The 70,357-nt window shown below is 49.0% G+C and overlaps 3 protein-coding genes across 3 annotated transcripts; 2 read left to right on the forward strand and 1 right to left on the reverse strand.

Moving 5' to 3' along the window:
• The first annotated feature begins 9,435 nt into the window (after positions 1-9,435).
• On the forward strand, positions 9,436-10,635 carry LOC130474189 (suppressor of cytokine signaling 5-like). The gene has a single exon (XM_056845722.1). The coding sequence runs from the start codon at positions 9,436-9,438 to the stop codon at positions 10,633-10,635; it is 1,200 nt and encodes a 399-aa protein (XP_056701700.1).
• A 5,026-nt stretch (positions 10,636-15,661) lies between these two features.
• Positions 15,662-31,761, reverse strand: SAMD4B (sterile alpha motif domain containing 4B). The gene is made up of 12 exons (XM_056845720.1): positions 31,444-31,761; positions 27,154-27,636; positions 25,824-26,066; positions 24,730-24,839; positions 24,202-24,288; positions 22,425-22,731; positions 21,144-21,229; positions 20,924-21,042; positions 19,300-19,498; positions 17,185-17,308; positions 16,648-16,731; positions 15,662-15,784 (listed from the first exon to the last, which is right to left on the reverse strand). The coding sequence occupies exons 1-12, from the start codon at positions 31,637-31,639 to the stop codon at positions 15,756-15,758; spliced, it is 2,067 nt and encodes a 688-aa protein (XP_056701698.1). The 5' UTR covers positions 31,640-31,761; the 3' UTR covers positions 15,662-15,755.
• A 14,030-nt stretch (positions 31,762-45,791) lies between these two features.
• On the forward strand, positions 45,792-56,495 carry GMFG (glia maturation factor gamma). The gene is made up of 7 exons (XM_056845724.1): positions 45,792-45,887; positions 47,410-47,506; positions 48,158-48,207; positions 52,740-52,789; positions 53,777-53,859; positions 54,802-54,875; positions 56,407-56,495. The coding sequence occupies exons 1-7, from the start codon at positions 45,885-45,887 to the stop codon at positions 56,476-56,478; spliced, it is 429 nt and encodes a 142-aa protein (XP_056701702.1). The 5' UTR covers positions 45,792-45,884; the 3' UTR covers positions 56,479-56,495.
• Positions 56,496-70,357: the final 13,862 nt, after the last annotated feature.

A 70,357-nucleotide genomic window follows, 5' to 3' on the forward strand; every position in this document is an offset into this window, starting at 1 on the left:
ATCTGTATCACGTATCTTACAACATAGTTTCCAAAGTCAAAATAAAAAGCAAAGGAGAAAGCGGACATCCTTGTCTGGTTCTTTTTTGTATTTCACAATTATCTGATATGGATTCATTCACTAATATTTTAGCTTTTTGCATATTGTAAATAGCATCAATCCCCATCTGAAATCTTACACCAAAATTCATTTTTTCCAAAACTTTTTTCATATATTCCCATGAAACCATGTCAAAAGCCTTCTCAGCATCCAAAAAAATAAAAGCAGCTTTATGTTGATTATTTTGTTCATAATATTCCATTGCATCTAATAAAATCCTCAAGTTATCTTTTATCTGTCTTCCAGGGACAAAGCCCGCTTGGTCTTCATGAATCAAGGTTGTGATAAATTGCTTGAGATGATTCGATAATATAGAAGCATATATTTTGTAATCACGTTTAATAGAGAGATTGGTCTTATAATTAGTTACTCTTTCTGGGTCTTTTCCAGCTTTATGGATTAACGATATAAAAGCATGGGACCACGTCTCAGGAGAAAGTCCAGTATCTAATATCATATTACATACCTTCAAAAACAGATTCTTCAAATCATCTTTAAACAACTTAAAAAACAAAGCTGTAATTCCATCTGGGCCAGGTGTTTTATCTACTGTTTAGATATTGCTTCTTCTATTTCTGTTGTTGTGATTGGAGCATCCATAGCTTTATGTTGTTCGGAGGATAACTTGTTGATGTTTACTGTTCTCAAATATTTATCCTTTTTTTTCAGAGATAAGGTCTTTTTGGTATAATCTGGTATAAAATGATACAAATTCTTTCTGTACATCTGTTGTAGTGTAAACTGGTCCCTTTTCAGTCTGTATTTTACTGATTATCTTCTTCAGCATAGAGTCTCTCAATTGACTGGCCAAAACTTTGCCTGGACGATTTGCATGTTCAAAATATCTCTGCTTCGCATATTTCATATTTTTATTCATTTCTTCCATAACCACCAGGTTGAGTTGATGTTTAACAACCTTAATCTTTAACAGAATATTTTTCCTCTGGTTTTCTTTATTCCAATATAAGTTGTTGTTCTAAATTTTGTAATTCTCAGAGTATATCATTTGTTTGTTGTAATTGTTTTTTCCTCCATGCAGTGTTCTTCTGAATCATAAATCCTCTCAACACAGCCTTAAAAGCACCCCAGATTATATTTAAACTGGTTTCTCCATTCATATTGATCTCAAAAAAGTCCTTAATAAGAGTATATATTTCTTGTTTTGTCCTCTCGTAAAAGTCTATCATTTAACCTCCATCTGAATGCTTGTCTATTGTTCCATTCAAAAGAAACCGGATTATGGTCTGAAAAAGTTCTAGGGATTACTTGTACCTTACGTAATTGCGTAAATATAGATTTACTTGTCCATATCATGTCAATACGGGAGTGTGAGTCGTCTTGCGGAATAGAAGGTATATTCTTTCGATCCGTTGTTTTGACAAAGTCCAATACAATTATATTTTAGGGTGGGAGGCTAGGATTCTATAACTATTTGTTGCTTAAGTTTTGTTTATTTATTTTCAAAGAAAAGCAAAGGGGTTCTTGGCACTCACTCAGATTTCAGAGGGTGAGGCTTTCATTCCTTAAATGTAGTTGCGTAGATGGTATTGGATAGGGGAGAGCGAAGCCTTAATCCAAAGAGACGTCTGCGGCGATGTAAATCCCCTCAAGCTGGCGGGACAGCATCTGAATCTCCGGGAGTCTTAAAAAAGCACTCTCGAAGAATTCAGGAGTCAAACCGCTCTTCTTCGGCAGCAGGAGCATTCCTGTCACCCATTCCACTATTTAGGAATCGGGGGGGGGGGCAGGGGCGCCACGATTTTAGATGTTTCTTGGTTCTCCGCCGAGAGCTCCCGGGAAGACACAGTGCTTCGGTCAGCAACCCTACCGGAAGCCTCTCTGCCATGGAAGTTTGCTGGGTGACTTTGGAACGGTCTCACACTCCCAGCCTGACTCCCCCTAGGGTAAATGAGAAGGTCTCTACAACTGGTAAGATATTACCCCAAAACGTAAAATGTATTCCGTTAGAACCAGTAATTTTAATAAATCCAGGAAACTCCAGTTCTAGTGCCCACGAAGGGTTGTTGTGACCTATGGAGCCAGTGGCCTCATCAAAATGACTGCTCCCACGACCTGGAATAAAATTTTTATTCTGGAACATTACAGGATGGAACAACAGGCTGAGGGATCCTGAAGTCAGATCCTATTTCCCAGACTTTCAGATCATCTTGATTCAGGAAACATGGACCAAGGAACATATCAGTTTACCAGGTTTTATTATTTATGCAGTCGATGCTCATTCCAGTTCTCATAAGGGTCGTCCAAAGTCAGGATTTGCCTGCCTGGTTTTGTCAACTATAAATTGCATTAGTACAGCCTTAATTCCTTCATCATATTTTGTACCAGCAGTGTTGTTCCAGTTTCAATCAATTTCCCTTATAGCTATTAATATTGAAAACCCACAGAGAAATTGCAGAAAATTTGGAATAAACTTGGGACTCTTTTGGATAGGATTATAGAACAGTACCTCAGAGCCTTGTTATTTTTAACAGGTGATCTTAACACTCAAATTGGATAAAGCGGAGGAGAGGAGAACGACGTCAGCTGCTTGGGTCTCTATTGGGGAGAAAGGTGGGATAGAAATAAAGTAAACCAGAAAATAAATCTATCCAGAAAAAGGTGTGTGTGTGGGGGGAGAGCTGCTGCCAGTTTGTGTAGATTCAGTATAAGGCAGCTTCGATTGTGTGCAAGCGTAATAAGGACTGGACGTACTCCCGGTGACAGAAAGGTAGAGGGGTGACTTCAGAAAACGGAAACTCCCGAATCCTGGTGGAGAAGCTGGAATTCCATACTTTGGCGGCTGTTCCCCAGCCTTTGCATGCTGTATTCCCTGGTAGCTCTTGTAAATGTTCTATAGCGTGGAGGGTGCCTGCATTTGAGGGATGGTGGGAGAGCTTCCCCCTCTTGCACTGTCTTGAGGCCGGGTTTCCTCTAGCCGCGGCAGAGGGCGTGGGAATGGAAAAGGGTACCTTGAGAGTGGGGGTTAGTGCTGGTCTAGGGCCTGGGAGAAGAGTTCGAATCCCTGCTTAGGGACCTTGGACTAGTCACTGTCTACCCCAAACAGAAGTTAGGAGAATGAAGTGCTCACAGGGCGAGCGGGATTAACGTGAGGATGTGGGTGTGTTAAGTGCCGGCAAGTCGCTTCCGACTTGGGGCGACCCTATGAATGAATGACCTCCAAAGAGTCCTTTCGTTAACAGCCTTCCTCTGGTCTTGCAAACGGGAGGGCCGTGGCTGCCTGGGTGGAGTCAGTCCATCTTAGGTTCTTCTTTTCCCTGCTGCCTTCGACTTTTCCTAGCATGGTTGTCTTTTCCAGTCGCTCTGGTCTCCTAATGTGACCCAAGTGCGGCAGCCCTGGTCGAGTAGGGAGATAATTCACAGTGGGTAGCCGTGTTAGTCTGTCTGCAGTAGCAGAGTCCAGTAGCACCTTAAAGACTAACAAAAATATTTTCTGGTAGGGCATAAGCTTTCGTGAGCCACAGCTGTGGCTCACGAAAGCTCATACCCTACCAGAAAATATTTTTGTTAGTAAAATATTGTCGAAGGCTTTCACGGTCAGAGTTCATTGGTTCTTGTAGGTTATCTGGGCTGTGTGACCGTGGTCTTGGTATTTTCTTTCCTGACGTTTTGCCAGCAGCTGTGGCAGGCATCTGCAGAGGAGGAACACTGAAGGATAGGGTCTCTCAGTGTCAAGTGTGAAGGAAGAGTCATATATAGTCAGAAAGGGGTTGGGTTTGAGCTGAATGATTGTCCTGCAAAAAGTATCAAAGGTCATGTGCTAATCATTGTCCTGTAAGTATCCAGATAATGTGCTAATGAGGGTGTGGGATGTTAATATGGAACCATCGTATCCTGAAGTGATCTGTTAATGTGTGAAATCCAAAGCTAATCTGCATGGCAGTACTGCAGTCCAAAGCTCTGCTCACGACCTGAGTTCGATCCCGACGGAAGTCGGTTCCAGGCAGCCGGCTCGAGGTTGACTCCGCCTTCCATCCTTCTGAGGTCGGTGAAATGCGGACCTGGCTTGCTGGGGGTAAAGGGGAGACGGCTGGGGAAGGCGCTGGCAAGCCACCCCGTAAAACAAAAGTCAGCCTAGGAAACGTCGGGATGTGACGTCACCCCCTGGGTCAGGAATGGCCTGGTGCTTGCACAACGGGACCTTTCCCTTTTCATAATCCGTATAATCCGTGGCGCAGAGCGGTCTGCCGCAGCACTGCCGTCCAAAGCTCCGCTCACGACCTGAGTTCGGTCCCGACAGAAGTCGGTTCGGCTCGAGGCCGCCTCCGCCTCCCATCCTTCCGAGGTCGGTGAAACGAGCCCCCAGCTCGCTGGGGGGCAAAGGGACAAGACGGCTGGGGAAGGCACTGGCAAAACCACCCCGTAAACAAAGTCTGCCTAATTGGGATGTGACGTCACCCCCTGGGTCAGGAACGGCCCGGTGCTTGCACAAGGGGACTTTTCCCTTTTCATAACCAGTATAATCCGCGGCGCAGAGTGTTAAGCCGCAGTACTGCAGTCCAAGCTCTGCTCTGGCACTGGCAAACCACCCTGTAAAACAAAAGTCTGCCTAGGAAACATCTGGATGCGACGTCACCCCCTGGGCCAGGAACGACCCGGTGCTCGCACAAGGGGACCTTTCCCTTTTCATAATCCGTATAATCCGCGGCGCAGAGTGTTAAGCTGCAGTACTGCAATCCAAGCTCTGCTCTGGCACTGGCAAACCACCCTGCAAAACAAGTCTGCCTAGGAAACATCTGGATGTGACGTCACCCCCTGGGCCAGGAACGACCCGGTGCTCGCACAAGGGGACCTTTCCCTTCCCCACCTCTCCAACGGGGCGGGTTCCGCTGGGCCCTGCGAAGGGACCCCCTCCCCGGATTCCGGGCTCTCCAGCCGCCGGCCTCCCCGGCGATGCCTCCGCCCCCCTGCAGGGGCGGCTGGGCGAGGGGCGCGTCCCCGGGGGAGGGGGGGGGAAGCCCGGCCGCCCTCCCTCCCTCCCTCCCGGGTCCTGGGCTGCAGCCGGCTCCTCCCGCGGCGGCGGCGGGCGGCGCTGCGGCGGCGCAGGCTGCCCGAGGGGGCGGCTCTCTGTCTCTCTCGCTCGCGCGGAGCTCCGGCCCGGCCTCCACCCAGGAAGCGGCTCCCAGCTGGGCAGGGCCGTCGGGGGGCCGCGATCGCGGGGCAGCCCGGTAGGCGCGCGTGCTGGCGCGGGGCGCACGTGGGGCGGGCCGGGGAAGGGGGCTGCGAGGGGGGAGGGAGAAGGGCCCCCCCTGGGGGGGCCCTTCTCCCTCCCCCCTCGCAGCCCCCCCCGGCTCGCCCCGCCCAGGTGGGCTGGAGGGTCGCCTCCCCGGCCGCCCCCTGAGCCCTGCCCTCTTTCTCTCCAGCCAGGGTCGGCCTCCCCGCGCGCGAGAGACGATCCCGGAGCGCCCCTGGGCATGCGCAGAGCGCCTGCCGCGGCCCCCCCCCCCCGCGTCGGCTGGCTGGCTGGCAGGTATGGTCCGCGCCCCGGCGCCGCCTCTCTTTTCCGGCAGGGGGCGCGCTGCAGGGCGGGTCCCGGGGGGCGAATTCCGGGGCGGGGCGGCGCGCGTGCCAGCCTGGTGCGGTGGGTGGTTGGAGCGGCGGGCGGGGAGGTCGGGGACCCCGGTTCGAATCCCGGCTCCGCCCTGGAGGCTCGCTGGGTGATCTTGGCCCAGCCGGGTAGGAGAAAAGGGCAAGAGTCCGGTGGCACCTGAAAGACGAACAAGAATATTTTCTTGTTATAAATATTTTGTTATAAATTTTTCTTGTGATAAATAAATTTTCTTGTTATAAATATTTTCTCGTTATACATTTTCTTGTTCTAAAGAGAATGCCAAGGCCACGGTCACACAGCCCGGATAACCTGCGAGAACCAACGAAACATTTTTTGTATAACAAGAATATTTTCTTGTAATACAAAAAAATATTTTGTTGGTTCTCGTAGGTTATCCGGGCTGTGTGACCGTGGCCTTGGTTTTTTTTTTTTATAACAAGAAAATTTATAACAAGAAAATACCAAGACCACGGTCACACAGCTCAGATAACCTACAAGAACCAATGAGATATTTTTGTATTACAAGAATATTTTCTTGTAATACAAAAAATATTTCGTTGGTTCTCGTAGGTTATCCGGGCTGCGTGACCGTGGTCTTGGTATTTTCTTTATAACAAGAAAATGTATAACTAGAAAATACCAAGACCACGGTCACGCAGCCCGGATAACCTACCACCAATGAAATATGTTTTGTATAACAAGAATATTTTCTTGTTATACAAAAAATATTTCATTGGTTCTTGCAGGTTATCCGGGCTGTGTGACCGTGGTCTTGGTATTTTCTTTCCTGACGTTTTGCCCGCAGCTGTGGCAGGCATCTTCAGAGGAGTCACACTGAAGGACAGGGTCTCTCAGTGTCAAGTGTGTAGGAAGAGTCATATATAGTCAGAAAGGGTTTGAGCTGAATCATTGTCCTGCAAAAAAGTATCAAAGGTGATGTGCTCATCATTGTACCTTTGATACTTTTTTGCAGGACAATGATTCAGCTCAAACCCAACCCCTTTCTGACTATATATGACTCTTCCTACACCCTTGACACTGAGAGACACTGTCCTTCAGTGTGACTCCTCTGAAGATGCCTGCCACAGCTGCTGGCGAAACGTCAGGAAAGAAAATACCAAGACCATGGTCACACAGCCCGGATAACCTACAAGAACCAATGAACTCTGACCGTGAAAGCCTTCGACAAAAAATATTTCTTTTGTTATACAAAAAATATTCTTGTTAGTCTTTAAGGTGCTACTGGACTCTTGCCCTTTTCTACTACTGCAGACAGACTAACACGGCTACCCACTGTGAATTATCTACCTGGTAGGGTTGTCCCTGTAAGGAGGAACTTGGGACTGTGGCTCAGTGGTAGAGCCTCTGCTTGCCATGCAGAAGGTCCCCGGTTCAATCCCCGGCATCTCCAGTTAAAGGGACCTGGCAAGTAGGTGATGGGAAAGACCTCCGCCTGAGACCCTGGAGAGCCGCTGCTGGTCTGAGTAGACAAGACTGGCTTTGATGGAGCACAGGGGTCTGGTTCAGGATAAGGAAGCTTCAGGTGTTCATGTGACAGGGGAGAACACTGTTGTGCTTGTGCAATGTCCTTCCAGCCATGCGGGCCAAAGAGCAGGGTTACAGGAAAAAGGAAAACCTCGGTTCCCAGACTGAGCCAGGCATTGGTAACAGAACCAATACCGCCCCACCGACCTCCCAGGGTGTCTGTTGTGGGGAGGGGATTGTAAGACGGTTTGATTCTCCCTTAAGTAGTAGAGAAAGTTGGCATATAAAAGCCAACTCTTCTACCTTTTTTCCAAGCGCAATTAATTTCCCTTGGCCGTAATGAGAACCGAGTCTCTGCAGGTGCCGCCGCTGGTGGTGGCCTGAAGTGACCCTGTTCCTTTTGCCTCCGAGACATAAAGGCATCGTTTTGAATCATGGCCTGTCTGAAGGCACTGGGAGAGAGGCAGCTGCTGCCTGCAGGTGGCCATCGGCTCGGTCCTGGGCCGGCCTGCTGGCCGCCTCCCTCCCCAGGCTTCTGCACACAGGTGCTTGAAGCGCCAGAGACAGGTGCCTTCACTCTCCCCCCCCCCCAAATCACTGAGCCCAGGAGCCAGAGCCCCAGGAGCCTTCGTTTGCACACAGCTCTGGAATGGAGGCTTCACTGTGCCAACACACTAAAATGTCATCTGGGAACAAGAACGGGACCCTCGACCCCTGCTTTCCTTGGCCTAGAAGAACGAGCTGATCAGGTCTCAGAGGCGACGACGCCCTCTCGACAAGAGGCAGCCATCTCCCCAACTTGGAAGGAGCCCCAGATCTGGATACCCCCCTTCCCCATTTCTAATCGCGGTGGATTTCCGAGGAAATCATCTGGGCCAGTTTCAAGGCTGAGGTTTGGGGCGGAACCTGCCTCTGTTGCCCAGAAGGATGCCTCCCTGCGGGAGAGGCCGTCCCTATGGAATCTTGCACAGGCTTGGTAGCTTTTGAGACCCATCAACCGTGGCCTCTTCCTGGGCTACATACGAGGGCCGTGCCAGGTGCCCGGTCAAGCAGCGCCACAAAGGAGCGCCGGAGATTTGCTTGACTCGGAGGCGTTTGTGACGTGGGTGTCATCATGCTTTTTCACATCTCCTCGAATCCCCAGGGCGAGGTCAACTGGAGACTTGGAGTGAAGCAGGCACGCCTCCCCCAGCCTCCTTTTTGCGGTCAGACTGAGTGAGAATTATAATTGTTAGATAAGTACCAGATTCAAAAGAAAGGACAAAGAAAGAGGGAGAGGAGGGCAGGGGTTCCGAGTCACGCAGGGGAAGGGCGGCAGGAATCCTGGGAGATCAGGGTTGCTTAGCTAGGCCCAAATTGTTCCTGTGTTTTCGCGGTCGATTTTGCACATGCACTTGCAGTGTGGTTACTACTGCAGGCAATGCAGGTAAGCAACACCTGCTGAAGTTTCCAAAGCCAGGAGGCTCAGGAAAGGGCCAGGGCCCGCTTCTGGGTCCTGCAGAACTCCCTGCCTGGTAGCAGAATGTCCACTGAGACCATCCGGACAAACTGGCCTGGATAGTATCAGCAGGCGGTTTCTCAGTGCAAATAATTCCTTCCTTTGTCCCTCCTCCTTTTCTTCCCAAAGTGGATTCCCTGTCCTTCATTTTCTCCTCACGACACCTGTGAGGTAGCTTAGGATGACAGCTACTGCCCCAAGGTCCCCCAGGAAGCTGCCAGGGCAGAGTCTAGCCTGGGTTTCCCAGATCCTAGCCTGACACGCTATGCCGGCCCCCCCAACGTAGACTACCTTGGCACAGAATTTTGGCTTTGCTGTTTTTTTTATAACCATTTTAGGATGTATAACTTTGAACTGGTTTGATTTTCTGTTAAAGCTGCTTTGAGTCTTGGGGTGGTGGTGGAGGACGGAAGTGCAGTCCCCTTAAACAATAGATTTAGAATTATGCTGCTCAAGATTTATGAATCAAGGAGCTTCTAAGGAAAGTACAATCAAAACATTTTAATAAAACAAAAGTCAGCCCCTCCCTTGCTCTGCTTTGAGCCTGGAAGGGAAGCGGAGCTTTCTACTCTGCAAGAGAGCAGAGGAGAATCAGGTCCTAGAAAAACCCCGTGGACCTTGCTGGGTGACAGAGGTGATGCTAACATGTTGCACCCTCTCTCTTGCTCTCGCATCTGCACAGGTCTGAATTTCCACAGCCCCCAGCCTGCTGCCCTTCCCTGGCAAAGCTGAGTTCCTCCGATGCCGCCAGGTGTGCCTTCCTTCTAGCTCCCCCTGCAAGGCCATGTCTCAGGACCAGGAGGGAGGGGCCCGGCCTAAAGTGAGGCCAGAGGCAGGGGCAGGAGGGCAGCCTGGGGGCAGGCGGCGGGCCCGGCTGGCCCCGTCCTCGGAGAGGCGAAGGCAGGCATCACTGGAGGTGGAGTCGATTGGGGGAAGTGGCTGCCAATCCGAGCCCAGCAAAGGGGCAGGACGTTCCTTGCGCCAGAAGCTGCAGGCAGCCGTGGGCCACTGCTTCCCCCTCAAAAGTGCGCCCCGCTCCCCCAATCTCTCCTCCCAGCGCAAGATCCACCTTCGGGAGCTGATGCTGGACACGTGTCCCTTCCCTCCGGGGTCGGATCTGGCCCGCACCTGGAACCTCATCAAGCAGCACACCGCACCCGTCTCCGAACACGAGGCCCTGGGCCCGCCCGCCCTGGAGGACGAAGATGACCGCCTGAGAGAGCGGCGGCGCATCAGCATCGAGCAAGGGGTGGAACCCCCTCCTGACGCGCTGATCCACACCTTTGAGGTCACGGCTCAGATCAACCCCCTCTACAAGCTGGGGCCCAAGCTGGCACATGGCATGAATGAACTGGCGGGGCCCGGCCGGGCCGCGCTCTCCGTGGCAGACGAGGGGGATGAAGAGGAGGCTGAAGCGGCTTCCGCTGTGCCGCCGGACGCGAGGGACGGCTTGCGGGTGCACACGCAGATCGACTACATCCACTGCCTGGTGCCCGACCTGCTGCAGCTGACGCAGCTGCCCTGTTATTGGGGTGTGATGGACCGCTACGAGGCAGAGGCGCTGCTGGAAGGGAAGCCGGAGGGCACCTTCCTCCTGCGGGACTCCGCCCAGGAGGACTACCTCTTCTCGGTCAGCTTCCGGCGCTACGGGCGGTCCCTCCACGCCCGCATCGAGCAGTGGAACCACAACTTCAGCTTCGACGTGCACGACCCTAGCGTCTTCCACGCGCCCACCGTGACGGGGCTGCTGGAGCACTACAAGGACCCCAGCGTGTGCATGTTCTTTGAGCCGCTGCTCTCCATCCCGGTGAACCGCACCTTCCCCTTCGGCTTGCAGCACCTCTGCCGGGCCGTGGTGACCTGCTGCACCACCTACGACGGCATCGGGCAGCTGCCCATCCCCAGCGCCCTGAAGGAGTACCTCAAGGAGTACCACTACAAGCAGCGGGTGCGGGTACGTCGGCTGGACACGTGGTGGACCTGAGCGGGGGGCCCGACCCTCCCTTTTCTCCCACGCTCATGGTCTCTACCCCACCTGTGCTTTTCCAGGGTTGTGGACATTGTGTTGTTCTGTGGTCCCAGCGTTTGCCGTGTCTCTCTAAAACCGGGAAAGCAGCAAAAGTGAAGCAGCCCAGTGGGCTGGGAGCTGGAGGGGCAGGGCAGGCTGGACGCCATCCTTAAGCAGCAGTGGGACGGCTGCCCAGAAAGTCAGGCCAGCGGAGGGTGGCAATGGAACACACGCCCAGCCAGGTGGCAGAATGAGAGGACCCCAAGGGCAGCTGCCCCGCCTTTCCCAGGCCCAGAGGCCTCACTTCCAGGTTACCCCAGGGGCTCATGGGAGCAGGGGTTGAGAACACCATAAAAGCACAATTTGGGTGGGTGGGTGAGCCTCTCTTCCCCAGCCCCCTCCCCAAACTTTAGCTGTTCCTATGTGGGGAGAGTATCCTCCCCATCGCAGCTGGAGGGCCAGCCCCCCCCCCAGGCCACTGTGGAAAGGACAAGGGGAAAAGGCAGGGACTTGAGCCAGGTGTGTTGGTCAGTCAAAAGGCTGGGACACAGGTGAGGCACCCGGGAGCACGTGTAAAGGATTCTGGCAACAAAACACCCACCCTTGTCTATGGCTGCCCGAAGGTGCTTCTCCCCGCCCCCAATCACTAAAGAGAATTTTGTCTTTTAAGTGCGTATTGTGGACTTCTTGCCTCCAGCTTTGCTGGGCTATTCTGTCTGGTCAGAATGAAGTCCTTCCCAGGGTGTGCTCACAGAAACAGGAACAAGCTGGCGCTTCCTGAGGGGCAGAGCTGTTAGCGAGAGGCGGCTTGGGAGGACACGCATTTGTAGCGTCACCCCGAGTTGGAAGCGACTTGACGGCCCTTCGCACATGCAGAACGAAGTCAGGAGGGAGGCTGCCTAGACGGTTATGGCAATGGCAGCCTCTGCCGGCCCCTCCCCCAGTAAAAAGCCCCCACTCTGTCCTGCTGGGAAAGTTGGTCCCGGTTTACAGGAGCGGCAACCGTCAGGTACCAACACAGCAAGACTCCTCTGGCTGAGGGGAGTCCCCAAGTTTCCCCCCCAAGAGACTTCAGACTACTTAGCACTGCTACACATTAGCTTGCTGTCTTCCCTCCGTAGAGAGAATAGCAAGGGAGAGCATCGTGCTACAGCTGCGGGTATCCAGCCCCTTTCCCCCTCAGGCACCAACACTAGCTGCAGCAGCGGCTGGCAGAATGCTTCTTGCCCAGAATGCTTCACCTGCTTTGGGGCCTGAGTGGGAAGATGAATGCACAAGCCCCCGCAGAAGCCAACGAGGCTTTCTCCCCTGTGGCACAGCTGAGCAGGGTGCCAGGGACCCTCTCCTCACATACCTGGCACTCCTTACACAAAAGCCACTGCAGGCCAAAGCTGGCCAACCAGGGAACCCACCCAGCCTGCTTGGAAACAAGTTTGTGACAGCCCGTGGCACCCCCCCGCTGGCAACAGTCTGGAGAAGCAGCTGCCTGCAGAGCAGGATCCCGGGTGAGCAGGGAGGAACAGGAACAATCTGGCAAAGAGACAGGGCTCCCTTTGGGGAATGCAGGCAAGCATCTGACTCTGCCGAAGCGCCCTCTCTGAACAACTCCCTGATCTCATGGGGAGGATGCCAGAAAATATTGAGATGTCTTGGGGTGAGGGAGGGAAGAGATGGCTGAGCAGAGGTCAGGCATCGGAATACCAGCTGAAAGCTACCAGGGAAATCTCCATCTGCCCCTCCCTCACTTCTGCGGGTCATCTGCGTAAGGGCATTGGGCAGGTTCTTTGGCTCAGGTGTGCAGAATACTTTCCACAATTGCTTGTGCCCAAGTGCTGCAGGGACAAACGAAGAAGCAGCCCCTGACAGGAGGCCGCCGGCACTCCAGAAAACTCTAGCTGAGGTGGAAGAACACCTGCAGTTCTCCCAGAGATCCACAAAATGAGCCTCAGCAACTCCGGCTTTTCCTTTGAAGTAGTGTCCTTTCTGCCTGTAAATGCCCCTGCAGCCACCCCGCAACCACTCCATTTGCAGCTGCAAGTGGTGAAAAAGGGGGAGACCCGGCCTCTTTCTCTCTGAAAACGGTCTTCAAATAGAATTCTTCAGTGCGGAGATATAGCCTCACTGAATGGGAGACGGGTTCATCTGCCTCTCTTCTAACATTGGGGGGGGGGGGAAGAATTCACACATGTCCCAGGGAAATAAGCTGCCCCGCAGCCCAGCCTTGGTGGGGCCAGGTCTTCTGAACAGGGCCCCAGATCTGGCACCAGCCACAGCTTTTCCTGCCTTCTGCAGAGCAGAACGACCGCCTGGGCCCATCCCCTGCCCACGGGAACCCGGAGGGTCAGCTTCTCTTGGCACTATGGCCTCCATGGCCCATCCAAGATATTTCATTTAGAAATGTACGTGTGTCCTGTCCCCCACAAGAAGAAATTCAGTTTCGCATTAAGGCACTAACCACCCAACCCCCCCCCCCCAAAGAAAACCAAGCATTAAAAGAAATTAATACAAAATAAGCACAGCTTTATCATAGAGGTTAATAAAAAAGGGCTAATACTTAAATCCTGAATGCCTTTTACAAAGCAAAACTAGAAGGGGGGGAAAGCGGCAAAGGAGTCCAACAAAGCAATCTAAAGTCAGAATGTGGATTTTTTTTGTAAAATGTTTTGTGTGTTTTTTTTTAAATAACGTATTCATGGTTACCAGCCATAGTCATAACAAAAGTTATTCATAATAAAATGTATCTAAAATAACATTTCTATCTGAAACAGGAACTGTGTTTGCTCTACTTATTTTTCTTTTAGAAATAGCTCTCAGGTTTGCTCTTTCTTTTGTACGCTACAGTTCGGTATAGACTTTGGGAAAAAAGGCCTTTATATTTAAAACAGTTCTTGAGGATGGGAGAGAGGGGGGGGGGGAGGAGGAGCTCTCCCTGTGCCAAAAGGGCCCACCGAGGTGAGCCAGGGGATGGTGGGGGCGGCTAATCCCCCCATCATGCAAAAGATGCCAGCCACCACCTCGCCGCTCTGCCCCCACCCCAGGACCCAAAGCAAGTATTGCCACCTCTGTGAACCTCACTAACAAGGGTGGGGGCCTCAGCATCACTGCCCCCAGCCCAGGCTCCAGCAAGGGGCGGCCCTCGGCCCGTGCAAAGCAGGCAAGCCGCCCAAGCAGCCTCAGGATCCCATTTGCTCCTTCCCTTCTTCTCACGACCCTAATTGCCCCGGGGGCTAAGACCAACTGCTCACAAAGGCCTGTTCACACTGCAAGGCGCAGTGCCTCTGTCCCCCCCCCCCCGCATGCTCAAAGTCCAACCCTGCTGGCCCTGCAAAAGCATCACCCAGGCCTGTTCAAAACTCACAGCGAGACAGCCAGTGCCTTGAGCCCCCAAAGTTGAGAGGAGGGGACAATCCCAGGCCAGGCAGTCATTTCATTCTCTCTCTCCCCCCCCCCCATAAAGCTACACATAAAAAAACCAGGAGAGGCTCAGCAAACAAATCCAAATGCCATTTCCAGGGCGGGTGGATGTGGGGTGTGTATAGGGAGGGTACACAAAGGAACATTTCATCCGCCTCCTTTGTAGTGTTCATATAAATTCGAGTGCACAGAAACCCAGTGCCGACCCCCCCCCCATTTTTTCTTGTGCCATTTGGATTCATGCTCAGGCGTCTCTCTTTCAAACCCCCTCTCCCCCCCCCCACTGGAGGTGGTGGTCTCAGTTCTTTGGACCATCAAGTCTCCAATTAGAGTAACCCCACCCCAGTGGAGCAGTTTGATCCTGCAAATTCATTAGCACCATAACCCTGCCCCAGATAGCAATCAAACTGGTGTAAAGAACAGGGGGGGGGGAGTTCCTCACATTCCTCAGGGCAGCAGGGATTTGACCCAATGTGCATTCTCAAGGAAGAGAACTGTGCACCCTCCCCCCCCAAACCACTGAAGAACTACAGAAGACTTCTGACTCCGCTTCTGGAGGAAAAGCCCCAACAGAGAATGGTTTCCCTTCCGCCTACCTTCTGATCCCCCCCCCCCCAATCCTACCATCATCGGAGAAAGAAAACTCGCACGCATGTACAAGGAACACCAAACAAGCTCCACTAAGAACTCTGCTCCTGAATCTCAAACTGCTGAGCAATTCCCCCCCTGCCAAAAAAGCCCCCATCTGAACTGCTGCAACAAAACTGGGTTCATCTCCCCCCTCCCCTGGCACAAAAAAATCGCCTCAAATCACTCCCAGGAGGCAGCAACATCCAGGGTGAGACACCTCCATGCTCAGGCCATACCATTCTCCTTTCCTGGGTGGGTAGGCAGCACAGGGGCGTGGCTTCTTGCACTGGCTCCTCCCTCCCCGGCCCCACCTGTTTTTGCTAGGGATGTGTTAAGAGGCACTTTGTAAGAACTGAAGTTGACGGCCACCTGCAGCACCATCTTCCCCCCTCCAATAGCTAGGTGCAGAAAGCCCCCCAAGCAGGGTTCAGGCCAGAGGGAGCCTGCCCGCCCGGCTGAACCCCGCCAAGCACCCAAGTGCCCTGGCACCGCTCAATCAGCACCCACCCAACCGCCAAGGCAAGAGAGGCCTGCCTTCCGCACATCGCCTTCCCTCCGTTCGTTTCAGCTCTCCATTTCATGGGGCTCCAAGGGGGAAAAAAGGGGTGTGTGTGTGTGTGTGTGTGTGTGTGTGTGTGTGGGGAGAGAATGAAGAAAGTAAAACCAAAACAGGAAAGGGAATAATATGGCCCAAATTCAGCCTCCTTGTGCCCTCTGGCTTGGCCCAGTTAAACTTTCGGAGCCTCTTCCGACTCTCATGTACATCGAAATATTAAACCAATAGCTGAAGTTATCATAATAATAAAAAGTAGAAAAAATATTAGAACACACTAAGATGGTAAAGATTGTAGTGAGAGCGTCTTGTCCCTCCCCTCCTTTATCCTTCCAGCTGCTGGGGGACGCTGGAGGTGGGTTGGGGGGAGGTAGGGGGAGAGTGGTCCACCTACCCTCCACAGCAACCCACCCAAGGGGAGGGGTTAACACAAAAAAGGGAAAAAAATAAAAACAGCCCCCCTAAAGCTTCTCAGGTACACCAGCCGGTCCAGCTTCTTTCAAATGGTAGACGTCTTGTCGCTGCCATCTGCAGAGAGAGAGAGAAAGACCAAAATCAGAAATTCTGACACAGCATGGTGGGCACAGCAACAAAATGGCTGCCACAGGAGGTGACAGTAACCCAGTGGAGATCCTTGTGCTGCAGAGCAAATCAAAATCCCCAGTGGCCAATCAGAAGCCTCGCTGGGCAAAAGCCCTACCTAGCCCCACCCACTTCCTAAACACACTTGGCGGGCACCTGAAAAGATGTTGGCGGATGCCATGGTGCCCACAGATGTCACATTTGGGAACGCTGCCCTATAGGGTCATCATAAACCAGTTGTGACTGGACAGAACTTTCCACCACCAAAGCCCTGTGAAGGAATTATGTGACAGGCCGGGTGCCATCTTTCAAAGTGTGAGGGGGGGAGGGGCTTCAGTGCCTTATCGATGCTCCCTCTTCCTGAGCAGCAGCAGTTAAAAAATACATGCTGCCAGCGTGCCACAACAGCCTGAGGCGACAGCAGCCAGCTTTCCTGGGCACAGAATTCCCATTTCTGTCTCAGAAGTGCAGGCGTTCACCACCCCATCTTCTAGTGAGGACTGGTAACAGGGCCTGAGCACAGGCACATTTATTCCTGGCCCATGTTCGAGTGCTCTTTCATGTTTTATTCTCCCCATCTTCTTGCCTTTCTTTGCTTATTATGTATTTCGTCACTGTTGTGGTGCATTATTCATGGCGCCTTAACCAACCACTGAATTCCTATTAGCTAAACACTTGAATCTGTGCCTTCCTATTGGCAAGCGATGACAAACCACCTCTGCCATCCGGAACCAGGCCTTCCTGAACCAGAATGCCCTCCACCCCTTGGGGGAGGGCAGGGGGCTGCATTAACAAGCAAAGGTCCTTACCACCCAGCGCATGCTCTGTCATGCTGAGACACAGCGACTCCAGCGTGGGGTTGATCTCCAGGTCTGTTCCAGGGAGCTGGCAATCTAGGGGTAGGGGGAGACATAATGGTAGATCACGTGTGCTCATTGTCCACTTCCCCCTCCCGACCTTTGTCCCCTCAGTAAAAAAAGCCAGGTGAAAGGAGGGCTCCTCTCCACTGCTGAGTTGCTTAGGATTCTGTCACTCACAGGTGCTCAGAATTTGTGCCCCCTACAAGCCTCTACCCCAGTCTCAGACTGTGGAAGGCGCTGGTGGCGGTCGCCCCACACCAGGCTGCTCTCTTCATATTCCAGAGCCATGCCCTCTGGGCACTGACACAATTTGAGGGGCTTGCTACACTTTATTAAGCACCAAATGCCCTGCACCAAGGAATGACACAGGGCCAAGCCCTGTGTCTTAAAAGCCGCCCCCTTCTACTCCCCAAAAGAAGAGCCGTCCAGGAAACCCAGGAAACAGTGGCAAAGCTCCCTCCCCCTTAACCCAGCCTGCTTACTCACCCTGTGGGAACATGAGGATGGCCTGCGGGGATGTGTGGACGGGGAGCGAATGGGTCCGCTGGACCGAGCTGCGGCTCTGGCCGGGCATGCTGTTGCTTCCCCCGGGGTTGGCAAACCACAGATTCTTCAGGGCAGGGAGAGAAGAGAAAGAAGAGTTCGTTGGACAGGAGAATCTCTGAAGAGCTTACACTGTATTATTCTCTCCCCCTGCACTCTGCACACTTTTTAGATGGAACAAAACTACAAAGCAGCTCATGACCTGAACTGAAAGCTGCCATTAGGACACTACAGGCATACGAGTGCTGCTCTAGCTCTGCACCTCTATGGTGCAAGTCCTCCATTCCGGGCCCTGACTTTCAGAGCAGCCACTTATTTATTTATATGTATTCATTTTTCGATTTATATCCCGCCCTCATCCCCGGCCAGGCCGGGCTCAGGACAGCTCACAGCTGAAGTGCCAGTAAGCACCCAACTGGAATGGTGATCCCTCTGCCAGGAGACAGTGGTGGCTGCAGAAATTCTGCCCCACCCTATATGTCAGCAGGATTACCAGGGCAGCTCCCCTGCAAGCTCCAATCTCAAGCTTGCTGCACCCACAACCACCACCAGCTGAAACACCTCTAGTCTCCTCCTCCAACGTAGTCCACAAGCTCTCATTCGTTCCTAGCCCATCTGACGCCACATCAACCCTATACAACATCTCCTTCCCCTTCCTAATAATCCACAGTCCCAGGCCGCTCAGAACCCTTAAACTGAACATGTGGGCACATGAAGCTGCCTCATACTGAATCAGACCCCTGATCTACCACAGCCAGTACTGTCGACTCCGATCTCTAGGGTCTCAGGCAGAGAAAGGTCTTTCCCATCACCTCCTGCCCGATTCTTTGTAACTGAACATGCTGGTGAACGAACCGATGTCCTTTGGCGTGTCAAGCAGAGGCTCTGCCACTGAGCCATGCCCCCATTTTCCAGCTTCTCTCCCACCCCCGCAACCCTTGCAACAGCGCTGAAAAAATTAGATGCCTTATCATGAAAACCCCCAATGCATTACAGACAAGTCTACAGCAGGTTTCGGACTGGCAGCCTTTAAGAACATAAAAGCAGCCCTGCTGAATCAGACCAGAGGTCTATCCAGTCCAGCATCCTGCCTTAGAGTTGCTAACCAGTTGCCCTGGAGGTCCAACAAGAGGGCATAGAAGCAGAGGACTTCCCCTGATGTTGTCTCCTGGGACTGGGATTCGGAGGTTTACTGCCTCTGAATGTGGAGGTTCCCTTTAGTCCTCATGGCTAGTAGCCACTGAAGGACCTCTCCTCAATGAATCTGTCTAATCCCCTTTTAAAGCAGTCTATGCCTGTGGCCATCACTACACCTTCTGACAGGGAATTCCTCATTTTAATGACTCATTGTATAAAGAAGTATTTCCTTTTGTCCATCCTGAATGTACAGTCCATCTGTTTCATTGGATGCCCTCGAGTGCTAGTATTTTGGGGAAAGAGAAAAAAACGTTCTTTGTCAACTCTCTCCACCCTATTCATCGTTTTATAAACCTCTATCGTGTCCCCTCTTCGTCGTCTCCTTTTCAAACCGGAAAATCCCGGACTCTTCAGCCTTTCCTCACAGGAAGGTGCTCTGAGGCCTTGGTGCCCATCTCCAGTAGCTGGAAGGCTAGCAGGACTCCCCCCCCTCCTGCGGCTGCACATTTCCAGGGAACGTCACCCATGGGTGGGCAGCTCATCTCTCATGGAGCCTCAAGAAACCCCTGATGAGCCCCCAGATTATCAGGGTGCTCCTAAAGCACAGCTGAAAGACCAAGGCCTTCATCCACTATCACTTTGTCGCCTCTTATGTTGTACTTAGCCCAGATGGCAACAGCCAGACAAGTCAGCAAGAGAATCTCACATCGCACTCCAGGAGACAGGCGCACATTCAGCAGCTGGGACAGACAAGAGAGCTCAGAGAACCTGCTGCATTCACACACTTGATACAAGGAACCTGCATTGGACTTCCGCTGAATCCACAGGGGCTGCTTCAGAGGAAACCCGGACGTTGTGGAGGGCAGAATTCTGCCCATTCAAAAGGCACCCGCTGAACCAAACTCTTCTCTGCTTCCTTACCTGCCGCCCTTGGCTCCCCAGGTTTGGACTGGCGAGAGAATGCCGAGGAGAGATGCCACCGATCCCCGCGGGACTCAGGATCCCCATACGGCTTGGGGGGATGGCACGGGGGGGCATCTGGAACTGCCGCTGACCTCTGCGTACCACCCCCACCCCCACAGATCCAGCTATGGGGAGAGAGTTGGAGCCAAAGGCCCATCTAGAAAGGGGGGGGGGAAGAGAGAGAGCATTAGACCCCGTTGGAACAGTCGCTTATTAAGCATAAGTCAAGGTGGTGAGAGCCAGGAGGCGGGAAGACTGCCCCAGGAAGACCTTTGCCAAGTGGGGCCTTCTGCTTCACTGGTGCAATCAACATTACAAGGCCCCCTTGTAAAGCTTGGATGTTAAGACCTCCTTTCAGAAGGAGCCAGATGCCACCAAGCTCTTCCTAGGTGGAGGCTCCCCTTGCATGGGCTGGAAAGTGTATCTGCCCGTCGGAGAGGAGGCAGACACACGCTCTGACAAAAGAGACGCCAAGACAGCCAAGCGGGCCCAGTGAGCAGCAGCAAGCACATCTCCACAGAAAAGCCCAAACAATGCCTCTTTGGCGCTGAATAGACTTGTCAACTGCTCAAAGCTTTTCCTTTTCTTCCCCCCTAAAGAAAAGAAGAACTTCTCAAAGGCACTAAAAGCCAGAAAACAGAATTTACATATCACAGTGCTGCAACAGAGATGTTTTATTGGAAGCATCTCGGTAGAACTGACAGCTTCCTTTAAGTATGAAAGAAACCATTTAGGAGAAGTTGCCACTCATTTGTAAGAGAGCAGAAAGCCTTTAATATTATTTTCATTAAATTAATTAAGCAGGCAATCACGCCCCAGCTCGCTCAAGGTTTTGTGAGCTTGAACAGGAAGACTGCCAAGACAGCTTCTGTGCAGCCAGTGCCACGGTTCTGCTTCTGCTGGCCAGGATGCTTCAGCCTCCACTTTAAAGGAAGAAGGACAAGGGCACAGGGACTTGCACACAGCCAGGCAGTGCCATGGAGGGACAGCCTCTTTGGCCGAAACTTTACTGAGCCCTTCAGCCTCCACCAACGCAGGCGTTAAGAGTCAGTGTTAGCCCAACCCTTGCTCCGTGCCAACTCTTTCAGCCTGCATGCCAACCAGCCCCCCTTGCCCTGGCACATCAGAGATGGAAAGCTGGATCTCACAGGTCCGTTCTTATAATGCCAGTGCCCCCTCCCCACAAGAGCTGGAAACAGAAGAAAGCTCCTCATGGCAAGGAAAAGCATGATGCCAGTGAGCCACAGGGTGGCACAGCAGCTACGGCATCATAGGGATCTGGAAAGACACAGGTTCAAATCCCTGTTCTGCCATGGAAGCTTGCTGGGTGAACTTGGGGGGCGGTCACATAATCAGCGGCATCTTCCTCACAGGGGTGTTGTGAGGATAAAGCAGAGGACAATAACGTAGGGACAAATGTGGTGGAACTAATAAGTGAAACGAAAAGTGGGGGGCAGAGATCCAGCCTGGGCACTGGCAGCCCTCCTTTTGCTGTTGGAGGTGCCTCAGGCCACACACACACACACACACCTGCCCACCTCTGCCACCCCAACCCCAGAACTTCCAGCTCCAGCGTACAGACCCTTTTTGCGGACGGTAGCCTTGCATGTCCAGCACGGCCTTCCTTGGAAATGTCCGGAGTAGCTTGAGAACCTGCTGCTTCCAGGACAGCAGCCTCTTCTTCTGCGTCTCTGTGAATGCCTGGAGGGTTGAGACAGAAGGTCATCCATAATTGCATGTGGGGGATGGGTGGGAAGGTTACCCCTCTGAGTGCTAGCCTTCCCACTAGAGCTCCCCCCTACCTCATGCATCAGGCACTTCTCTATCAGCTGGAGGTAACTGGTGATGTTTTCCTCATCTGGCCGGGATACCAGCAATTGCGTGCACACTGCAGGGAGAAGTCAGAGGCAAGTTACAAAGTCGGGCTCAGTCTGCCAAGGCAGGAATTCAGAGCTTTCCAGGTGTTTAAGGACATGATGCGCCTTCCAAAGGATGGCGGGCAGCCTGTCCTTCAGGTTCTTTGCTCATAGAAAAGGAAATGGAATGAAAGCCATAGGTGGAAGAGTTCAAGAAGCCCTGCATACGCACCGCTGTTCCAGACAGCCGTGTGCTTGGTCCTCTGGGGTGAGAACAGGCTACCTCCACGCAACGGAAGCTTTGCAAAAGGTGGTGCGCCCCCCCCCATTTTGAGGGCGACTAAGTTTCTAGATGATTTGTAAGGATGGACAAGGGATGAAGATAACCTGTTAAGTTATATATAGCAAGTCCTATAAACATTTAAGAAAACGCCTGAAAGCACGTCAGCCATTTTTTCTAAGATGTCAGGAAGCCTTCATGGAAACCTCAACAAGTCTGACCATTCCAATCTCCAGTCTTCCTCAGAATTTTCCACAGTTAAAGATCCATTCCCGCTTCTCTCTCGGAGATCCGGTAGTGGTTTGTGAGATCAGTTTCGCTCATCCACATCCCAACCCAAAATGAGTTGTGCGTGAAATCGAGTTACTGCAAGGTCAAAGCCACTGAGCAACAGGGAACAGAAGGGGGCCTGAACCCACACTTTAGACAGGACAATCCTGGAGGGGACGTCTAGACAGTGACCATGTGATGCTGCCTTCCACCCACCCCACACTCCTTCTCCTCTTTCACTTCGCTAATTGTCCTTAGGGCCAGAGGTAAATGGTTCTTACTGATAAAGAATCAATTAAGCTTTAGGATATCAATACACAGCAAGACCGTCTTAAAGATATACAACTGTTTAAAACAAACAAAAAAACAAGCTATGAGAGAAATGACACACTCTTCCCCCAGTACTGCAACAATTAGCTTCTTCTGCTGTCTTTTATCAGCTCTACAAATTCAACCACTCCAGCACTAAAGCTGCATTAACAAATACACAGAGAAGTTTGCCACAATAAGCGAGTCTTTAAGCTGTCCCAAGACCCGCAGACTAACCTGGATCCCTCTCAGGAGTTATCCAAAGCACTGTTTTCTCTCTAGGTTACCATTAACAGGGAAGCGGAAATGATATGGAGTCACATTGGCACAAGCCGGTACCACCAGAACTCACCCCCTGAAGGCCTCACCTTTGCCCATCACCCGTGTGAACTGCCCTGCAATGTCTCCCTCAGCGATAGGCGCAGCTCCCGACTCCCCGTCGCAAGGAGAGCCCGTTGGGGGCGGGAAGGAATCAGCTGCGGGCTCCTTAGCCTCGGTCCCGTTGCTGGTCTTCTCCAAGCCTAGCTTGGGGCCCCCGCGTGGTTCCCCTGCCAGTGGCTGGCCCTCCTTGGAGGCTGCCATGGACTGCAGGGTGTGGAAAGCCTTGATGGGCGTGATGATGATCTGCTGCAGTTCCTGGAGGGCGTTCCACAGGTTCCCCCCTTCTAGGATGTCCTGTAGAAAAGGAACAGGAGAGAGACCTTAAAAGAAGGCGGCTGGAGCTTTGGGAGTTAATGGTTTTAGAATACATGCCGGGAAGCCTGCCTTCCAGTTCTGCATCCAGCTCTGTGCACACTATGGAAAACCCCTAGAAACCCTCAATTTGCCAGCCAAGGGCTGGGCTCTCCTTGACTCCATAAAAAAGATAGTTCTGTCATACCACAATATGAACTAACAAAAAGAAAAAAAAGTGTATTTCCTGAAGCTTCATGAGGCCAGAACAAGGCAGGGTCTAAAACAGAGGAGGACTGCATAAGAGGAAGTTGAATCACTGTACAGCTCAAGCCAGCATGCTATTCCAGAGCAGAGCCTGCACAAATCATTCCATACCAATCTATAAGGGGATATGCAGTGTACACCCCATCTTCAAAACAAGACAGGTAGCCTCCTGGCAAGGGTTTTCAGGGGGGGTTAGCTGTGATACACCCTCCCCAGATTCACCTGGTGCCTAGTCACTGAAGGCTTAGGTACCGGGTGAACAACGCACTGGTATTCGCAGGGACTATCTCTTCTTCGATGGCTCTTGCTGAAGCTCTTTTACAGCTTACTTTTAACCCCCCACCAAATTTGCCTCTCTGTATTCTGTCAGTGAGCAATAAGGATTCAGGACTTTCAAAGTCCTGAATCATTCACAGTATAGAGAAACAAAGAAAAAAAATGAACAATTTTACAATTTTAAAACACACACAATTAATATTAAGATTTTATCCATTTGGTGTGCAAGGTAAACTTTCGTTATCAGAGCTATTTGATAGCTTTAGGGCCATTATATGTGCTTAGGTGTTTCGCTATCTGATGTACTTTCTCAGTATCTGAGTCTAGATCTGATAAAAGGAACGGTATAATGCAAGGTTTCAACGGGAGACTGTACTTTGCTAAAACAGGCGAAATCCGTTGGGTTCTCTCTGCTTCCCATTTTTTACAGAGGAGGATCTGTATTCTTATGTTGCAATTTAATCCACAAGCCACTCTGAATGTGTTTTAAGAAGTGACAAGGGCCTAGATAATGGGCAAGAGCCACTCAGCGGTGCTCACACACTTCATGAGAGTCTCCTGGCAGACAGACCCTTCTTGGGCCACAGTTCTGACGCAGCCCAAGGATAACTCAAGGCTTCCATTTTGGGTAACCAACTCCAGGAGAGCGAGGGTGTGTGTGTGAGGTCTGGTAGAACTACGACTCTTCCTTTCTGGGGCAGTTCCTTCATTTGAACACAGACAGCTGCCTTATCCTGAATCAGACCCTCACTCCATCAAAGTCAGCTCGGTCTACTCAGAGTGGCAGCGACTCAGGCAGAGAAAGGTCTTCCAGGTGACCTGCTACCCGGTGATGCCGGTGACTGAACCTGGGCCCTTCTGCATGCCAAGAAGAGGGTCTGCGACTGAGCCACGGCCCCTCCCCTAAGGTGCTAAGAAGGATTTCCTTACCTTCTCCAGAGACTTCAGGACACTCTGCCTTTCCCGCAGCTTCTGGATACTCAAAGCTATTTTGTGCCTTGCTCCTTTGGTCACGTTCTGTGAAGGGAAGGAGCGAAGAAAGGGAGAAGGAGACAGGCAAGGGTGAATGTTTTCACAGGAGTTGTGCCACTTGGACATACAAAGCAAGCCATGCCCCCCTCCCACCCCTAGAACAAATGGTACACAAATACATCCCACAGAGGAGGTGTCTTGGTAGGTTCTGTGTCATGTGGCATAAATGCCTCAGCTTCCTTTCACTGGGCAAGTTTCTAGCCTTCAAGGTTACGCGGAAAGTTGTGAAGATGCAGAAGTACTGTCAACCAGCTTGAGAGACAGAAGGGGCCTGGCACGGGTGTCCCAAAAGCCAGGCAACACAAACCTTCACGCTACGTGCCCTCCCCTTTCCACCCATGTTTCCCAACTGTCAAAGGATGCCAAGCTAAACTGGAACTCCCTCCACCTGCACAGAGGACTCTGTTTTAGCCATACTTGCAGTACCTGTGATTCCAGATGCTGCTCTGTGAGGGTCATCATCTCTTCATAGGTCATTTGGGAAAAAAGGGCTGCATATTTGTGGAGGCGAAGGCTCTTCAGCCACGAGGGGACATCTGCATAGGGGCCAAGAATGAAGATGAAACCAGGCATGGCCAATTGCCCGTAGAAAGCGAGAGAACAAGTTAAGCAAGCTGCTTGAATCCTCAACACTCCTCTCAAGCACAGAGGATTAAACAGATGTCCAAATCCCAACCCTGCATTTTCCACTGGCCACTGTATGACTGTGGTTCCATTATGCAGTCCCAGCAACTGAGTTCTGTTTGGAGCTTCAATAAGACAGAAATGGAATTGCTGAGTGGGAGAATCAGATTAGTCCCTCGTTATTTGTACAGTGAGTTCAAACAGTGGAAAGAAGACAAACCTCTTTTGCCTGGGAGTCTAGAAGGCAGAATTTGAAATTAGATTGAACAGCGCTGAACTACAAAGGCTTAGTAAAAAGTGGCCCATATTGGAGGGAGGGAAGTAGCTACCAGAATGAGCGCCCGAAAAGGTGCCATGAACTGAGGCAATGAGGAACTGCAAGTGTTCTCCCAGCCCTGGCTGACATTACTCTACTATGGCATTCAATGTGAAAGTCTGTCCCGAACTGACTCTCAGCTATGCAATGCTGTTTGCAATCAGGGGGCAAACAGGTCCTATCAGCAGTCGCGGATGACAGTAGGGGGGTTGTGATCCCACTGAGGTCACACAAGGGACTACTATGGGGCCAGATGCCTCAGATGTGGGGAATTGGCAAGTGGTACGTGTGGTTGAGAAGACAGAGAATATGTCCGGCAGGTATACCAAGTGAGGCTTCCAGGCTTGCTAAGTCTGTTAAGCCACAGAGGAGGAGAAATGGTATGTGTGCTGTCTTAAGGGTGAAAAATAAAAATACAACCAAAGCTGGGCAGAACTCTCAAATCCCATCACCAGAATTATGCAAGTGAGACAGAACCGGGTTGCACACAATTGCAGAGCTGGCCTTCACTGTACAAGCTTCTCTACCACAAGGAAGGGAGTGACTCCAGCCCACCACCAGCCCAACGACTCCCCAGTACCTTTCATGCCGCTGCCGTCCTCCTGGAAGGTGTTGCGGCTGCCTGACTGCTCCTCCGTCTGCTCGCTGCCTGAAGAGGCCACGCTGCTCTGGGGTGAGAGGGGGGCATGTTCCCCACCGGGGATGAAGGCGGACCGAGCCCCCATCTCCTCCACACTCATCCACTCGCCGGGGACCTGCTGGCTGGTGGGGATGAGGGACATGGAGCGCTTCAGTGGGCTGGGGTGGATTTGGCAGGGGAGAGCTGCAAATGGAAAGAGACTGTTCAGACCTGCCCAACGTGATTCATGAAGTCGTCAGGGGGACAACGGTGCACCTCTTTTATGCAGGCAACTTTTGACAGTCAGGAAGTGTTAATGTAGACAAATAAGAGACTTGGGGAACTCTATAAAGTTATGAGTAGCGTGATGAAGCAAACAAAGAAAATCAGTTTCTACACTAGGAAGTAAGTTTAGGGTCCCGAGAACCCTCTTAGAACAGGGCCTTAAGATCCCCACATTCACCTGGTTCACCAGGCTCCAAGAAAATGCCGCACCCACTAATTCAAACATGAAGATAGTTTCAAAGGGTAGCTGTGTTAGTCTGTAGTAGAACAGCTACATAGCACCTTAGAGACCACCAAGATTTTTGGGGTGGGAGATCATACCGTGAAGATATTGTCAGTCTCTAAGTTGCTACTGGACTCTAATCTATATATTCAAACATGTTACACATGGCTGGTGCCTAGAACTCCAGCAGCAACTCCCAAAACTGAGGGTAGACCCTGCGAAGTGGAATCATTTTCCCAGCTATGATTTTTTGTAGAAGACACACCGGCAAAACACACTGAAGCCCCAAGAAACCAACGAGCTAAGAGTTCACTGGCAACAGCCTATTTTCAGCAGATGTCTCGGAATGTAAAGCTTACTGTGCAGCCCTTCCAGGAAAACAGCTCACTTCTCCTTCAAGATGCAACAAGCTCACCTCTTTCTCAGTAGAGACAGTATCCCTCAGTGCAATGCACTCAAGCAGGAAGCCCGTGAGTCGGACAGAATGGGCAATTATTTCCTGTGTTCTCAAGGGGGAGCTGAGCTGGGGGTGGGGAATTATAGTTTGCCATCTCAAACCCCCAGAAACTCTTACAAGTCACTCTTTTGTGCATCCCTAATTTGATTCAACAAAGATTACCCAAGTAAACTCCAAGGTGAATAGCAGAAAGGGCTGTCATCTTGAACAAGCTCTCAGCAACTTGGGGGAGAATCCACAAGGGAAGCTACACCCAACTTCACCCGAAGAAGGAAAGGTGAACCCCAGCTCATAGATGCAACCCCCACACCCCAATCTTTCTGCACCTGTGTTAGTGTTGCTCCCGATGCTGTTGATGGCTGACGGCACTGAACCAGAAGAGTGGAACGACATGTGCCCATTTTCTCGTGGAGGCTTCTCCTGCCAGCTGTGCCCCAGTTCCCCGAGGCCTGCATCCACCGGGCCTTGCCACTCATCTGAGCCCTGGCGTGAGTGATAGGCCGTGTCGGGTCGACCCCTGCCCTGGCCAGAGTAGCCGCTGGAGAGACGTTCCTCGAGATGGTTGAGCCAGAGAGCCAGAGAGTTGCGGTCATCCAGTGTGGTGGCCGGGTGGATCAGGGCATAGGAGAGGAGCTGCCGGCTCTCCTCTATGAAAAGGTTGCTCTCGATGGAGTAGGCCAGCACCTTCTGCAAGAGCTTCATGTACTCCGACTTGGCATCGGTGTTGCCAGGCTGGAGAAGGGGCAGGTGGGAGAGGAGCAGGGAGACCACTTTGTCCTTGGGCTCCTGATGCCACTGGCTGATGATGGCTGTCGGGAGAAGGAAATAAAATAATGTGAGTTAGGGCAATGCCCAAAACCATGGGTGGTTACGGAGTCTCGACCTCAAAGTCTATCTCCTCTGCACTGAAGCGAGGCCCCTCTGTGCCAAAACACCCTTAAATTAAGAACCACATCATTCTATATCATGGAATATCAGCAACAAACAAAAGAGGCCGGTGGTCCCTGCCCTCAGCCGCTTACAACCTAAATATGGACAAAGGGAAAGCTATAAGATGTTCTCTCCCCTATGAAATTCTGTGCTTACCACATTCACTCAGGGCCCCAGTTTTGATAGGACCAGTACAAAAGAGCATGAGTCACATGGGACTCAGTACTGTTCAAAGAACTATGCTAATTTTGAAAGATAAATAGTTTCCCCGGCAGTTTTTCCTATGCTGATATGATTACCACACACCCTCTGGGTCCTAACTCATTTCAGGCACATTCTGAGAGAGGACTATGGAGCTCTAGCATCACGTTTGAAAAATCACAGAGTTAAGCAGTGTAACAAGAAGGCAGGCCAAGTCCCTTAACCAGGGTCATGTGAATGCGCCACACTCATGCCAATCTGCAATGAAACCAGTTCTCCCAAGACACTATCAGTGTGTGCAAGAGATGCTTCAATAAGCAACATGGGTACTTAAATAAGCAACATAGGCAGACAAGCAATGCTTCCTCCTTAAGGATGATAAGTCAGTACAATATGCTGCAGTGCAGTGATGCCCAGTGTTAAACACAAGATCTTCAAGATCACAGCAAGAAATGACTTCAGGACATCCATGCCCCTATCATGGTGCTTACAAGTATATTTGGGATTCAGCGCACCATCGTGTTGGGGTTTTAGACTTTTATTAATGACTATATGTATTGAATGTTTGTGTTTTTTAATGATGTTACCTGCCCTGAGCCAGCTTGCTGGGGAGGGTGGGTTATAAGTCTGGAAAAAAAATCCTGGCTTCTAGGCTACCTCTGAAAATGAAGGCAATCTGACTTCCTTGTCTCATACTTCCTTGAGAGCCAGCACGGCATAGTGGTTAAGAGGGGTGAACTCTAATCTAGAAAACCAGGTTTGATTCCCCACTGTTCCACATAAAGCCTGCTGGGGACCTTGGGCTAGTCACAGCTCTCTCAGCCCCACCTGCCTCACAAGGTATCTGCTGTGGGGGTGGGGGGAAGGGAAGGTGATTGTAAGCCGCTTTGAGACTCCTTACGGTAGAGAAAAAGCACAGTATAAAAAATCTTTTTCTTCTACCTCAAGATGCTGTGGTTACAGAGAGCTTCAACCGTTTCCCACCCACAAATAAAGCAGGAAGCTTGGATACGCCAACTCTACAAGCCAACAGCTTCAGACATGCCCTGCTTGGCAGACAGAGGCTAACTAATGGGGATGGAAATTCATAGATATTAGTGGAATCCAGCTGAACTAGTAGGGACACTGGGCCCTTCTCAGCTGATGAGCCCATAAGAATAAATTAAACTCTTAAATTTGCAAGTGGTTGCCAGTGTCGGCTTCTCCAGCCATCAGTCAAGAGTGAGCCAAGGACTGTTATAGACTACGTTTTGGCATAAATCTAAACATGAATGCAGATGTGTTCATCACACAAAAACTACCAGAGCCAGAACTGGCAGAAGCTGAGCATGTACCTACCTGGTGACAGGTCCAAATTTTTCTGCTGCGTTAATATGTGAAAGCTGATTGCCATACATGTATATACCACTATGAGAGGGGTCAGAGAATTCCCCCCCCTCTTTTTTAATACTAGAAACTCAGGGTCACCCAATGAAGCTGAGAGGCAGTAGGCGGAGGATTGACACCCTTAGCTAAGGGGAACCTCCATGTTTAGAGACAGTGTACCTAATGAGGAGGCAAGTAGTGGGGGGAGGGGGAATAGCCTCCTCAGCTTCTTTCAGAGCTTTGTGAAAGTCTTTTGCCCTCGCTGGAAACAAGATGCTGCATCAGGCAGACCTTTGGCCTGAGCCAGGAAAGACCCTCTGCGCTTCCATGAAGAAGCGTTATGCACGGAGGTTATAAGTGAAACAACATCTTCTAAGTGCTAAAAACGGGCAGGGAGCCGATCAGATTATCATTGCGGCAAAGTATTACTTTATCCCCTAGATCGGGGTCCCCAACCTTCATGAGCCTGTGGGCACCTTTGGAATTCTGACACAAGGAGGATGGGCGCAACCACGAAATGGCCACCGTGAAAGGCAGAGCCACACCCAGAGGAAGCCCAACCACAGAGGACAAGGGCAGTGACTTCAAATACACTGGGAAAGAGCAGCAAGAAGGGATAAAACCAACACTACGGTGGCAACTGTCACCAAAACAACATTATTTAAATCTGCATAGCCAGTTAGAAGCCCTGCTAGGCAGGAGAACCTTCCAGGCCCCACCCACTTTTAAAAAACACCTGGTGGGCACCAGGAAAGGGGCTGACAGGCTCCATGGGCACCACATTGGGAATCCCTGCTCTATATGTTTATTAATTAATGACCATGTGTTAACAGAACTTTTCCAACAGGGCCTACACCATCCACTCACATCTTCCCTCAACCTAGGTTAGGCCAGCGGTTCCCAAACGTTTTGAGCCATGGAGTACTTTTCAGGAGAGAAATTCATCACGGAGCACAAATTTTCACCTAGCAACTATAAAATAAGCCGAATGACAGTATTTTTCTTTCCAGTCTCTTCACGGAGCACTAGGAGATGTTTCGTGGAGCACCAAGTGCTCCATGGAGCACAGTTTGGGGACCACTGGGCTAGACAGACCAGTCAACTGAGGGAGGGAAGCGGCAAGCAGTCCCTTCACCTAGACCAGTGGTCGGCAAACCGCGGCTCGTGAGCCACATGCGGCTCTTTGGGCCCTTGAGTGTGGCTCTGGAAAACCAAATGTTTCTGAGGAGGAGGAAGAGGCGTGAGCCCACCCCCTGCCAAAAGTCGACCACGAAACCTCTCCTCACCACCCCATTTTGGGTTTATCCCCCCCCCCCGAGAGGGGCAGTGTGTGAGGTAAAGCGCCCTCCTCCCCCCCTCACAGTGTGGCCGGGGTTTGATGTGGCGCTCGAGGGCCGGCGGTGCCAAGGCGGGCGGCGGCAGCCAATCAGCGAGCGTGATTTTTTGAGCTGGTTTTGGCTGGCGGAGGAGGCAGAGGCGCTGAGGAGGGGCTGACGGGCGGACGGCAGGCCGGCCGGGGAGGGAAGGAAGGAGCCCAGGTGGCGGCGGCGGTGAGGAGGAGGAGGTCGGGGCCTGGGGGGGGGGGAGAGAGCCATGTTTGATTCATGCACATTTTCCCCATCCAGATTCTCAAAACTCTGCATGGGGGGGTTATTGGCCATTTATGAATGGGAGGTTTTGCCTTGGATTTGCCATTCAGATGCACATTTTTCCCATCCAGATTCTCAAAACTCAACAATAAGCCCCCCTGTAGAGTTTTGAGAGTGCAGATGGGGAAAATGTAGTGTTTGTCAGTCATTGTCATGGTTTAATTTTATGGATACCTTACTTACAATTTAATTTTTATCAATAAATAAGATCACTATTAAGTATGATATCAAGTTTTATTCAGTGTACCTATAGTTTAAGACTTAAAGTTTATTAAGTTAATAAACAGTGTACCTACCTATATAGTTTAAGTTTAAGAAATTTGGCTCTCAAAAGAAATCTCAATCATTGTACTGTTGATATTTGGCTCTGTTGACTAATGAGTTTGCCAACCACTGACCTAGACTCACCCTGAAGCGACGAAGCTGGGCTTGAGATCCATAGCCTCCCAAGTCTAACAGAAGCTTGCTTACCTGCGTTGTTGGCCTCAGACTCCAGAACGTGAATCTCAGTGCAGTCTGCCAGCGAGTGCTCCAGGCACAGCTGCAGGAAGCGGGCTTGGGTGCGAGAGATACGCTTGAGGAGCGACAGCAGGGCCACTGTCTGCTCGCATTCATTCCAGCCTTTGAACCAGCCAGCGAGAATGCCCACCTGGTCCCGGAACATCATGGTGGCTGGCACCTCGGGCTCAGCAGCAATTCACCCGAGACGGGGGTCAAGGGAAGCAGGGGAAGGGGCCCTCACATGGTTTCGACTTCACACCTGGGGGGTTCAGCACAAGGGTGCAAAGCTCAGCATCGACGTTGCGGTTAGCCAGAGGACAGGATGGCATGGAAAGAAAGGCTTCCCCGTGGCAAAGATCCAACTCTGTGTAGGTCCTCTGGGGTTGTGCTTCCTCTGCAGGCAACTTCAGATCCCCCTGGAAGAAACAGAGCAAAGTGTGAGGATCTCCGTGTCTCCTTCTACATCTGCACCCTGAAGAGCCCACACCACCACACTCGGAAAGAGTAGCGGTTTGAGAGTCTGCTTGTTCACCGAGGTCTGCCTGTGAGGCTCGGAAGTCTTACAGCAAGTCACCCACCATCTCTAGCAACAAACCACCCCAGCTTATCAGCCTTCTAACAGGTGCCTGAGCAGCTACTGGGGCTCTCCCAAGAAGTTCATCTGCACTGTCCAGAACTGCCACTGGGTTGCACTTCTGTGAAAGAAGCTTTCTACTTCAGACAGCAACGTCAGAGTGCCTGACAATTAGAAGACACCAGCCACTGGAAGGTCAGATGGAAGGTACAACCTCTGGGATGGAGCCCCGGCAACTGACAGCTCCAGCTTCTCAGTACTTTGCCAAGCCCAACAGAGGCCAGTGCAGTTGAGAAGCTTCTTTCATTGCAGAGAGAAAATGCACCTCAGAAACTGACTTTAAGAGAACTGGTGTGGTATAGTGGTTAGAGGTTTGGACTAGGAGCCTCAGGTTCAAATACTCACTCTGCCATGGAAGCTTGCTGGGTGACCTTAGGCCAGGCACACACACTCAGCCAAACCTACCTAACAGGATTGTTGTCAGGACTAAACTTGAGAAACGGAGAATGGTGTAAGCTGCTTTGGGTCTCCACTGGTGAGAAAGGCGGGGTATAAATGAATAAATAAATTGACAACACACAGAAAGTGCCAGGCAGGCAATGGCAAGAGCTACTTGAAATGCCAGAAAAAAGGTAGGTGGAGATAAGAGACTGAGCAGTGAATGCCCCCTCTCTTTGCAAGGCAGGCTGGTCCCTCATGACATGAACTGTATATCATAATGAATTTGAACTGTAAACTGCTTTGAGAGTTCAAAAGCAGAGCTTAAATACATTAATTTATTAAATAAATATTAACAAGGGAACAGCCCAAGTTGGGAAACAGACCATTCAGGTAGCAACTAGAATGTAGAATTGAGTCTGGCAAGCCAGCATTCAAACCTAAATTTATATTAGTCTATGATAGGATAACTGCCTTGCAGTGTTTAACAACCATTTTAGTTACCCCCTCCTAACTCAGAAATGCCAGTTTAGGGCCACATGTGCAGGGCAATTACGTATGTTGAACAAATGCCTAGGACACTTTTCATCCAAGCACTGTTCTCAGAGAAGAGGTTGTTAAATGCTACCCACTCAGTCTCCAGAGATTGAGGCTGGCTCCTAGGAATGACCTAGCCCAGGTTCTTTGAGGGCAACACAGAGGAAATCTGCCACGGGCAACAGTAACCCTCAGACGTGCAACTTTGCATATTAATCACTCATCGACCTTTTCCCTTCCCTTTTATTCCCCTCCCACAGTGGGAATTTAGACTGCAGGGCCTTCTTCCTTGAATCTCTTAGAATCCACAATATGACTGCAGGACAAGGAAGATGAGGATGTGGATACTGCTGGACTAAACTTCTTGGCTGATCTCTCCTTGCCTATCAGAGCAGCAGAAAATCCATTAAGGAAAATAAATTCATGAGTGTAGCCCAGTTACCCTCTGTACAATGGCATGGTACAGACAGCTGTCTTCTCTCGGGATGGAACAGTAAGAAAAGCAGCTCTTGAGAACCATGCTGCTGTTAAATCCTTAAATAAAGAGTAAGCGTCTGCCTCAGAAGAAAAAAATATGAGAGACTGAGGAAGCGGCTGCCTGGGTGACTGGATTCTCTGGACACTATCATTAAAGCCAACCAAAGCAAGTGAGTTCCCCAAAGAAAACAGCGAGGAATAGTCCTGAGGAGCATCAGCAACCGGGCAGCTGGCTCTAATTACACCTTAGAAAGGGAGGATGAAATGCTTTCTTGAGCCATGTGTGTGTTTGCAGGAGGCCTAGACAAGCTCTATTCTGCAGGTGTGGATGAACAGAGCACTAGACCACAGTGCTAGTGGCTGGGAGAAAAAGCAACAGTGGAGATTAAGAACACTTAGATGCCATTAAGACTCTCAGAAGAGCCCTGCTGGATCAGATGAGTTAAGGTCCATCCAGTCCAGCATCCTGCCTCACACAGCAGCCAACCAGTTCCTCTGAAGAGCTAACAATAGGGCACAGAGAAGAAGAGTTGGTTTTTATATGCCAACTTTCTCTACCACTTAAGGGAGACTCAAACCGGCTTACAATCGCCTTCCCTTCCCCTCCACACAACAGACACCCTGTGAGGTAGGTGGAGCTGAGAGAGTGTGACTAGCCCAAGGTCACCCAGCTGGCTTCGTGTGTAAGAGTGGGGAAACAAATCCAGTTCATCAGATAAGTTTCCACCGCTCATGTGGAGGAGTGGGGAATCAAACCCGGTTCTCCAGATCAGACTCCACCGCTCTTACCACGGTGGCCAAGGCCTTCATAAGAACATCAGAAGAGCCCTGCTGGATCAGACCAGTGGTCCATCTACTCCAGCATCCTGCTTCACACGGTGGCCTGCCAGTTCCTCTGGAGGGCCAACAATAAGGCATAGAGGCCAAGGCCTTCCCCTGATAAGAAGAGCCCTGCTGGATCAGACCAGTGGTTCATCTAGTCCAGCATAACATCTTTGTGTTAGGCCAACCAGTTTTTCTGTTGGGCCAACAACAGGGCATAGAGGCGGAGGCCTTCCCCTGATATTGTCTCCTGGTACCAGGATTCAGAGGTTGACTGCCTCTGAATATTCACCCATTTGGCCCTCATTCCACTAGACAAGTCTAGGAAAGTCCCAGTTAAAAGAGGACCCTAAAATTTGAGTGTCTGCCCCCCATTCCTGTGAGGAAAAAAATAAGAGCACTCTTTGCAGAGGAGCAGTAACTCTGGTCCATGTAAACTGTACACAAATAGGAGAGCCTAATCTTTTCCTTTCCTGGGGGCATGTATGTCTACTTTTACTACAGTAGGCAAAACCAAAAATTGTGCAGTGTTCCCCACACATGTCCCACCCAAAATGTAGAATGCAACCCTAGAAACCATCACTATTTACCAGTGATTGTATGAGACAGAAATAAAACATACCCATCTGAATGGCTAACAATGCTTATGCTCATGTGAACATAGGTGAAATCCAAGGAATGCTACTGCCTGCGTAACAGTCCTTTGCCAGAACTGCTCGAGGAAACCAAGTCATGCATATGATGGTGTTCGGCTTGCCTACCTTGTTAACAGACAGTGATTGCACAAACCTAGCCCAAAATATACACAAGCCGGCTTCTCTGTATGGCAGCACACGCTAACACCAAACTTGCAGAGTTGGAAGGGGCCATACAGGCCATCTAGTTCAAACCCCTGCTTAATGCAGGATCAGCCTAGAGCATCCCTGACAAGTGTTCGTCCAGCCTCTGCTTAAAGACTGCTAGTAAGGGGGAGCTCACCACCTCCCTAGGTAGTGGATTCCACTGATGAACAACTTTTATCTAATATCCAGCCGGTATCTTTCTGCCCTCAATTTAAACCCATTATTGCAAGTCCTTTCCTCTGCTGCCAACAGGAACAGCTCCCTACCCTCCTCTAAGTTAATAGAATCATAGATGGAAGGGGCCATACAGGCCCGTTTGCCACAGAACCCCACTTGAACAAGTGCAACACAGCTCACGACGATATGCTTGGGTTGCTCCTGTGGACTAAAATGGGCCCTTTCGCTGACATCTTTGTCTGCACCTTGAAACAGGATCCAGAGCAGTCTCCCACAGACAGCAGGAGTCAGGCCAATGTGACAAAAAAAAAGGCATTGTAGAAAGATGGCATCCATCTAATGCCTCTGAAGGGATGGACACAATGACCCAAGCACCTGACATACATATGAAGGTTATTCCTCTGTTGCAGCACCACCAAGTACCTTTCTAGAAAGACAGAACTTTTATCCACATCTAGGCTGCCAAGTCCTCACATAGCTTCAGCTATCATAGACACAGAACGTGGTTTGGCATTTTTCAAGACATGCCAGTAACAAATGCCTCTGTCTGAATTTTCTGATCTGCTTCAGTTTTCCAGGCAGACAGCTTTGACTGACTGATCACTCCCTGTCAGAAACTCAGCCCTGTTAACTGTGCCCTGACAAATCCAGCCAACGTTGTCTTAAACACAGGCGCCTGAGCTGCTCAAACAGGGCCACCAGGATTGCTCTACAAATAAGGCAGGGACCTTCTACCACACATCTGCCAACCTGTGTCAAGGCCTCACTTAGAAGTGGTTTGTATTATCCAGACCAGTAATTCTCAAACTGACGTGAGTACACGAGCATGCCATGAGCAAGTTTTAAAGTCTCCTGCGAGTCCCAATTACATAACTGGAAAAGAGTGTGCCCAGTGCACCTCTGCATGTTTAGAAGGAGACTAGGCCAAAGGTGCCACTCACCTTCTGATGTGGTCAGTATTTATGAACAGTGTCTGCACCAGGCATGAATGAATGTGCCAATTAATGAATGTGCCAATTATTCCCAATGCCAAGACACAGCAACACTACATACCCTCAGAGGAGACCTTGCCAGGAAGCTTACAGGATGGATTCCTCCCAGGCACAGTAGTTCTTACCCCTTCTCCCTAATTTACTTTTACAGTGTGTACGAACAGGAAAAAAGGGAGCACCAGCATTTATTTGGGGGAGGGGCAGGGATTGTGAACCTTGGCTATCAGAAATTTGGGAAATGCTGGCCCAGCAATTGCGCTGTTTGAAACATTGACAAGAACTGATTACTGAAGGCGCTCTGCAGAAGAGTATGAAAAAGAGACAAATCCTGCAAAGAGCATCAAAATGAGTTGGTGGAAAAGAAAACACACACCAAGAGAATATATATTTTATAACTTGTGTTCTGGTCATCAATTTGCCTTCATACACATGAAGCTGCCTTACACTGAATTAGACCCTTGGTCTATCAAGGTCAGGATTGTCTACTCAGACCAGCAGCGGATCTCCAGGGTCTCAGGCAGAGGTCTTTCACATCACCTACTTGCCTAGTCCCTTTAACTGAAGATGCCAGGGATTGAACCTGGGACCTTCTGCATGCCAAGCAGAGGCTCTAACACTGAGCCACAGCTCCTCTCCACAAGGCAGAACAAAATGGCTCTCACTCCAAGGGAAAGACCACCGTCTCGTTTCCTCATCTAGGGAGACAACCCAAGAATCCTGCTAAAACTCAGAGATTCTCTATTTGCAACACAATTTTAAGTGCCTGCTGATACAGTATCACCTTCACTAGGCACTAGAACTAGGCAGATGACAGCAAGGAAGCCCATGTCCTGTATTGCAGAAGTCACATGCAGAAAAAAACAGGTGATTGGATGAGAATATGAAGTTCAGCATGCACAGCCTTGTCATAACTCACCTGACACAAGGAGCAGGTGTCCTGCAAACTACATAGCGCTAAATATAGACCATGCAGCACCCATGTTTAGTACAGAGCAACACTGAACCTGCTGCATGTGAGACTCAAACCCCCTCCCCTCCAATGTGCTCAGCTCCTCTGGCAGGAGTGGCGTGCCTCTCCTCAAACCTGGTTGCTCCTCGGACCCAAGAGGAACGACAGTGGCAACATGGTGGGGAAGAAAAGCAGGTAACTATCCCTCCAGAATCTTATTGGCCAGGTTAGACACAAGATGACAGAGAAGACCAGCAGACCCAAACCTAAGAGCTGAAACACAATGTATTTCAAGTCCAGCGAGATATAAACTGTTCGCAATTATGCACATTGGGACATTTCAGAAAGACAAAAAAGAACAGCGAGTACTCCAAGTCAAGTCTTAACAGCACAAACATATGAAGTAGAGAAAAAACAAAGATGGGCCCTTCCAACAAGGGCATGAGGGAGATTCAATAAAATATTGTGATCCAAGTAGGAGGGCTTTTAATCATCAGCCAACAAGGTATCCAAGAAGAAAAGCAGCCCCAGCACTGCACCTTTGGGTGTCAGAGGCAATTCCCCTCCGGTTCGGGCAGTCCACTTTGGTCTAGAATGACCAACCTGGACCAATAACACTGCTGCTTCACTTCCAGCCAGCAGCAAGTAATAGGCAAGGCAAGATATGCCGTTTGTAAGAGGGCCCACGTTTAAGACGCAACAGCAAGTTTAAGCATCGAGCTGTTGTAGGAATTGGTGGGGGAGGCTCAACACCCTTAAATACCAACATCAAATTTCTTAAACACTTGGAATTTTTCCAGGCTAGAGGTGCCACAAATGTAGCCCAGGGAGAAGACTCCAGTATTTGAATACCAGTTAAGTTGTTGCCTTAGCTCCCCATGGAACAAGCAATATGAAACCCAACATGTCAGAATAGCCTAGACTCAGGGCTACTAATAGGGATTTCTTAGCACACTCTTGGAAAAGCCTTCCAAAAGTAACAGGAAAGCAGGCTTCGTAATAGGATCCTTAGGTGAACAGCAGGCAAGAAGCGCTACAGTGAAGACGGCTGGGGGAGGGGAAGCAGCCAAAAGGTGTCTTAGGAAGCACGACCCAGGCAGGAGAAGACCACAGGAGTGAGTTGTGTGTGAATATGGAAAGTTCCTGGAGCAGGACTGAGCTAAGGAACTAGATAAGAATATCGCTGCCTGCCTAAACAATTGAGTTAATAGTTAATGCCCAAAACAGAGCAACAAGGAGAGGACATCCACTTAGGTTCTTGACTGGGCCGAGGGGGGGGCAGTGGAGAGAAGAGCACAGGCTAGCTGGCAGCTAAACAGAGGCTACTTCATCCCAGAGAGGTGGGGGATGTAGGCCGCACCAAGGCCAGACCCGACACCAAGTTGTGGCTGGGCTAGAACATGCCAAGTGACAGAAGCCTCCCCCTTCCCCAATTCTAAACTGAGAGATGAAGGTGCAGCTCCTGGTTTACATGGTGCTCCCCTCTTCCGTACTGTCACAACAATCCTGTGAAGTGAGTTAGACTGAGAGAGAAACTGGCCCACAGTCACCCAGTTCTTCATGATTGAACAGGAATTTCAACCCAGATCACCCCAGTCACAGTCCAACACCGCACACATGTCCATTAGTTATAAGTGCCTCAGGAGAAGAGTGCCCAAGACAAACCTGGGGAAAGACCAGAGACTAGAAAATATTGATGCCACCAACAGGCATCACTGGAAAATGCTGGTTGACAAACAAAACACCAAAGACACAGCCTAGAAAGAAAGGCCTAAGGTTTGGTGAAGGAAAATAATCTGGAGGCAGTGCGTGTGTCTGTATGGGGGCTTATGTGTGTGTGAATGGGTCAGAAGAATCAGGATCCTCCTCAAAATGAAGAAACCACCAACATTTGAACAATTTCTTCTTGTTGCCTAAGTAGTTAGGCAGTAATAGGAATAGGCAACAGGCCACCAATATTGTAAATAATAGCAACAGGAAACCTCTAGTCTTGGAGAGAGGAAGAAAAAGAGAAAGCAATACAGACCCAAGTTTGGAGGGAGGGGGAGAAAGAAGGGGACACTCACGGTCAAAGCATCTCACTGATAAGTAGCACATCTGCGTGTGGGAGGGGGAGTGGTGGTGGAAAAAGGCGGAAAGAGCATCTTCCACTCCATGCCGTGTTTGGGCCAAATAACCGCACTCTCCCAAAGGTGAAGGGTGGGATTAGGCAAGATTTCAGAGAATTTAGAGCTGTAACAATATTGGGAAGAGCCTGGAACAGCTGTGCCCACACTACACTCCAATCCAGATGGGCATATAATGTAGATAGGTTGAATGGGAGACCACCAAGGAAGTCCAGGGTTGCCACACAGAGGCAAGTGATGGCAAACCACCTCTGAACATCTCTTGCATTGAAAACCCCTCTTAAGTCAGCTGCGACTTGACAGCACTTTCTGCCACGCTGCTGTCCTCCCCCACCCCCCAAAAAAGTTCCTGGAATTTGTCCCCCCCCCCCCCCCGTGCAGCCTATCCATAACCTCCAGCTTGGTTCAAGAGGGATGTGGTCCTCTTGGCTAGAGAGAAAAAGGAGGATAGGAGTTTGGGGGGGGGGCAAGGGAGACCAGAGATAAGAGAGCTGAGGAACCCCAACCCAGAACCCTGCCTTCTTTTTTTGGGGGGGGGGGAGAAGAGCATAAAAGTTAGGAAAGCAGATGACGGGTGGGAAGAATTTGGACCCCTGGCTGAGGCGAGGGCTGGAATGGGGGAAGGGCGGGGCACAGCCCCCTCCCGGGAAATGTATTTACATTGTAGGAAAGGGGTGGAGGGAGAGACTGAATGCCTGGCGAGGGGCGCGTCCCCCTCCCAAGCCTGCCCCTCCCCCAGCCTCCCCCGAGGGGCGGGGCCTCCTTCACCTAGAGGACCACCGGGACGGGGGAAGGGAGGGGGCGGAGGACAGGAGGCCCAGGCCTCGCCTCAGGCCGCTCCCCGGGCCTGGCCTCGGCCTCGCACTCACCGTCACCGCGGCCCACTCCAGCCGGGCCAGGAGATGGGGGAGCGAGAGTCAGACCCACACCGCTCCGGCCACCACACACTCCAGAGGGCGGCGCGCGACGTCACAACGCACGGTGACGCAAGCGCGCCCCTTAACTACGCACGCCGCAGGCCCCTCCTCCGGCCTCTGGACCCTTTCCCCCTTTTCCATTGGCTGAGCAGAGTTGAGGCGAGCTCGACGGGCGGCTCCCCGCGGCCAATGAGAAGTCCTCTTCTCCCTCAAGAGGTTGAGGGAGACCAATTAACCCCGCCTCCTCGATTGGGAGGCTCGTCCTTCAAGCCCGCCTCCCTCTTCTGCCCTCCCCCCACCGCTTCGTCGCCGCATCCGCCAATGAGATGACTGCGGGGGTGGAGTGAAAGGAGGGGGGGAGGAGAGCGGCGCGAGGCGCCTCCCCAAACCGCCAATCAGCTGACGGGACGCCAAAGAGATGGGAGGGAGGAGCAGGAGGAGGGGTGGAGCCATGAGGGCGTCGCTTTACGCCTCCCCCACGCCCCGCCCTTTTCTTCTTTTCCCGCCCAAATTCTCTCAGGCGGGCAGAAAGCCTCTCGCTGTCAACTTCCACGTTATGTCTTTATTGGCCTTTTGTTTGCGCTAAATTTGAATATCGCATTGAGACCCCGACGCCCCTAAGACCAGTATATAATAATCAGAAATCATACGCATATATACAGACATATGTATTCAGACACCCACGTTTTGTGAGGCGCTTGGTTACTCTGAGGTACACGTCATTTAAAACAATTAGCACCTCAGGAAAGGCATACAATCCATTTTTCTAACCTCGAAGTTTTTTTTATCAAGTAAAATGATTAGATTAGGAAATTTTATTTTATATAACTTCAAAACCCAATCAATTTGGCTATCTGTTGAAGAATAGTATTGTGATCATTTTATGAAGCGTGGGATTTTGTAAACTATTCTGATGTATACATTCATTTAAATAAATCAGGTCCCCTCTGGAAAGGTGGATTTTAACAATGACGCAAACGGGTACAAATACAAAAAATTTACATTCACCGAGATGCAGACAGCTTTTCAACAATCTTGAGATGTGTCTGTTGTTTCTTCCGTTTATTAACCAACCTAGACATTTTAAAAACATGGACCTGCTATTTATTCTCTTTTTATAGAGCAGGGAATGGAGACGGAGGGGGTGAGGCTTCCTCAAGGCCTCCCTTAGCCTCAAATAGTCTGTGACTAAAAATGAAGATTTCTGGCCCTCTGTGAAATTATTCCACTCCTTCATCAGACGTGATTTAATATCATTGTTTCCCTCACAGAATTTGCAAGGAGGACATCCCTTTTTATTCCCAGTTCACAAATGGAGAAACTGAGGCAGAGCAAGACAGGTTGCTCAGTTGGCCATTTAAAAAAAATTGCCTCGTCTTTCAGGTTGTGGCTGGGGAAGTTGTTGGGTAAGGGGCCTTTGGTCCAGCCTCAGCAATCTGCAAGTTTAGGTCTGCCCACACTGGAAACAGATTCTCATTTGCAAAGGTGCATGGAGCAACCTGATTTCCCCCCCTCCCCGGGCTCTCTCCCGGGGCCATCTGAGCCCTTTGGCCAAGCTATTTGTGGCACAGTGGTCACACGTGGCATCTTATCAAGCGTCTGCTCTGGCACTGTTGTCGTGACCAGAACAACAATCCAAGTACGAACGTTTGTGCGGAAATGGCTGGCACCAGGGCTGGATCAAGACCTCTAGAGGCCCTAAGCACTTAAAAGATTTTGGTGCTCCCATATAGATGTAAAAAACAACAATTAATATTAAATTATTTAATAATAAAAAAAATTGAGCCTAGTGTGATTATTCTCAGTTCCCACTTTTTCTTCATCCTTATATATTTTTTAAAGGTAATTCACAGTGGGTAGCCGTGTTAGTCTGTTTGCAGTAGTCAAAAAGGGCAAGAGTCCAGTAGCACCTTAAAGACTAACAAAAATATTTTTGTTAGACTTTAAGGTGCTACTGGACTCTTGCATTTTTTTAAGGATAAGAGTAAAAATTGTGATGTTCAGGTTTTTTTTTTTTTAAGTCACTGTATGTATGTAATTTTTTCATTTATTGTGAGGTCCCTTTTTGTGGACCCTGGTTCAGCTGCACCATTTGCAGTTTTGCACCATATGGTCCATGGTAAATCCAGGAATGGAAAATTTCTGTGGTGCCCCCCCTTCCCTTGATGCCCTAAGCATGTGCTTATTTTGTGTGTGTGTGTAAAGTGCCGTCAAGTTGCAGCCGACTTAAGGCAACCCCTTTTTGGGGTTTTCATGGCAAGAGACTAACAGAGGTGGTTTGTCACTGTTGGAATATCTGTCGTGAAGATATTCCTGCATGTAGCAGAGTGCCTTAAGCTTAGCAACAGCAAAAGCTACACATGCGTGTGTGTGAAGAAAATAAAGGGAGCAGTCGTTTGCTCTAATCAAACTAAAGTACAATTTATTGTGGAAATACACTTTGGATAGGAAAGGACAAACAAGGGATCTCTATCCTAATCTACCTTACTAATCTTCTGGGTATAAAATAGCATCTGCCTTCCACTTCATCTTGGGGTGGGAAGGCCTGGACGCACAGAGCGCCCGGCTCTTGGATCTTGCTTGGATGATGGGTGAAAGGGAAGAGAGAGAGAAGGGAAGTTTCCCTGACAATACATTCTCTAAACATCAAAGGGGCAGGAAATTAGGGCAAGGTGTAACTAGAGATGACCTTCCCCTGTCCTGTCTATCTAACTGACTGTGGTCAGTTCCCCCTCTCAATGTGCAGGCAAGTGACACGGTCCTAGAAAGGGCAGGTTTTCCAACAGTCAGTTCCTTCCTCTGCACAGCAACCCTGGTATTCCTTGATGGTCTCCCATCCAAATGCTAACCAGGGCTGACCCTTCTTAGCTTCTGAGATCTGACGCGATCAGGCTAGCCTGGGCCATCCAGGTCAGGGCGTGCTTATTTTGCTTCATGGTTAATCCTGCCCTGGGTGGCACGGCAGTGTCTGGTTACCCAGCAATCCTTTGTGCCTTCATGACTGTGACAACTTCTTTATTTTTACATTCTTAATTATCAAAACGATATGCAAACTTGAAAGTCCAAAGTAGTCACAATCAATATAATAATGTATGAGGGTTTTTTGTTTTTTTTTAAATTATAATATTAAATTCTCATATTCCTTTTGGTGTCATTCTAATAGGAAGTCAAACATTTTGGTCTTTCTGTAAAAGAGTTAATTCTCGTTCTTCCTTCTTTAGCTGGAATATAACTTGTTATTGTACCCTGAACAGCTACTTTCCACAAGTTGGATAACATTTCTTTCAAAATGGGTACTTTCTTACTTTCCCAACATTTAGCATAAACCAATCTGGCAGCTATTCACATACGAAATAATGGCATGAGCCCCTTTAAATTGTTCTTTTCAAGTAAGGCAGAAGATGTAGTTCTGAATCTATTGCAAGCTGGGTTCTTTATTATTCAGTAACGGTTAATCATAAAATATCTGTTTCCAATACCCCTTCAGATCTTAAACTGAAATCACATCCGCATTGTAAAGCACAGGGAAGTTGGATGTAATTGTAAATTAGCCTTCCTGCGTGGCCATCAATAGATTCAGAAATCTGATAAAAATGCATTTAGATCTACCTTTTGGCTTTTCATACGTTGGAAATGATATGTCCATACATTTAGAACTGCTTTCTCTTTTCTACATGTCAGAAATAAGATGTTTGTACATTTAGACCTGCCATTTTGGTTTTCACATCAAGCAGTCGGACAAGGGTGGGCGAGCATTTTAAATGGGACATGTGAATGCATCCTTATATGTCCACCGGCAGTATAGAAAGCTTGCTTTCCCTTGCCCACAATTCCAGAATTGATCATGGTTTGTATAGTTTTTGATGTCTGGTAAGTAGTCCTATACCCACTGCAGGCTGTTTCTGACTGCGCAGCTACGCAGTGTCTTCAGCTTCTTCCCTTTCTCCTTTAGGCAAGGCACAGTTTCTTCTTATCCATTTTCCCCAGAGACCACTGAGAGGGAGCTGGTTGGCCTCAAGAGTATCCAGTGTGTTGGAATATCTGGGTCCTGATATTCCTATTAATTAGCAGAGTTGCGCAGCGGAATCGTGCTGGGCCCTTAACCTGTTGGAATATCTGGGTCGTGATATTCCTATTAATTAGCAGAGTGCACAAGGCAAATGTGCGCAGCAGAATTACACCTTTAACAGGATCCCACAAGCATGTGCTCAAAGCAAACAAAAAGATGCAGCAGGCTTTCGTTCTAATCAAACTAATAACTCATTTATTGGTGAAATACATCACTGATAGGAAAGGACGAACAAGTCCACTAAGCTAATCTAACTTTCTAGCTTTGTAGATATAAAAAGGTAGTTGCCTTCCCTTCCACTGTTGTGGTGGGAGGGGGAAGCCTGTATGCCAGAGCATACGGCTTCTAGCTTCTGGTCTGGAAGAAGGCAAAGGAGAGAGAGAGATGGAAGTGAAAGTCTCTGAGAATATCAGTCTACAACATCAAAGCACAGGAAGAGAGGGAGGGATAGTTATCAGATGACCCTTCTGCCCCGTCCTTTCTGCCCATCTAACTCTCTGGTAAGACCCCCTCTGGATCTGATGTTAAGTGACACCACAAAGTCCATCTATTGCAACACAATGAACCTGATGGGAAATAGATTGAGGACAGACAAAAGGAAATACTTTTTTACACAGCGAGTGATTAAAATGTGATATTTTCTGCCAGAGATGTAGTGATGGCCACAGGCATAGTCTGCTTTAAAAGGGGATTAGACAGATTCATGGAGGACAGGTCTATCAGTGGCTACCAGCCATGGTGACTAAAGGGAACCTCCAGATTCAGAGGCAGTCAACCTCTGAATCCCAGTGTAAGGAGATAACTTCAGGAGAAGGCCTCGGCCTCTATGGCCTTTTGTTGGATCTTTGGAGGAACTAGTTGGCCTCTGTGGGAGACTGCATACTGAACTAGATGGACCCTCACTGGTTTGATCCAACAGTTCTCTGCTTATGTTATCTGTACTAGATGGATCTTGGCCTGAACCAGTAAGGCTGTTCTGAAGCACACGGCTCGTTTCTCATTGGAACGGCAGTTCTGGGAGTGGCCTCCTCAAAAAACTTGCTCATGCTGTGGTAAAGTTTGATCTTCCCTTAATTGTGCACCTTGGCTTGCTTTCTTGAGCCACCTGGACTGCCTTGTTGGCTGTTATGTGAATGAGACTGGCACTTGAAGTCCCTTGTTTGGGCCTACTTTCCATCTTTGAAAAGATGCCCTGAATGATCTTTTGACTGCCGCAGCGTCCATAGTGATGTTTGTTTGTGTCCTCTCGCCTATTATCTGTGTTGTTTTCTGCAGTGCTTCCCTTTTTGAAGTTGTGGAGGAAATCCTTTTGCATCTCTCGGCGCCCCGCCCCATCAACAGCAATGACTTCCTCTGGCACCGCCTTTCCTTTGTAGCTGTCAGACTGTCCCGAGTAAAGGAGCTGAGCTGCACATCCTGTCAGAAGCAAGAGTGCTGAACCCAGAACGACAGGATTTCAGCAGACGAGGAGATTGGACTTTGGAAGGCAGAATGGTGAGGTTAAATGTTTCCTAAGTTAGGTCAAGAATGGGGGGATGGTCACATTTTGTTCCAAACCTGCTTTTGTTCCTTTAAACTTTTAAAAAAGTAGATCAGTTTTCTTTGCCACTTCCTCATATATCATTGTCACCATGAAACCATTCAAGGTGGGATAACTCATCAAGCTGCAGAGTCTCTGGCCCCGTGTTGCTCCAAGATGCAGCCTTTGCTTTGGACAGGCAGTTGTGGGCTTGGGCCAAGATGGAAGCCACACGCTGTCAGTTGGTAGAGAGGAACTTCCTGTGTGGTGTGGAAGCAGGGTTGCCAGATCAGCATTTCAAAATGAAGGGACACTTTGGATGGAGCTATGTGGTATTGGAAGCAAGGAGCGGTGGGTTTTGAATGACAGGAAGATAGATTTGGATTACGCATTCCGAGAGAAGATAGTAAGTATGAAGCCATTCCACAACGGAACAAGGTCCATAAGGAGGAAGCAGAGTCATCTTCTGTTGCTGAAGTATTCTAGGAATGGTTGGATAGTCTGTAGGTGTAAGATAGCTTGAGTTAGGTCATAGGTCTGGAACAAAGGATCTCCAGAATTTTCCAAGCAGAGGACTGCATGTGGGGTTGCCAGATTTGGGATGGGAAATACTTGGAGATTTTAGGGGTGGAGCCTGAGGAGGGCAGGGTTTGAGGAGGACAGGAACTTCAATGGGGTATAATACCATAGAGTGGACATTTTCTCCAGGTGAACTGATCTCTGTCACCTGGAGATCAGTTGTAATAGTGGGAGATCTCCAGCCACCACCTGGAGGTTGGCAACCCTAATTGCATGACAAGTGAGCCGTTAGGTGGGGAGTTTGACATGTGGGTCAGAGGGACATTGGGTCCCTGACTATCATTCAACAATAGCAACATTACCTTTTAATCCAGCACCTGCAGACCAATCCCAGTCTGAACCTGGTATTGTAAATGTTTATAAAGTGCTCTTAGACAAAAAATTCAGAAAAGTTTGGGTTTTTTAAATGAACCTGACTGAGCAGTAAGGCATCTAAATACCTGTCTAGATATTTTCTAGAAACAGTGTTCTATTTGGACAAGCATTTTGCAGCTGAGCCTGTCCCAAGTTCTAGGATTCCAGGAAAGTGTAATAACCCAAACAAAACAAACAAAACTATAAATTCTAAAGGAGATTAGACTATTCCATGGTCTTAACTGTGGCCGATACTACTCTACTGCTGCCTCCAGACCAGGTAGCTTCTACATCACTTGATGTATCATGTTTCAAAGCTCCTGCTTTTTTTCAGCTCTGTTTGAGATGCTCTGTTTATTTTCAGATATCTGTAGTCCAAACCCTGTTGCACTGTTCATTGGAAGTCCCATCCTGTTGGTTGTACTTTACTTATACTATGTAATCTGTCTTGAGTCCCAGCAAGAAAAGCGAAATATAACAGACAAATAATTAACTGATCAGTGGCATGACATCCCTCAGCAGGGGAGAGGGAGAATGAGACCCACATTCCTGTTTTCATTGCAGTCGGATTCTCTGGTTGTGTGTGACGTGGACCCACAGCTGAAGGAGAAACTGAAGAAATTTCGGTTTCGGAAGGAGACGAACAATGCAGCCATAATTAGTGAGTTGTCATCTTGCATAGTGCCTTCCTCCAGTCCCCAGTTTTTACTTGGATGGAACTAGACTTACATGGCCTGTGACTGTTGTTATTAAAAGCCCCACGAACTGGCCCATGTATCAGAAGGGACAATGTGAATTCAGTAAATGCATATATCAAAATTAGTTTTAGCATAAGGTGGTAACAAAATCCTGGTGCGTTTTGAACCGGAGCAGTCACTCTTCATCAGGGAATATTTTTAAAAGAAAAAGAAACATAAGTACTATAGCAGAGCCTTTTTTGAATCTGAGAAGCCTGATGAGTTCTCAAGAAACACCTTGGGGTGGGTACTGCATAGGAGAGTGGCTTTGATACTGATAGAACTTCTGTTGCTACTGATATGGGCAAATGTGGGCTCCAGGTAAACATAACCACTCCTGTAAATGTGAAGGGGAATTGAAAAGAGCTCTTGGTTGCAATCCTTCTCACAGGCAAGCTGCTTAGATCTCTCTGAAGCCAGGATTGCAGCTCTGGAAACCTGTGTTCCCACCCTCGTCCATCACTGGGGTGCTAGAAGAGATAAGGCTGAGGAACTCTGCACTCCTAGGGCTCCAAGTTCTTCCTAAGGATGAAGATGAAAACATTTTAACAGATTTTTGCTTTTTCTGTCCTCAGTGAAAATTGACAAAGACAAGCAACTGGTGGTACTAGAGGAAGAATTTCAGGTAGGCAGAATTTTAGCTTCTGTCACTCTGCTTAAAATGGGGATAAACTTCTCTATTTTTTTTTAAGAGGCTGGCCAGGGTTTTAAAATATCCATGATTCAAATCCACAGATTCATAGAAGGCATAGTTTGGGATGTTAAAACGGCCCTAGAGTATGCTGCACCAAGCAACCACAAGGGGCCGCTCAGCTCTGTGCTGAACAGTTATGGGAGGAGGTAGTCCTTCAAGGACCCTGCCTCCAAATTGTTTAGGACCTTAAAGTTAAGAACCAGCCCTCTGACTTGTGGCCAGAAACAGAGGGGCAGTCAGTGTAAATCACGAAGCACAGGGGGTGATACAATACCTGTATCCTGCCCCTGACAAGTGTCTGGCCACTGCATTTGGGACCAATTGGGACCACTCTAACTCTTTAACCCAGGGGTCCCCACTGTGGTGTCCATCAAAGATTTTTACGTGGGTAGGGCCAGGTGGGGCTTGTGCCCAGTAAGGTTTCTGATTGGCCAGTGGTGATCTAATTGGCTGTCCAGACCTTTAAAAATATTGCTTCACCAGCAGCTGCCACCACAGCTCAAAGATGTGTGATTAAAGGTAAGCTGCAGCAGCCATTGTATGGCTGGCTCCTCCTTCTGTGGCAGCCATTTTATGGATGTGCCCACTACATTGTGTAAGAATTCCAAAGGTGCCCACAGGCTCAAACAGTTTGAGGACCCCTGCTTTACTCACCTTGGTTGATACATCCATGAAGAATTCCACAAAGCCAAAATATCCTCATGAATAGAAATTGGGGACATTACAGAGAAATTTTTTATCTGTGCTAGAGACAAAGATAATGTACGAACAACTTTCTCCACCTACAGCCTTATTGTAATGGAGGGGTAGTAGCTGCAATGCTAGAGACACAGACGAACACACAGCAAGATGCTTAGTAGGGGGAAGGGCTGTTTCTTCAGCTTTCTGTTTCCTTCATACTCTCTCTCTCTCACACACACACACACACACATGCACACAGTTTCTAGTCTCTTCACTTCTCTTAAGCACATGCCAAAGAATGAATTCCCAGCGCTCTGAGCAATTGCCTGGATATGACATAAAGCGACATCGCCTTTTCCCAAAAGAAATCACATCAACTCCTCCATTCCACATTCCTGCATTCTTGACATAAATTTTGCCAGTACGTTGGAAATTATGAGGCCGGGCTAAAAGCAAATTGAATTCCAGATCAAATTTAATATCTCGAGGGAGCAATGTGCTGATGGCGTCATTTGCTTTCATATTTAATTCAATACGTTATACAACCCCTTGTGCACATTTGTGAAACGTTAATCAAATAGCAACAGTGGAATCTCTGGTCTGCTTTTTTTTAGCCAAGCGGAGTCTGAGGGTGGGGGAGGATATGATGGAAGACCCCCCACACACACTTTCTTAAAATATCAAATGAGCTACTGGCAAGTTATGCTCATCTGAATTGATGCTCACACATTGTCTTGCTGATCTTTGGAAGGAGGGGGCCCATACAGGAAACAGTGTTTAATAATATTCTGGGCAGATCTGGGATGGGGCAGGGAACTGAAGCTTCTGAATATTTATTTTCATTATTTATGATTTGCCTCCAAGCCATAATGCTTGCCAGGCAGTATACAAAGATAAAACCAATCAATCAACCAACTTGGCCAGCTAGTTAAGTGGCCAGAGAATGGTACTTGGCTAAGGACAAATCATTTCAGACCACAGGGCCAAAACGTTATTTGGCACCCGATTTGCAAACTAGCAGCCCCTAATTCTTGGGGCCTAGAGAGCTTCTCTTCATTCTGAGCTTATCAAGTTCTTGTGAGGCCTCCTTCAGATTTATACCCCTAGCTTTCCCTTTCCCTTCTGCACATCTTGTGCAAGATGCCAGTGAGCAGAAGCAAGAGACACATCTGCTGCTCCTGCAACACAGAGAATGTTGGCAGGTCCATCTTGCCCATGCAGGTTGTGGTGAGAAATACGGCACCTGCTACAATCTCTTCTTCAGCAAATCTTGAAGATGCAAGAGCTCTCCTGCCCTCCTGTGCCTCAGGTCACCCTATCACTCATGGCTGTGCCTTGGTCTAGCACACCCTTCCTCTCACTTTCACAGCATCTGGAAATCTTGCCAGTTTCCAATGACCTCTGTCCTTCACCTGTTTGCTTCACGGGTCCATTATACATGGACACATGAAGCTGCCAGATATTGAATCAGGCCATTGGTGGTTTGGATAGGGCTGCCAGTTCTGGGTTGGGAAATTCCTGAAGGTTTTGGGAGTTGAGTCTGGGGAGGGTAAGGTTTGAGGAGGGGAGGGACCTCAGTGGGGTATAATGCCATAGAATCCACCCTCCAAAGCAGCCATTTTCTCCCGGAGACCTGATCTCCGAAGTTCGGAGCTCAGTTCTAACTCCGGGAGATCCCCAGGTGCCACCTGGAGGTTGGCAACCCTATCCATCAAGGTCAGTGTTGTCTACTCAGACTCACAGTGGCTCTGCGGGATCTCTAGCAGAGATCTTTCCCATCACCTACTGCCTAATCCTTTAAACTAGAGATGCCGGGGATTGAACCTGGGACCTAAGTTCTGCACACAAAGCAGAGGCTCTTCCACTGAGCCACGCCCCTCCCAAATGGACCCCGTGACTTGGCTGCATCCATGGGAGAGCACGGGCACACGCTTCAGCCTTGTGCGGGGAGGCTGTTGATCTTCCCAGCCATCTTTTTTGATCTGAAGTGGTTGCAAATTCCGTGCAGTTCTGTGCATTTGCCAGTTCATTCCGTGGTGCCTGGTGCTGCATCAGAGGATTAGATAATAAGCTAATACAGAGGAACAGAATGTGCAGCCCCTCCTTTAGTGACACAGAAGTCAGACTGAGTGGCAGCCTATATAAGAGAGCCACACATTCCCCCCTTCCTTTTTGTGTGCCCAATTGCATACATATGCTTGGGCCACTGGTGACCCCTTGAAGGTCTTTCACTCCTCCTGCCCCGACCCAGGAAACAGCCAGCCTATGGAGAGGAATTAAGCCACTGTTTCCTCCCTCACTGTGTTGTCCAGGGCTTCTTAAACTTTTTCCACTCGCGACCCCTTTTCGCCTGAGAAATTTTTACGCGACCCCGGATATATAGGTATATAAAATAGGCATACAAATCAAACATTTACTGATAATAACTCATAAAGAAACCTTTTACTATTGCCAAATTTTTTGCAACCCCATATGGGGTCGTGACCCATAGTTTAAGAAGCTTTTGTCTAGAGTAATAGGTACACTCCAGCTGTCTGCTTTCAGCTGCCTGGAATTGGAGATCCAGATTTCCTAGAGTTGTGCAGAGTGCCGGCCTTAAAAGATTTGGGCACCTGAGGTGGAAAACTGAAAGGACACTTATCACCTGCAGTCATCTTCCAAGCTGTGCATGGACAAAATTGAATCCCACAGTCAGCAGAAAAGAACCCATGTGGGGTGTAGTCAGTGGATGGAAAGTTGGACTTGGATAGGGAAGGCCTGAATTCAGGTTCCTGGCACTCCTGAGGTAGCCTCAGGCGAGTCGTTATCTCTCAGCCTAATTTACCTTATGGTATTGCAGTTGTTATGAGGATAAAACTGACAACTCAGTAAACCCTGTGGCGAAGGGTGTTCTGAATAAAGTACTGACACGAAGGAGGGTAAGCAAATATTCCAGCTGTCGATATGGAGAGACCTTTTTCTGATGCAGAGCCCCTGTACTGCTGTGGTCAGAGGCTCGATTCAAGATGGGGGAGTGGAATCTGTGTTCAAATTCCTATTCAGCCATGAGCAACCTTTCTCTCTCTCAGTTTAGGCTGCCTAACAGGTCTGTTGTGAGAACAGAACAGATGGGAGTGAACTATGTACACTACCCTGAGCTCCATGTGGAAAGGGTGAAATACAGACGTGATAGAGAGATGCTCAACACCTTTGCCAAAGCAGGGGTGGAACCTAGAGAAGCTCTCCTTCTTTTTATGTTCTCCTATCCCAGCTTTTGAGCTTAGTTTTGGGCTGCAACTTCCTGCGCTTGCCCAGTAGTTTTTTTTTTTAATCCAGAAACTGACAGAGAAGAGCTGCAGCAGTGAAATGGGCTCTCCTTCCCTCTTCCTTCCTTCCCTCCACCCACCTCACCACTCTCAAGTCATCCAACATTGATTATGCAATTTTTAAAAAAATGGATGTAAAGCACTTGCTTCTAGAATCCAGTGTTCAGAAAGCAAACTTTGTAGGAAAGTGAAACTTTATTCTTTCACCACTCCTTTCCTTATCCAGACCCTAAATGGCCTATCCCAGTGGTTCCCAAACTTTTCAACCATTCTTAACGTCAAAAAATGTTTTAAATGTTTACGGACCCACCCACGTGATAGTAGTTATACTACCAAGAAAATACAATGCTAAGCAATGACAATGCTTAGTGCGCATTATGGATTCGATGATCCCTTGCAGTAACTCTGTGTGTCCCCAGGGACCCCCAGCCTCCAGGTTGTGAACCAGTAGTCTATCCTTCTGATCTTCTCCTACAGGACATCACTCCAGAAGAGCTGAGAAGTGAACTGCCAGAACGCCAGCCTCGATATCCTTGTGCTAATGGGAGGGAAAACATATTTATTAGCCTCAAATTTAATCTCCACACCTACAGACACAACTATTCTGTTATCCCAAAACTGTAGCCCAAAACTAAGCACGAAAGCTGGGATAGGAGGATGTAACAAAAAAGACAGATTCTCCAGGTCCCACCCCTGCTGTTTTAGTTTTAAGTTTAAGTGACAGGTTGGCAACTCAGATTGCCAACTCCAGACGGGCAAATCCCTGGAGATTTAGGGGTGGAGCCAGGGGAGTTTGGAGAATAGAGGGAGCTTAGTGTGGATGTGATGCCATGAACTCCACCCTCTGAACTGCCATTTTTCTAAGGGAACTGTTGTCTGTAGTCTGGATATAAGTTGTAATTCCAGAAGAACTCCAGGCCCTAATTGGAGGTTGGTAACCCTATAAATGGCAACTAAGGGGTCGCCTTTTGAACTGAGTAAAGGCGGAAAGGCCAGCACCAGTGGTCCCACTCTTTACCTCACAAACACAGGAGTCCTTAAACCCAGGGAGACTTTGCACACTTGAGTCTCCCCACTCATGGGTCTCCCCCAACAGGTCCAAGTGCACCTCCCTGGAAGTCTTTCTGGCATGGAAAATGGCACAGGGCAGAAGGCTGAGCCCCTTCCCCACAGGCACTAGGGTCCTGATCCTAACTGGTCAGTGCACATTCAGGAGTGGAGAAGATCCCACAACTCAGAGGTGACTGTCATCGGACTCGGGGTGGTGACTCAAATAAGACCTGTGTACTCCATAATGTGTGAAGAGGTGACTTGTCTCATTCACAAGCTACGTTTTTTTAATTTCCTCTCAAGACAAAAAAAAAACCCCTTAGCAATGTAACCTAAGCATACACCTAAGCAACGTAATGTGAGAGAAAGCCCACAAATGGCTGGCAACTCGTTGTCACCTGTATATCCACATTCCTTCAGCCCAACTCCCCAGCTTGTGGTGCTTCCTTGACTAGGGGTCTTACATTTGTGGTCTACAGCTATAAATACCTCCATGATGACGGTCGGATCTCCTACCCTCTCTGCTTCATCTTCTCCAGCCCAGTTGGTAAGAACTGTTGAATTTCTAAACAGAATTTGATCCAGGTGGTCTCAATTTTAACCCCAGATTTGGGTTGGGATCGGCTCTGGTGCATGGCGAGGACAGATGTCACACTTTGAGGGAGTCTGCAAGCCTGGACCATGGCTGGACCCGGCTACATTTTGCCTTGAAAATCCCAGCGGTGCCTGATTACGGTCTGATTTAACCTTGAGGCTGGCTGAGGAGAAAGCATTCCCTCCTGGTACTTTGCACTCACACTGCAATGACACTTGGCTGCCACTCGTGAAAGTGGCCACTCTACACATGTAGCTTTTATGCACAAGTAACACCCCACCGATGCCAGGCAAGTGACAAGTCTCACTGCAGAGTACCTTTCCCTCATCAGCCACATTTAAATCAAGTTTTTCTAGGACCTTATCAGACTATTGGTTGATACAGCAATTCAAAAATAATTGCGAGGAGTGTGAGCTGGAAATTCCCCATTCAAACCTCACTTCTGCCGTGAACTCAATAGGTGCCCTCAGAGGCAAGCTGCCACCTCTCAGTCTCCCCTCTGGAATGTGGGGGTCATAATACCAGCGTAATCCACTGAGTTGTTCTGATGGTTCTAAGGAGATAGCGGCTGTAAAGCACTTTAAAAGGTTTGAAGAGCTCTATAAATGCTCAGCATTAAACTGCTCCTCATGTACTGTGGCGTTTCCCCTCAAGGAAGCTGCTGCTCTTGTGCCGGGTAATGCATTCTCTCACCATTCAGAAAGCAATATGGGTTTGGAGTCTGGGTGAGCGAGGTCCCAAGTCCCACCCTTGCTGCAACGATCATTTTCTCTCCCGTCTCTGATCTCTGAGAATGACACTACCCATTGCAAAGTACTTTGAACTCAGTTCTGTCAGGATTATGAATATGAATAGTGAATAAGGCAGCCGCTCTCTCTGCTCTCCCTTCTCCAGGATGCAAGCCGGAGCAGCAGATGATGTATGCCGGGAGCAAGAACAGGCTGGTGCAGGTGGCCGAGCTCACCAAGGTATTTCAGATGCACCTGTGCTCCTACTCATTCCCCCTTTTGAGCATCCCAAGACTCTTGTCTCGCTTCACTTCCTTCTCCTGTATAGCTCAGTTACCAGATTGCTACCCAGAGCAATGTAGATTCCTTTAAACTCCCAGGATGAGGTAGTTACACCTTCTCTCACCCATTTGTTCCTCCACCACCTCCCTCCATTTGCCTTCATTCAGGAAACATGCCTCTCCCAATATACCCCTCACAGAGCTTTACACTCGTCAAATATCAACTTATTAGTGGTCCCCAGCCCGAGAAATATCCAGCTGTCCTCAGCCAGGGCCAGAGCTTTTTCGGCTCTGGCCCCAGCCTGGTGGAACTCTCTGTCAAGTGAGACCAGGGCCCTGCGGGACTTAGCTCAATTCCGCAGGGCCTGTAAGACGGAGATGTTCCACCAGGCCTATGGTTGAGGGCAACGACGGTCCCATTGTAAGCTGGCCTCCCAGTTCCATTTCTGTTCCATCCTTGGTCTGTTTTTATTCACGCCTGTCCATTCTTCCACCTGCATGTCCACCTCTACCACTGATATGGAGGTGCTGTTAGAGCCATCTGGATCTTTGGTTTTCTGGTTTTAAATTGTTTAATGTATATTGTATTATAGATTTTTAATTATTTTATATTATTCTATACTATTATGATGTAGATCTAATTGGATCATGTGCTTGTATTTGGATGTAAGATGCTCTGTGCCTTACTCTGGTAGGGATAGGGCGGGATAAAAAGCTAATAAAATAAAATAAACTCTTGCTTATTAGTGCAGTGGGGGAAGGGAGCAAATGAAAGACAGGACAAGCAGGGAGGTGAGGCAATGGTCGCTATCCTTTCTTGCTTGTCAAGCTTAAATGTCCATGCGCATTAGCTGGGTTGCTAGCTTGCAAAACTGAATACACTTCCCCCCTCCGTCATCTCTACATCTGTATCCTGGCCTAACCAACATTCCACCTTTCCCTCCACTTTCCTTTTCATGACCACCTCTATTCTAAATTGACTCCCTGGGGTCCTTTTTTAAAAAGGGCCACCAGATGTTTGTTAGCTCAAGAGAACATTTTCCATTTCCAGAACACACAGCTATTCTAGCAGCTCTGTAGGACACGCTGTCACGGAACAGGCACTGGTGATCCAGATATACCCATTACTTGTGACATTTTGATCCAGCAAGTCCATCACTGCATGAGGCACGCAGCAACATCTGGCCCACTCTCGCCTGTCAGCTTAATCTTTTCAGCCCTCCACCTCAGCCAGCAGCTCCCAGTCATTTCTGTCTCCCTGAAGCTTCTCCCTGTTCTTCAAATTACTATCCTCTTAATGCAAACAGCACAGCCTAGGGGAGAGGGAATGGGGGTAAACCCATCATGCTGAGTCCAAGTTCTCTGTTAAAACGAGGTTCATGTCCTCCATCCCTCTTCCTCAGCTCCCTGGAATAGGCAGGGCTGGACGACTGGCTGTGTTGTCAGCCCGGACAGCTGCCTCCTCCTGACTCCAGTTGTCCTTTTGCCAGGTCTTTGAGATCCGGACCACAGAGGATCTGACGGAGCAGTGGCTGAAGGAACACCTGGCATTTTTCCGCTAACCAACGGGGATAATCCTGGGCCTTGAGCTATATCTCAAACCCACAACAAGTCCTGAGATTTGGTCTCCTCACCGTGGAGGGTGTACCGAGCAGTGGGTGTACTTGAGACATGTGGAAACATCATGCACACACCATCGATACCACTGGAGTTTGCTGAGTGAATAAAAATGAAATAAAGCCTTTGAATCCATAGCTTGCTTCCCTATTGCTAGTGATAGCACAATTGTGTTGAGTTTGTGTTCCTCAGGCCGCCTTGCTTGTGAGATTTCCTGTAGGCAACCCTTTCTCACTGGTTGGGACTGCCCCATTTCCAGGTGGAGTTTCAATTACATGAGTGGGAAATCTGCTGTTTCTTCATAGCCGGCAAGAACGTTCATAATCCCTCTCTTCAAGTCACTTCTGTGCATTTTACCATCTGCAAATTGTCAACATCATAAATGTTTACCCTGAATAAGTACAGTTATTTTAAACTACAAAGTGGCTTTTATCCACTTATAAGGGTCCACCTTTCTTAAACCATTAAGTTACCCCACCACCCCACTGAAGCACCCTGCCAAGACTGTTAAAAGATTCCCACCCTCAAAATCACTTATGCATCACAAGGGTGATAATGGTCTTGCAAAAACAGGGGGAGGATCATGGTGGGCAGAACAGGGTGGATAAAATGGATGGAGATCAGAATTTTTTTGGGTGTGGGGGGAGCACCAGAGTTGCCAGTGTCTTTTTATTAAAAAAAATGATAAAATTCTTCCTATTCTAAAAAGAAGCTTCAATTTTTATAAAATGGAAATGCCGCAAATTAAAGGATCCCCCTCCCGCAAAAAAAACCCTAGCTCCTACGGGAGACCTGCAAACTGAGCCCTGAAGTGTTTGCAAATACATACTTTGACCACCGGATGGCACCTTCTACCCATAGATTTGCTGTTGGGTAGCAAGAAAGGTGGGAAGAATCAGCTGGTCCCCATCAAGTCTTATTACTTCCGAAGTCTTTCAGTACCTCTTGAATCCTCCTGCAGGGGAAGGCATTCTGGCAGATTCAGCTTTTCAAACCATAGCAGTGCTCTGATGTGACAAGCTACACCTGCTGAGATTCTCACAGAAGACTTCCAGAGGATCATCACGGGAAGAACAGAGACTTACCAGGAGCAGGCTGGTCCTGACAGCCCCAAAGCCCCATGCTGGGAAGTATCTGTTGTTTGGAGTAAATCCTGTTCATATGTGGGCATTGCAGCAGCTGAAAAGGATGCCTTCCAGAAGCACCTTACTAAAGGAATCCTCTTAGTATATTCGTTGTCATTTATATACCATTTCTGAGAAAATGCTCTGGTGGATTCAACTCATTGTGAGTGTGTGACTGAAGCAAGTCCAGAAGGGACAGGAATGAGCAGAGTGCAGAGCGCTCCTAAGTGTGTTTGCTTGGAAGTAAGGCTACTGAGTTCAATGGGACCAACTCCCTACTCTGTGTTTTTAGGATTTCTGCTTGAAATGGCTAAAGGGGTGGGGCAGCTTTGCTATGACTAATACTGGCTTTATCACCTTTGTGCTAGCCAGATATCTCTGTAGCTGAGGAGTATGCAAGGACAGCGCCAGGATTACACCAGGGTGTCAGAATTCAGACATCACTTAAAATATAGTTTAGATGAACTGTTGGCAATAAACCAACTTCATGGTTTCAGCTCTGGGTTTGATGGATTCTAACTAGGGTTGTGCAAAAACAAAATCGGTAAATTTCGGGTTCGGGTTTAATGGGCACGATTTTTTCCCGGTAAACCCGGAATAAGCTGAATACCCATACTGGTAAAGGGGTATTCTGACTTTACTTCCAGTTTTACTGGAAAATTTGGGTTCATTATAGTTTACGGGAATTTTTTTCAAAGCTCCTGTGGGGGCATTTTTGGAGATAGAGTCACCAAATTTGCAGCATGGCTGTAAGGGACTCTCCTTAGATGGTCACCAAAGTTTGGTAAACTTTGGGACAGGGGATCCAATTTTATGGGCCAGCAAAGGGATCACTCCCATCCTCCAGGCATTTGCGAGCTGAGCTGTCCATCGGATTTCAGGTGCAGACGTTTAGCGTTCCTGAGGACTGGTGGAAAGAGCCAGTTGACAGGCTGGTGCCTCGAAGTCTGGGGGTTCCCTTCATATCTGGGGTGCATAGCATGATGTCCATGCAAATTAGCTTCCAAACTGAGGAAAGCAGCTTATTTGCAAGAAAAATAAGGCACGGAAAACATTTCTTGTGGTGGCAAATGACATCCTGTGAACAGTCCTTTATTATAGTAATCAAAAATCTGATTTCAAGAGATGGTCACGGTGCGGGGAAAAGAAGCCTCTACTTGGGGCGACCTTCAGTTTGAGAGCAGATTTTCAGGGGTGGTGGTGGTGATATCAGAGCCAGCCGAAGTCTTGACCACGGGGGCTGTTCTCAAGGAGACTGCTCATCCTCGCGGGAGAGGGAGTCTCCTTCGGAAGCCTGGTGGTGTGAGCAGCTGCTGAAGCCGGTTCTTTTTAGTTGGAGGGTATATCCCTCTGGACGGGACTTGGTGAGCCCCATCTTTTTAAAAACCCTGATGCTTGATCCAGATCAACCTACTGAATGGTTGGTCAGATCAAGTTGGGTCCGATTACACAACCCTGACCTCAAAAGTTGACAAAACCAGTAAAAAAAAAGAAAGAAAGATAGAAAAACGGGAGAAAGCACGGAGCCATGCATCTGAGCAAAGGTGAATGGCCGAATCCAAAAATTCGAAAAAAATAATAAAAAAATTCGGTAATCGCCTATTTGGCTTTGGGGAGATCCCCAGGTTTTGGTGTTTGGTAAAACCGAAACCTGAATATTGCAGAAACAGCTAATTTGGGTTTATTTTTGGTTCAGGTATATCAATATGCACAACCCTAATCCTAACTAACCATAGTTTGTTGAATGGCCTGCGCTCAGACAACTGCACTAGCAATAGTTAGCTTAATGAAACCATGATTTTGTGTTATGCCTGAACAGCGCTTCGGAGACATTATCAGTGCAATTAAGAGTAAGCCTAATTGAATAGCCCTGAGTAGACCTCCTTAGGATTGCTCTCTATGACTGCTGGAGAAATTTTGGTTTGCTGCACTGCACAGGGGAACACCTAAGGCAGTGGGATCAGCAAACTCTCTGGGTTATCCTTTCCTCTAGAGCAGTGGTTTCCAAACTGTGCCCCACGGAGCACTTGGTGCTCTGCAAAACATCTCCTTGTGCTCTGTGAAGAGAATGGAAAGAAAAATACTACTGTCATTTGGTTTAGTATATAGGTGCTAGGTGAAAATTTGTGCTCCGTGATGAATTTCTCTCCTGAAAAGTGCTCCTTGATTCAAAAAGTTTGGAAACTGCTGCTCCAGAATGACTTCATCTGACCAGGAAGCCTGTTGATTTTGCCTGACCCAGCAGAGCTATGCAGGCTGCCTGGCTGGCCTTGGTCTTTGACTGGACACCAGTCAGTTTCGGTGGTGGCTCTAGACCTGGTCTATTCCCCGCAGCTCTCTGTTCCAGCTTCCCCTCCCAGCCTGCCTGCCTGTCAGCTGGCATAAGTCCTGGGGATTCACGCCTTCAGCCCCTCCCTACTTTCTTACCTAAGCCTCCCCAAGTCCCAGTGTCATCATGACATTACAGTTGGGTCACCCATTGAAGCTGAATGGCTTTGAGCTCAAGCCAGATGCAAAGGCCTGTATCCTACCACTCCGCTAAGAAATATTTGAAGCTATCCTCCAGACTAAGGAAGAGCCAGTTCAGTTGGAGGAAGGATGGCGGAGGATATCACCCACAGGAAGTCGTTCTTTATTTGATGCATAATTCAGTTAAAGAATTCATTGCCACAAGATGTTGTGTTGGCAAGTGACTTAGCTGGGTTCTTTTTAAACAATTTCTGTGGTGGTTGATAGTGGAACTGGAAGAAACACCCTGCTGGTTGAGAGCTCCCCCAGAGGGCGTCTGGGTTGGCCCCACCAGAGACCATGCTGGCCTGAGCCATTTCCTGTGAGAAGGGAGAAAAACTAGAAAAAGTGAAGAGAGTGTTGAAACATTTTAAGGTGAAAAAATGAGATTGGTGAGAGTTGTTAAACTATTGCACTGCTATTACAACTCCCCCCAAAAGAGGAGAGACGGATTGTCCCTGGCAGGAAAACTCTGCACTGAGGAGATGTATCATTCCCCAGAGACCTTACCGAGGGAGAGCAATTTCACTCCGAGGGATTCATATCCATCGGAGAGTAGGGCTAATTATTGCTGCTTTTATAGAGACAGAGTGAACGTCCTTCCATCTAGCCGCCAGATTAATCTGCAATGCGATTAAGCTGTCCGCCATGGAGAGTGCGTCGGTAGAGAGGTTTGTTCTTGAAAAGACAAAAGATTTTTTTTGGGGGGGGGGGAGTCAAGTTGATCTGTGGTCTGGCAGACCAGGCTCTGGGTTGGGGTAGTTGATTCACTTCAGGAAACTGGGTCTCAGAATTCGTACTGAATCCACCACTGTCCCCTACCAAAGTTTCTGGTCCTCATGAAGTTTCTACAAGTACTTTTTTGGCTGCTAAAGGCTGACACTGACCCATAGACGGTTCTGTGCGTAACACCAAATATGAGCAATACTCCGCCCCTAAACCAAAGTCAGAGCTCAATTGTGTCCCTAACTTCTCTAGCTTCCAAAGGGGGAATTTTTGCAGCAGCTGAGCTCCGCAAGCCTCAAGGCAAAGCAGAGAGGAGTCCTGGCCTATTTTCTCTTTCTTGTACACGATCATGCACACTGTAGGCTAAAGGTGAATAACTGGAGTCCCAGTCATCAAATCTGTCTCATGAGGAGTGCTGTTTAGCCCTTCAATTGCCAGTGTAAAGGCAAAATAGTGAAGGTGATTAGAGCAGGAAAGGCCAAAATATTTCACTTCTAGCCAGCAGCTGAAATTTGTATGTCTCTGGCAGTTTTCAAATGCTTCAGGGACGGGGAGGACTCCATCCTAAAACCCAAAAGCTCCAATGGAGTGTACAGAACTCTTCTGTAACACAAGGGCAGAAGTCCCCCAAGAAGATGCTGAGAGCTTAAACACAGCTCTGTAGGACAAGATGCTCCTCTCTTCCACATCATAGCAGCTCCCAATAAATCCGCCACGCCGTCTGCTGCAGATTTTTCAGATTCTGCTTACTACATAAAATTGTCAGCGCTGGGTTCCTTCCCCCACCTTTTCCGGCAGTGCAAACAATGTTCAAAATGTCATACTGTGGAAATGATGCTCAGTCAAACAAAATGCTCTAACTCTCTTTAGCTCCACGGCTTCACCAAACCACCATCAATTAACTCAAACATCCCCTTCACAGATACATCAGGCCTATCTGAGCTATTCCTTATGACAGTTCACATGATTCTGACATAACGAGAGAGATTCCACAAGCAATCCTCATTATGAACACCCAACCACTCTAACAGAAAACAGATAAATATGTAAAAGGAAAGAAAAAGCAAACACTCCGCAGAGCCTCAACACAACTCTCAGCCGGAGTCGGAAATTGTGGTAGCTACCAGGCCTGGCTCCAAGGAGTCCTCACTCAAAGGCCAAAACAGCCCTCCACTTTGAAGACAAGAGGTTCATGTATTTTACTTCCCATGTACACACTGATAAGGAAGTACGCGTCTTAAGGTGTAAGTGGCCCCCCCACTTACATCTGAAATAATTATTCATGCTGATGCTCAAAGAAGATAAATGACATGACATCAGGAACTGCTGTCTAGGGAGGCTGATTGGTTTAACCTTCGCCACTTCTCCATCCCATCATCACACAGGTAAGGGACTGACCCCAAGAATTTCTGGCTAGATGTCAGATAGTGAGACAGCTCTTCTTGTGTGTGAAAACGAGGCACCGGACGTTGGAAGAAGGTTTCTGGAATTCTGCAGGTGGAGCTGCAGTTTACACGTCCTTCTCCAATTACTTTTTAAGATTGTTCTTTCCTTTAAAACACACAACAGATTGCAGCTATAGGAGCCACAATTCACAGAGGCAGACCACTATGGGGGCACAAACTCTTTTCCACCAAACATCACAACCTCCCCCAAGCTTTGTTTTCTACCCCTGCTGAGGAAAGCTTACGGGTACTTGTAAATTTTCTCCAGCATGGCGAACAGCAGATTGGAGGTGGAGATTTTTTGGCAGGGAAAAGGGAAGATGGTAAAGCATTTAATTGCTTCATCCATACTCTTTGTGCCTCTTTATGCCTCAGCCTCTCCCTGTCTGTTAAAAGTACTGTCAGAGGAAATAATCCGGGAGTTATTGCTAATGTAGTTTTTTCCGCTGTGAAAATAAGGTTTGTCTGCATTCATTTGCTTTCTTAGGTCACTAGCAGAATGGTGTACGAACTATGGATAAATACTGAATGTAGGATCCATTTTTGGGGGAGCCCTGAGCAAGTGATTTTTCCAGTGGTCCGCTAAACATTGGGGATGCTTGGACACTCCCTGATTTGGCTCATGTCCTGCTCGCCAGTTGCAAACAACAAGCTGGTGTTTCGACAGACTGTTCATCTGTGTGTGGGTCCATTTGCGGCAGGGCACCTCCACTTTATTCATTCCTCTCTTTTTGCCCGTTCTCTCACAGCCCTATTGAGTTCTGCCCCGCATTGCTTCACCACTGCTTCCCTTGGCAAGCAATTGTTTGAATAGTTAAAACAGTCCAAAATGGTACAAATCAGTCATGAATAAATGCTGTGCATTTTTTAAAACGCTAGCATTTGCTGTTTGTCTAAGTAGTCCTTAGTGATGTTAATGGTTGCCAATCTGCTTGGATCAGCAATGTTTTGGTGCATGTACAGCTGGGTTTTTTTTTGGGGGGGGGAGACCTGTGCTAACCTATTCAGGAAGCATTTGAGACCCCCTGTGCAAACTGAACAGCCCTGCTGATTGGCTCACATCTGATCATCTCAGTCAAAAAGGTTTAACTGTCAAGCACTTGTGAAGCAAATTCACAACATCCCTACTAAGTGTGCGGCTCCTTTCCCATGCATTTGTACATCCGCATGAAGCACATGAACCCATGAAGCTGCCTTATACTGAATCAGACCACTGGTCCATCAAGGTCAGTATTGTCTACTCACACTGGCAGCTGCTCTCCAGGGTCTTTCTCATAATCTCCTACCTGATCCTTTTAGCTGGAGATGCTGGGGATTGAACCAAGGTCGTCCAAAGTTGGTAATCAGAAAGGCCGGTACCCTCCAGGAGGCCCACCAGCCCAAAGACTGGTAGGCAATGGCAGTGGGGATGGAGAAGGCCCTAGGGAAAAGGAACGGGTAGGAAAATAGGGAAGAAAGGGAAAAGGAAGGAGGGGAAAGGAGGGCAGGGGACAGAGGGAGGGTGGGGGACAGGGAGGCCAGTCTACATACCCATTACATACAGTCTACATACCCATTGCTGCCCTCAGCTATATGTCTGGCAGAACATCGTCTTGCATGCCCTGTGGAGCTGAACTAAGTCCCACAGTGCATGGGACTCATTGGACAGAGAGTTCCACCAGAGTGGGGCCAGAGCTGAAAAAGCTCTAGCCCTGGTTGAGGACAGCCAGATGGGCCTAGGCCCAGGGACTACCAGCAGGTTGTTCTCCGATGAGCGCAGTGCTCTCTGAGGGGAATTACGGGACAGGCGGTTCCACAGGTGCGCTTAGGGTTGCCAGGTCACTCCTTGCAATCGGCAGGAGGTTTATGGAGGTGAGGTTGGGGATGACGATTAGCATCATCTACGCAATGACATCACTTCTGGTTTATGTGGAAGTTCTGGCATTGCACGGGGGGGATGCTCTAGCACTCACGGAAAGAGTTTTTTCACGAGTGTTAGCGTGTCCCCCCCAGTGCAATGCCAGAACTTGTGCATAAATTGGAAGTGACGTCATCGCACACCATAGATGACACCAATTGCTCTCCCTCCCTTCCCCCGGCCTGCTTCTACCAGCCAACCAGCTGAGAGTTAGTGGGCAGCAGAAGCGATTGGCGGGCAATTGGCCTGCCATAACTGGGCAGTTGGGAACCCTAGGTACTCTGATCCCAGACTGTTTAGGGCTTTAAAGCTCAGTACCAGAACCTTGAACCTGATCTGGTACTCAATCTGTAGCCAGTGTAGCTGGCGGAGCACAGGTTGTAGGTGTGCTCTTAACAGAGTCCCCGTAAGGACCCGTTCCACCGCATTCTGGACCAGCTGGAGTTTCCAGAGCAGCCTCAAGGGTAGCCCTGCATAGTAATCCAGTCTAGAGGTGACTGATGCATGGATCACTGTAGCCAGGTCAGTACGGGGTAGGTAGGGAGTCAGCTGTCGGGCTTGGCGGAGGACATGGTGGGACACCCAGAGCCCCTTGGAAGAAGGGTGGGGTGAAACGCTTGATGCAGAAAATGGGGGGTGGGGGCTCTGCTGGGCGGGCAGATTACTAATTCGGCTGCCCCTTGACTCTGGCCAGGCACAAGGCATTTTGTGGGTGGAGTTGTTGGGAAGCTGCCAGGCCATTCTTGGAAAGCAGAATTAACATTTTGAAATGCCATCTCTGCGTTTTTCTTTCCCTGACCTTGGAAGGCAGGTGCCAAATCCCGTGTTGTGAGGGAATGAAAGAAGAGATGCTGGTCAGTCACACCGATGGACAGGTGTGGCTGTACCATGGGGAAAGAGGCAGGCGCAGAAGAGGACACCCGGTGGGTGCCCTATGCCATCCGCATTTCTGCTCAGTTTGGAATTTGCAAGAACCCAAACAGTGTTAAAGCCCTTCAGCCGTTCAGAATCCGGTCTTTTGAAAATCACTTTCTGGTGGCTGTTCTTTGGAGCTTGCTAGGCATGTGTCGGAAGCCTTGTGCATGGAGTCTGAGCTGATGCAGTTATCTTCTCTCGGCTTGACTTTCTGCTTGTGGGTACAGAAGCCCCGCTTTCCTGTCATTCGGCTGCAAAATTACTTCCTTCACTAAGAGCCTGGAAAATTCATTGTTATTATTATTGACTAGGAGAGAGTTTCAACTCATTTATCTATCATGTCATGTCAGATCATATGAAATTATTGGCTCGGTTTAGACGAAACACAAAATAGTGGTGTATTTTAATCCTGGTCAGTTTGTGAAACTGGGATTCAGCTTGGAGATAACCACACTGATCCTTGTTTCCCTCAATTTTTTTTGCTGGTTTCATTGTCTCTGCTCTGTAGACAGGGAGGGCAGTACCAGGGAACAAACTAGGATGAATTCTCTGTGTTCACACATCACGCAAGACCATAAACAAGACTAGCTGTTGTTAATAAGCCAGTTTCAGATCCTGGTTTGAATGCCCCTCACTAATCATGGTAAATGGAGTGGCCTGGTCACGTAAACTATGGTTTGCATGATCTCTAAATGTTGGATGAGACTACGGCACACATGAAGGTGGTGTGATGTAGTGGTTAGAATTTTGGATTTTGAATCCTGAGTTCAGATTGGTGGGTGGACCTGGGTAAGGTTGCCAGCACCGCCTTGGCAATTGCCAGGAGATTCTGAGACAGTGTCAGGAGAGGGTGGAGTTTGGGGAGGCTGTGATGTTACTTTTGGGTGACCCTCTAGGAATTTCTCCAAATCTCTTTGGTAAAGAGCATAGACACTTGGGGAAATTCCCAGAGTGTCACTATGAAGGCCATTTCCCAGCATTTTTTCTTCTGCTCAGTTTCTTGAGGCCGGAGGATTGGGGCTGAGTGCGGGGGCAGGGGGAGGCTTACCAGCTGCAGGCAGGCAAATGGCAAGCCTAGCCTTGGGCTAGTCATTCTCTTTTTGTCTTAACTACCTACCCATGAATACTCCTCTGGGACTCCTGGAGGAAGGGTGGGGTTATAAATCTAAAGAATAAAGGTGACATTTGAGATGTTTGATGGTTCTTTGGAGGGGCCTGGGGGTAAAGAGAGGGCATTTTGCTGAACAGTACATCATTTGAGTGGTATGACAGTTTTGAGCATTGGTGGTGTTTTGGCACATGAACAACACTGATAATCCTACGTGATAAACTTAATCTGAAAAAAAGAGTCCTATAAGAGATGACTGGGAATCAGTATAGGAGGGGGCTTCCCCCTGCTCTAAGAAACACTAAGGACTTGCAGCCTTGACTTCTGCATTCCCATCCTGGAGCCATTATGGAAACTGTTTGTCCTGGCTGGAAGAGAAATGCGTTTGGATGAAACTCCCGTCCCAAACAGGTGGTGCAGGTTAGCAGCTAAGAGTCATGATCCAGGAAGTTGCTGGCCAAAATCGCCGCCACAGATATGCTCGATGGCTCTAGGCAAGGTGTTCTCTCTCAGCCCACCCCATGGAGGAATGACACTAATACTGGACTACCTTCCAGGTAGAGAATAGTATGATGTAGGGATTACCATGATGTTTTGGATTAAAATGTTTGCCAAGGGCTTCGAACACTGAACATCCCACATAAATGCAAAGCGTTTTTATTGTTAAAAGCAGCAAGAAGAAAGCAGCGTTCACAGAAACAGGACTAGCAGGGAAAGCTGTTTCTGGGGGGAGGGGCCTGGGGGCTGTGCCCCGGCTCTCTGCTCAAAGGGGTCATCTAAGCAGCCCCATTGCTGGCCAGGGCTGCAGGCCCTCTTTGTACCCTGCCTTGGCCTTGACACTGCTGAATAAGCAGCCTGCATTGTTCTTCTAGCCCCACCCCTGCAGAGCTGCGCATAAGCGGATGAAGCCCCACACCTGTGTCTGGGGAGCCCAGGTTTATAATGAGGCTCTGAAGGAAAACGAGGGAGCAACCTGAGTGTCTGTGTGGGACGGTGTCCCCCTGCATGCTCAAGGGAGATGGAGCTCTTTTGGGAAAGGCCGCGCTCTGAGAAGCAAAGCAAAGAGGGGTGGGGAAAGATCTGCAGGGTAGGCCTCCTGGTCGGGAAGGCAGAAAAACCTTCCTTCTCTGCAGAAGGGAGCCGGGGGGCTTGCAGAGCCGGGCCGGGGGCAGCAGGGGGCGCAGTGCCGCCACCGTGCTCTGACTTGTTGTGGGGGGGAGGAGGGGCAGCCTTTGTGTTTATTATCATGATCATATTTCACAAGCGGAGGAAAAGGAAAGGAATTAAGGATGTGCATCTTTGCCAAGGAGCCCAGGCATGGAGTCGTAGCCTTGACTCTCTTTTAACAAGAGAGGTTCTGGGGCTCAGGCCGCTGGTTGGAGGGTCTGCCATGGTGGGGGGGGGAGGGCTGATGGTCACCCTCATACTGCAGATTGGGGAGGGGACTGGCAGGAAGCCACTTACCAAAGCCCACCTAGTGAGTTTATAGGTGAAGCGAGATTTCGGCGGATGCCTTCTGTGTTTGAGGACGGAGGCAAGTGTGCATAAATGCACGAGCCATAAATCCATCCAAGGGACATGGCACTTCACAGAAGCTCACAGTGTGCACGATTTGTAGCATTTATATACTAGAAAATACATGCCATGCCCATTTATGCCGTTATGATTATGAAAAGTGATTATGCAATTATAAAAACCCTAGGAACACCCCTGCCCAAGCAGAAGTATACCTCATTTTATAGATGTGGAATTGTAGGCATGAAATCTGAAGAGGGGCTGTGGCTCAGTGGTAGAGCCTCTGCTTTGCATAAAGAAGGTCCCTGGTTCAATCCCCAGCATCTGCAGAGCAGACAAGACTCTAGGATAGGTAGGTGGATAAGGAACTGGTTGGAGAATCGCATCCAAAGAATAGTTGTAGAAAGCCAGTGTAGTGTAGTGGTTAAGAGTGGTGGTCTGGAACAGAGGACTCTAATCTGGAGAACTGGGTTTGATTCCCCCCTCCTCCACATCAGTGGCAGACGCTAATCTGGTGAACTGCATTTGTTTCCCCACTCCTACACACGAAGCCAGCTGGGTGACCTTGGGCTAGTCACAGCTCTCTTAAAGCTCTCTCAGCCCCACCTACCTCGCAGGGTGTCTGTTGTGGGGAAGGGAAGGTGGTTGTAAGCCGGTCTGATTCTTCCTTAAGTGGTAGAGAAAGTTGGCATATAAAAACCAACTCTTCTTCTTGTCAGTGGCATTTCACCTGAATGGAGGGAGGTGTCCAGTTAGGGTGCCTCAGGGCTTGGTTCTGGGACCGGTACTTCTCAATATTTTTATATTGATGATCTGGATGAGGGGGTGGGGGGACTACTCATTAACGTTGCAGTTGATGCCAAATTGGGAGGAGCAGCGAAGATAGAGATAGAATTCAATGAGATCTGAACACGCTGGAAAAGTGGGCGGATGTGAACAGGATGCAATTCAACAAGGATAAGTGCCAAGTTCTACATCTGGGTAACAAAAAGGAGGGACATGCATACTGGATGGGGTACTTCTGGGTAGCAGTATGTGTGAACAAGATCTAGGGGTATGGGTGGACTGTAAGCTGAATATGAGCAGCCAGTGTGATACAGTGGCAAAAAAGGCTAACGTGGCCTTGAGATGTATCAGCAGAGGCATAACAGCCAAATCGCAAGATGTCACAGTTCTGCTGTACACTGAATTGGTCAGGCTGCACCTGGAGTACTGTGTGCAGTTCTGGAGGCCTCGCTTAAAAAAGGATGTGTACAGAATGAAGCAGGCACAGAGGAGAGCGACGAGGTTGATCAGGGGCCAGGAGACCAAACCCTACGAGGAAAGGCTGAGGGAGTTGGGAATGTTTTGTCTGGAGAAGAGGTTGAGGGGGGACACGATTGCTCTCTTGAAGTATTTGAAGGGCTGTCACTTAGAGGAGGGCAGGTTGGCAGCAGAGGATAGGACTCACAATAATGGGTATAAATTACATGCAGAAAGGTATCGGTGGACATTAGAATTTTTTTTACAGTAAGAGTAGTTCAGCAATGGAATCAGCTGCCTAGGGAGGTGGTGAGCTCCCCCCTCTCTGGCAGTCTTCAAGCAGCAGCCGGACGAACGCTTGTCAGGGATGCTCTGGGCTGATCTTGTGTTGTGCATGGGGTTAGACCAGACAGCCTGTATGGCCCTGTGAAGAAATTAAAAAAAACAAACCCATGCATATATTTGTATATATGTGATTGTAAACAGAAAAGTATGTGGATTAGAATGGAGAGATCTGAAGAGAAAAGAGTTGTTCTTTTGATTCTTGTAGGTTATCCGGGCTGTGTGACCGTGGTCTTAGTATTTTCTTTCCTAACGTTTCGCCAGCAGCTGTGGCAGGCATCTTCAGAGAAGTAACACTTAAGGACAGTGTCTCTCAAAAGTTGTTCTTTTACTTGGGAAGCCAGCGCCTAAGGCCTAGCCCCGAGATCCTGACAGGCCCCTTCCACTTCTATGATTCTATGTGTCCGTGTGCGGGTGAGAAGAAAGGTGCTCACACCTGTTAGAGTATCAAAGGTGGGATGTATGCTTTTGCGGAAATAAGGCGTGTGTTCTTGTTGACAATCAGAGCCCTACCCCTACTCTTCCATGAAGTCTTTGGACAAATCTCCAGGAATTTTCCAACCCAGAGTTGGCAACCCTAATCACCAGTGCATCTAGGGTTGCCAGCTCTGAGTTGGGAAATACCTGGAGATTTTGGGGTGGAGCCTGTAAAGAGCAGGATTTGGAGAGGGGAGGGACCTCAGCAGGGAATAATGCCATAGAGTCCACCCTCCAGAGCAGCCATTTTCTCCAGGGAAACTGATCTCTGTCATCTGGAGATCATAGTGGGAGATCTCCAGGTCCTCACCTGGAGGTTGGCAACCCTAGCAGCTGACCAGAAAGAGTTTTGCAGCTCCCTGACTCAGTCGGTGACGCAAAAGACCGGTGGGGAGGGCTCCGCCTGCATTCTACATAGGTCTCTTGGCCACATAAACTGCTTGGCCATATAAACCAGCAGTTCCTGTCCTGGCTCCTCAGTCTTGGCAACCAGTCTGCTTAGTAAAGACAAGGAGAGAGAGACCA

Source organism: Euleptes europaea, chromosome 3 (genome assembly GCF_029931775.1).
Source record: "Euleptes europaea isolate rEulEur1 chromosome 3, rEulEur1.hap1, whole genome shotgun sequence".
Taxonomy (NCBI): Eukaryota; Metazoa; Chordata; class Lepidosauria; order Squamata; family Sphaerodactylidae; genus Euleptes; species Euleptes europaea.

Excerpts from the sequence above, each read along its gene's own strand:
- LOC130474189 (XM_056845722.1), top strand. The coding sequence starts at position 9,436 with ATGTCTCAGGACCAGGAGGGAGGGGCCCGGCCTAAAGTGAGGCCAGAG.
- GMFG (XM_056845724.1), top strand. Across the intron at positions 47,507-48,157 it reads GAACAATGCAGCCATAATTA|TGAAAATTGACAAAGACAAG; the intron begins GTGAGTTGTCAT and ends TTCTGTCCTCAG. Across the intron at positions 48,208-52,739 it reads TACTAGAGGAAGAATTTCAG|GACATCACTCCAGAAGAGCT; the intron begins GTAGGCAGAATT and ends CTTCTCCTACAG.
- SAMD4B (XM_056845720.1), bottom strand. The coding sequence starts at position 31,639 with ATGATGTTCCGGGACCAGGTGGGCATTCTCGCTGGCTGGTTCAAAGGC. Across the intron at positions 17,309-19,299 it reads TGGGGAGCCAAGGGCGGCAG|AATCTGTGGTTTGCCAACCC; the intron begins GTAAGGAAGCAG and ends CCTGCCCTGAAG. Across the intron at positions 15,785-16,647 it reads GACAGAGCATGCGCTGGGTG|ATGGCAGCGACAAGACGTCT; the intron begins GTAAGGACCTTT and ends CTCTCTCTGCAG.